The sequence below is a fragment of the Xenopus tropicalis genome, chromosome 2 (genome assembly GCF_000004195.4).
Source record: "Xenopus tropicalis strain Nigerian chromosome 2, UCB_Xtro_10.0, whole genome shotgun sequence".
Lineage (NCBI taxonomy): Eukaryota > Metazoa > Chordata > Amphibia > Anura > Pipidae > Xenopus > Xenopus tropicalis.
In genome coordinates this window covers 42365917-42438005 of record NC_030678.2, presented here as the reverse complement: position 1 = coordinate 42438005, position 72089 = coordinate 42365917, and the positions used below count along the sequence as shown (strand labels likewise).

General features: G+C 39.7%; 1 protein-coding gene across 7 annotated transcripts; it reads right to left on the bottom strand.

Moving 5' to 3' along the window:
- Positions 1 to 24999: 24999 nt before the first annotated feature.
- On the bottom strand, positions 25000 to 36242 carry mettl27 (methyltransferase like 27). Of its 7 annotated transcripts, none has more exons than XM_012956392.2 (7): positions 36166 to 36239; positions 35072 to 35139; positions 31776 to 31913; positions 31561 to 31689; positions 28664 to 28799; positions 27110 to 27202; positions 25000 to 25324 (listed from the first exon to the last, which is right to left on the bottom strand). In XM_012956392.2, the coding sequence occupies exons 3-7, from the start codon at positions 31893 to 31895 to the stop codon at positions 25098 to 25100; spliced, it is 705 nt and encodes a 234-aa protein (XP_012811846.1). In that variant the 5' UTR covers positions 31896 to 31913; positions 35072 to 35139; positions 36166 to 36239; the 3' UTR covers positions 25000 to 25097.
- Positions 36243 to 72089: the final 35847 nt, after the last annotated feature.

Here is a 72089-nt window from a genome sequence, read left to right as displayed (position 1 = left end):
GCCAAAAAACGTGCAATTTTATATTTTCTGGGGAATTTTATATTTTCTGGGGATATTGGCTACATGTGCCTGCTCCCAAGCGTATTTCATTCATTCGGGTGCAGGCACAGGTAGGAGCATATGGTGCTATTTTCGGCAATCGTTTTTTCGGCTTGCCAATAATATACGCCATATGCTAAGTGTGGCATTAGCCTTAGGGACTTGCACCTGTAGCCTTTTGCAGTTCTAAAAATTCCAGTTGCCAGGCCAGCTGCATTCTAAAGGTGGCCATACATAGTAAGATTTATTTGTTTGGTGAGCAAATCTTTCCCCCAATATGCCTACCTTGGGTGGGTGATATCGTGGTGATTGCTTGGCCCTAGTGCCAAGCTATTGCATTGCAATAAAGGGGATAGGAAAATGCGAGTAACGCATCTGAAAAATCAAGCCTGTCCGGTTGACATGTGGCCAATTTTTTAGCCAGATATTGGTCAGGGAGGCATGTTGGAGGGCCCCATTCACAGGCAGATAACCTGCCAAGTCGGTCTTAAGGACCCAAATCTGCAGCTGAAATTTTCCCATGTATGGGTATTCTAGGATAAACAGTTTATGCAAGGGGAAAGAAATTGGACACTGGGATTTATTCATAGAAGCACCTGGGTGTTATAGGTAACTGCCCTAGTGAAATGTTTGGCAAATTAACCCTAGAGATGCTAGGGTTTCCCAATCAGAAAAGCACCTGTGACAAGGGCATTAATCAAATGAGCACAAAGTTTCCTTATTATAAATATTCATACATACATATTTAACTCAGAAACAAGTTTGGACTTGGAAGTTCTTCTTATGTTCTGTTATAGGTGTAATGTATCACCATAATTTTTTTTTCCCTGATACGCAGCATAATCACCCCCATGGAAGTTTGGTCTGTGATTTCTTCTGCTGCCTGGCTTTGCCTTCTTGCTTTCGTGCTTGGCACTTGTCCTACTTGTAATATTGATCTTGCCTGTTTAATAATGTTCTCTTCCTAAGTATGTGTGATTTACAATGAATAAGGCATATATATAGCACAATAACATTCTTTGTTATGCCATCAGGCCACTTCAGAATAATTTAATATGTATTTTATTTAATTAAGTCTAAGTAGAACTGGGATGAGTGATGAAATATTTTCAAGGTTATGAAGCAAGTCCAGTACTTATCAATACTAACTATTGTATATCATGACCTGGAAGAATGAGTGCCTCTATGGCATACTGTGGGATCCCGAGCCTAAATACAATGGGCAATGGCCAATCACAGGACATATGCTGGGGAGAGGGACTGAGTGGGTTAAGGTGGCCATACATGCACCAATATTATCATACAAAATTATGTTTTGTACAATATTTGGTGTGTGTATGTTGGGAGAAGGGGCAACTGATATTGGCAAATTCCTTGGATAACGGTTGTCGCGTTGATCGGACGGGGCAGAAAATTTTAATCGGGTGCCTTTGAAGGTGTCCAAACAAAGGCAAGCTTTTAGCACTGTATTATCAGGTAGGCATAGAATTCTTTTGTTTCTAGCTCTGAATGTTTAGGAAAGATCATAATTGTAATGTGTATGGCCACCATTAGTATCTGTTCTTCTAATCTGCAGGCAGCCACAGGGACTGCTCCACACTAGTTATGCCACTTTTCAAAGAAATTTATTGCATAGGTGTTCAGATTTGCTGTGGAGTACTTGAGAAGTAATGTGCCCCTGCCGAAAAAGTTATCAAGACAGGGGCTGATTTCTAGATTCCAATAAAATTCCATTGTCTACTTCAAGTGAAGAAGATTTTTCACAAAGGGTTAAAATTCAAATTTAGTGCTCATTCGGACCCTCAGTTGGCAGCAGTTGTTTATATGGTACTACTGGGCCAAGTAAAAGCCAACAAAAAGAACATAGAAAATCACAAATAAGCAAAGGCTTCTTAACACAATGTTGGATTCCTAGGAGGCTGTTTATAAGTGACTGTGACCAAGGGAAAGGTCAAGCTACAGACCAGTTGCTTGTGGATCTGCTGTTTGCACTGTAAACTCTGTTGTGAATTCCAAGAACTATAACACTAAATTTCTATGGCCACTGGGTGATGAGCAGTGGGCTAGAATGCTATATTTGCTGTTATAGCTAATCAATATGAGCCTAACTGGGAGTTTCGGGTGCTGTCATTGTTCTACCTGCCCATCCCTAGCCACTTGTAAGTCATAGTTTTCTCTGCATGTTTTGCTTTCTTTTCACCAGAGCAACCTACACTGCACACGGCCAAATCAGAGGGTTTAGCCATACACGTGGCCCTGGGCGAAAAATTTCCCAAACTTGAAAAAAGAAACTTTTTTTTACAGTATCATACTCCATTTCAAAATAATGTCCTGTTTCATTAGTCATGATAAGCAGGGGAGTATCCTGGAATTGATTTGAGATGTATTGTGTGAACTGGATAATTATTTAAAAGCTGCATACATATTTGGGATCAATGATTCTTACCAAATTGAGGTAAGGTGGCCATACACCTTAATCCGCTTTTTACCCTATACACCCACCTTGTGATAGCCAATAAGGGGCTTACTTTGGCTGTCAGGCCAAACAATCAGATCATAATAGGTGCCCGTGCAGGCTATTGTGAGAGGATTGCATCAACTAGCCTTGTGGTCTTGGCCCTGACAGTATTTTAAAACCTAATAGATATCTGATTTCAGCCACCATCTATAAGAGACCATCAGATATGGCCCATACATATTCAGATAAGCTGCTGACTTGGTCTAAAGGGGCTTAATCAGAATGTTTTTAATCATAACAGTTTCACGTAGTCAGATCAGCAGTCCTTCTTGGCTCCACTTAAGGCACATCTAAACTTAGGTCCACCAAGGATATTAACCAGGACAGCTTTATTTGAGGTGTACATTAATATCATTTTTAAGAATAATAGCTCATGTATTATAAAAGCTCCTCATGATATACAGTATTTGGGTATCCATGGAATACTAGCCAAGTGTCTGATAGAAAAGCCCTAATATTTAAGCTGTTTGCTGGCACCTTGCAAATAGAGTAAGGTAGGTTTGGAGTAACAGTTCAGACCGTGGAGAAACCCAGTGCAGACTGAGAAGAAAGTGTATGGAAAAAATAATGCAAGTCAGTGGGCAGGGCCATTTCACAGGTCAGCAGATCTGGGTTGGGAGTGGGTCTGCCCAACTAGATGTACACCATTTCATTTTCTATTCCCTTTTAAAATATTTGAATATATTTTGCAGTCTCAGCACTGTCTTTAACCTAACTGTGTGGTTGTGGAGGATAGGAAAAAACGTAGTTTTATAGTGTCAGCTCCTATGTTTCTTCCCCAATTACCTGCTCACTCTAATCCCGCTTCTGATGCACGGATACTGCATTTCTCGTCAATACTGTGACGCAAAGACAGGGGCACTGCTGCCATTAGGCAAGTTGAGACACTCACCTCAGGCAGTAGTGCCCCTCATGTTACCAGGGTTGGCAAAAAATTATGATTTTTAAAACTGCATATGGGCTCCTCAAGTGCAGAAAGTGCTATGGCGCTGTTGCTCCCTAGGCATGTGACAAAGCTGGCTACCCCTAGCTCCGGCTTTATGTGAAGGCAGTTACTGACACTTTTCAGTCAATGCTCTGCCTGTGCCATGGGCCTAAAGAGATCAGTCCAATAAAATTTGTTGGCACAAAATGGATTGCTTGTGATAAAGCCACTACTCACTAGATTGGAATTACAGGTGAGCAATTTTGAATGCTTGGAACTTGGAGCATTCTGAAATTTGAATCACCATATCTTAAAAATGATAACATAGTTCCCATCAAGAATAAGGCACTGTTTCATTATTACAGAGAAAAAGGAAATCATTAAAAACAAGATAACTCTTTGCTTAAAGTGGACTCTATGGCAAATGGCCTTTCCTCATTTGAGCCTACTCTGCATACTGGATTCTGGAATACAGAAGCCATTCCTGTAGTGTTTTTCACATAGCAACAAAGCTTGCCAATGATTTGGGTGTTTTCTTCAAGAGGCAGCAGAAGCGGAATGATTCACATGCAACACCATTTCTAGAAAATGATTTGTGGCAGCACAGAACCGGTTTATTAGCAAGGCAAAATGTCTATATAACAACAGAAGCCACCAATCCCATGGCGTGGAACATATGCAGTGTTTATAGATTTGTTTGCCAAACACCTACGGCATTCTGTGTACAATCAACATTGTGTTCAGCTTCATTCTGCCAAGAATATTGTGTAAAACAGCTCAGTGTGGCCAGTGAATGCACAAGCTATACTCACTGGAATGCAGATGAACTTGTTAGACAAAAAACACCCCCTTACACAGGCTTGTAAAGGACAAGAAGCACATTAACAAGAAAAGTCTTTACACTATACAGTATACATTTGAATATACCATAGTTCTGGGGCACCTGGGGCCCAACAGAGAAACTTATCTCAGGGGCCCCCAGGCATGGGTGGTGACATCAGGGGTGGGCCAAGCCGGCCAGGCGCCCTAGGCAACCTGGTTGGCCACCTCGCCCTAGGCAACCCAGTCAGCCACCTTGCCCCCACCATGTAATGACAAGCGACAAGGGCAATGACAAAAAACGCAGACTATGGGTAGAAAGGAGAGGCTCCTGCCTGGCGCCCCCCAATCGTTGTGCTCTAGGCAGCTGCCTCCTCTGCCTACCCCTAGTTCCGGCCCTGGGTGACATTATGAGGGATGGCTCCCATGGGAAAGGTGCGCAGAAGAATTCTTGGAGCAGTGGCCTGCAGGAATAAAGGCAGTGACAAATGGAGCTACTTGTCGCAGCTACAAAATATACAGTACTTGTTTTATTGTGTGTTTTAGCAGAGACAATACTCAGTATTGTCTAAGGCAGGGAAGCTGGCTACAAGTAGCACCATGTGTCATAGCTCTAAAAGCAAGCTGGCAAAGGCAGATTGGAGGAGCAGCATCTTATCAGGGGAATTAGGTGGTGGCACATCTTGGTAAAAAGGGTCAGTCAGATGATGCCAGGGTACAACAACCAGTCAGACCTCTACATCACTCTAGTTTTCAGAGTGCCTCTAGCACTTGTCAAATATTAATTTTCAAGTCTATGAAAGTCTGCATGCTTAAGATACTAAAAAATGTAGAACATAAAGTAAAGTAGCCCTTACGTGCCATTACGTTTTTGTATGAGTGCAATATGATGACAACTAATTGAGGCTAACTAGGCTGCTTAACTATTCCTGAGGGCAGCTTTCTGCTGTCACTTTTTTAAGGGGCAGTTCACCTTAATAAACCCTATTATTTTCAAATTGTGCACCGCTATTAATGCATATTTTTTAGTTGTTTTCTTTTTTTTATTCATGTTTCTAAAATTTTTCTAAACTAATTTGTTTTTTTTCTAATGTTTTTAGTAGCAGCTTCAGTTCCACAAGTCTTTAAATGTTTAAGTTTAATACTTAGTTAATACATTTCACAAACATTAAAGCAACAGCAGAACCTAGGGGCGTACTTATGTCAGAATTCAATGACATGAAATGCCTTATTATTTCACATTTTATCCAGGAAGCCTCTGGGGTCTTTCTTAGTTACCATGCAATCAGCGCACCCCTTGGGTAAAGGAGTGTCCTTGTTTTGTTCAGCAACACAAAATGTAATTGTTTTCCATAATCATAATTGTCACCATAAGGACAATGACAAACAGTGCCATAAAATACCCTGCCATAGGCAATACCGGGAATTGTCTCTGCTAAAACACAAAAATCGTGTAATGGCACAAAAATGCATAAAAAGGCATTTTTGAGTGATTACGTGATTTCAGTGTTATGGTAGAGACAAATCCCAGTATTGTCTATGGCAGGGTATTTTGCACTGTGTGTCATTGCCCTAATCTATCATTGTACCAGCACTGACAGTATTGGTTTGTGGGATTCACAACATTTCTTGTTGCTGTAATACTTTGGGTTGCATGTGTTCAGGCACATACCATCCTGCTATCCAGGCTTCCAGATAGGGTTGCCACCTGGCTGGTATTTTACTGGCATGGCTGGTAAAAATGTTGCTTGGTGCCAATGTAATCAATAGGGAATTAATATACAAATATAGAAAGGCGGGTATTTTATTCCAGAAAAGGTGGCAACCCTTCTTTCAGAAATCATGGGAATCTGAAGTTCTCGTCACTAACCTGGGGATAAATATCACCAGTGATGCTACCCATAGCAGCCAATCACATCTTTCCTTTTGTTTTCTAACTTGCAGGTGTTGATTGGTTGCTAAGAGAAACTTGACCAGTGATATATATCTCCAATGTTATTAAGCATGCCCTAAAGCAGTGATCCCCAACCAGTGGCTCTGGGGCAACATGTTGCTTACCAACCCCTTGAATGTTGCTCTCAGTGCCCCCAAACCAAGTGGTTATTTTTGAATTCCTGACTTGGTGGCAAGTTTTGGTTGAATAAAAACAAAATTTTCTACCAAATAAAGCCCCCTGTAATCTGATAGAGCATAGAGGCTGCCTAATAGCCAATCTTAGCCCTTATTTGGCACCTCCATGAACTTTTATGATGCTTGTGTTGCTCTCCAAGACTTTTTACATTTGACTGTGGCTCACGAGTAAGGAAGGTTGGGGACCCCTGCCCTAAAGGAAAACTGCCATTTTAAAGGATGTCTGTAGCAGATATTTTAACAGATCTGCTTAACCAATAGGAACCGGTTTATTAACTATTTACAAAGTGCAAAAAAGGGCATTTTTTTGTAATATTCTTTCTCAGCATTTCAGCCTATTTGCTGGCTCTGAATTATCTGTATTAGTTCCATATTAGTCATAAATTGTATTGGCATTGATATGGGTGTTCCAGAGCATGCAGTACCACAAACTTTGTTTGCATGTAATTAAACTGCTACAGCATGCAAAGGGGAACCTGTATTTTTACCTCATGTTCAAGGCAGGCGGAGAGTACAGGGCCCCATGTGCCTTAGCGTGCTGCACCTTGCATTTGGACAGAGCTGTCAACTCCCAGCTCTAGAGAGCCAAGTGTTGAGAAAAGCGCTTCTCGGCCCCCAGCACCCCAGTCTCATTTACTGTATTTGCAAAGAAAACAATATCTAACGTGAACAGGTGACATGCAATATTTGTTAATCTAAATAGTGTCTGTGAAGAAGCTACTGCCATCTATAAGGCCTCTAGTCCACTCAGATATACTGTACAAGCACACCTCTACAGAGAAACGGACCTTACGGTTTGGGTGAGAAAAAAATGTTGGTGTAGATAATAAAATGAAAATATAGGTTTTTTTTTTGTTTGAAAAAGGTATTTGGATGCATTGCAAAAATTGGAAATATAAATGGCAGATGTATTCAGTGTAGATAAATGTATGTATGTATGTATGTATGTATGTATATCTTTGTTTATAAAGTGCTACTTATGTACGCAGCGCTGTACAGTAGAATACACTAATGCAAACAGGGGGTTGTTGAGATAATAATAGATAAATAGAGTATAAATATATTTTTATTTATATAAATAAAGTGTAACAAAAAATACAGATAAATACAAGATAAATATAGTTGCAATAAGTTAAGAGTCAAAGACACAAGAGGATGGAGGTCCCTGCATCCTAGAGCTTACAATCTATATGATATCTATATGATATACAGATAAATGATAAATCAATGTAGGCTCATATATATTTTTAAGAGTGTACATAGCCTAGGAATACTAGTGGACAATAGATAAAGCAAATGTTTCAGTGGCAAAGTTGAATATATTCTTAGCTTACATAAATGGGACTATAAATGCGACAGAAACAATAGTTTTGTTCTTGTAAATGGCTGATTAAACATTTACCTTGAACACTGGATTTAGCTTGGTGGGCAGTTATAAGCACACAGGCATTTGAGTTATGAGGAAAGTCTTGTTCAACAGGTTTTTCTTTCCTAAAGAAAAAATGTGCATGTCTACATCTGGGGTCAGTGCAAGAATATCTCAGGAGTGCTCTTTATTTCAGGAACTATCATGTGACACAGGGCCGTCCCTTGCAACTGGAGCAAATGATATTTTAAAGAACAGAATCTCTATTTTCTGAAAATGGATATGTTGTTAGACTCTCATGAAAGGCTTTGAGAGTATTCCCTCCACTAATAGTGCAATTATTTATCATGGCGCAATGCTCCCAGGCGTAGCACCATCTAAACAGTCTCTAAAATTTGTAAAAAGGAGCAAAAAGCACTGACAAGTAATGCTAATTATGTGCTTTGTTTATTAAGCCAGTGTACAACATATTAAGGAGTTGGTAGCTCCCTTTGTCAGGTTTATGAAGTGATGCTGCAACCACACATGGTGAATTCTCTGCCTGTGTCCTGCTTGAGTATGCCGTCCTATGCCAAAATCAGTTCCTCGTGCCTGCACCCAAGCTGATGCACTCTCCTTCTAAAAGTGAGTTTGCAGGAAGTGGGGGGCAAGGGCACATGAAGCGTATGAATGGCCTCTTTCTGTCTTCGTTTTATAGCCAGACAGAGTGAAATCGATATGCTCCTGTATGCTCAGGGTCTGACTGGGGTGTCTTGGGCCCACCGGGACTGCGCCCTGGGGGCCCCCACACCAGTCACAATTTAAAACCACTGTGTTCCATACATACTCCTTGTGGCCACAATGGGGTGGAAATTCAATGGCACCTGCACTTGGCGGAGGGAGCAGGCCTGGGTCAGCGGGGGCCACAGGGGCCAAGGCCCATCTGGTTTTTCCTAGTGCCTCACTGGACCAGTCTGACTTGCTTCTGGATTTAGCTGCACTGACAGGCACAACTTTAACCGGAGTGTAGCTACACAGAGCAGAATTGAGATCACCCCCAAAAACATGAAAGTATATGTGAAGCTACACTCAGGCTGACGCTGTGCCTACCATTGCAGCTGGAAGTGTATAGGAGTGGATCCGCTTCATTCCGCCTGGCTGCAAGGCGCAAATGGAGAGGAGCATGTCATATATATATATAAACTTCATGTGCCCTTGCCCTAATGAAGTTTAAAAAAGCAGAGAAGAAGGACCTTTACAACAATGAATAGGAGAAAACAACTTGTGCTTCATCTTATCATTTCTGTAACACAGCACAAAAAAAAACAAGGAGAAGAATTGAGCTCAAATGTATTGCCCTAAATTTCAGTTTCAAACCCGCTGTCCTCATAGAGTCATAATATACTATCCGCGCAAGACGGGTAGCAAATGCATTGCCCAACACTTCTGAGAACAGGAAGAAACATAAGAACATAGTGTGTGGGTGATTTCTGTGTAAGGGAAACATCTGAGGAAGAGGAGGACATTTTTTGTAAGACTGCTGCCACTATATTAACTGCCATCGTTTCAAGTGGCTTATTTTCTGTTTTTTTTTTTCTGTACCAGTTTTTATGGGAGAGGCAATGTAAACTGCTGAGAGGCAATCGAGACAAATTCACATATTTCCTTTTCTATGTAACTGAAAAGTCACGTCACAAAGCTGAGAAACAGGTTTTTTTCCATTTGAAAATCAATAAGCCCAGACAAAAAAAACCACATTAGATAAAAATCTCTTTTCTGCTTTTCTGTCTCTATCCAGTTCTGCCTATGTGTAAGCTCAAAAAAATGCTGGTTATGTCTTCAGTTCAAACAGTGTTATCTACTGCAAGATAATAGATATTGGCTTAATTAATGTGACCCTCAAACTTCACTAAAGGTGGCCATACACGGGCCGACTATAGCTGCCGATAGATTTATCTAACTATGAGATTAGACCTCAACACAGAAAAATTAAATTTCTATTTAGGAATTTTTGGAAGTTTATCTATCAAATGGAGAACTCTAACGTTCACCCATTAATAAATACGCTTCTAAAAATCTCATAGGAATTAATTAAAAGTGGGTGAATTTTTCAGTGGTAAATTCTAATCTTATATTTGCTAAATCTGCCCCTTAGTGTCCTCACATAAAACAAAACTTGGATATTTTTTAAAATGACCAACAGTGTAACACACTGCAAGCTGGGTGTGCTTTCTGCTCTGAGGGGTGTCAGGGAGGCATGGAAACTTCTCCTATTGCACTGACTGTGTCCTGTTGCCTATCCTGCTTCTGGGCACACACAAACCTGACAGCCACGACGGAGTAAAGAACACACACCACATTTAGCACGCCCCTTCGTCTGTGTAATTCCTGCACTGCACTGGGATTGGCTATCCTTGCTGATTGGTTTAAATTTGAATTTCCTACCACAGTAGTAAGAGCTGCACACAAGAGGTACGGTAGTTTGTTTGTTACAGTCAGAGAAAAACCTCAAGACTTTGACATTGATAAAAAAAGAGAGGGGCCAAAAAGGTCCTTTCCCAAAGGAACAGGGCATTGCTCATGAAGTTTGAGCTTTGCCCCTGGGGATGCACTGGCCGGTTAAAGGTGGGCACAGATCAAAGCCAGTGCAACATTTGAAGGAGATCTGATACCTGATATCCTACCACACAGAATGCACTCTCTGAATGGAGAATAGTCACAACTGCATTTAGCCAAAAGCTGTTTAAACTATTTTAATGTTAGGACTTAAAGCTGCCATTAGTTTGGAAATGTCCGTATTACATAAACGGGTCACTATAATGTACAATGTAAATGTAGACAATCACTTATAACTGGGACACTGGCCCTGGTGCTATACGCATATCAGTATCCAAAATAAATAAATAACTATGCTTCTCATGAAGTTCTTTATTGCACAGATTAGTGCTGCGCAAAAGTTCTTATTTACATCCAAAAGTGCAGTTTCAGTCTCTGCAATCTCCCCGCACTGGGTTGTGTGTAAAACCACTTTGCCAAAATGCACTCCTTTCACTTCCATATAGTTGTGCCTGGCACTGCTCAGTCCTTCCATTCTGAATTAAGCACTGCTGTGCCTTTTGATACAGGGGAACCTGGAACTACCAGCACCTCCTGTCCAACTGATCAACTTTCTTTTTAGGGACACTACAATGAATATAGCAAGATAGTTTAAAGGAAACCAATGTATATATTTTATTTCTCTCTGCAGAGCCCCTCTACCTGAACTGCACCACCCACACTCCCTAATACTGCTCCATTTGGACGTACCTTTTATTAAAAGGCTGAGCAGTGCAATGAGGTTGGTGGCCCAATCACTGGCTGCTAGACATCCTTTTCGCAGCTTGTTGGTGACAAACCCTGACTAGGAAATTCAGGAGCACATAGCAGACGTGTTCCTTGCTACCAGAGAGCTGTAAAAAGGATGTCAAACAACTAAAGATATCATGTGCCAACCCTACTGTGCTACTCTGCATTTTGATAACAGGTCTTGGCAAACAAGCAGTATTGGGAAATGTGTGTGGTGCGATTAGAAGAGGGGCAGAGACACCATATGATATATACATGGGTTCCTTGTCCTTCAAGGGGCAATAAACTAAACTTTGTACTATAAATAGTACATGGGTTATTATATCTAATAAAAAAGTTATTATATGTTTACGTCAATATTTCTTATCAAACCGTAGTTACTTTTGATCTATGTTATGAAATATGTACCTGCAAGATTGGTTTTAACTGTTTGCCCCTGCATTAAACTGTGTGGGAGCTTATGTTTTTGACAATTTGGCCTTCTTGGTAAGCCTTACCTGCCAATTCTGCCAATTTCTTTACATGTAGTTGGCCAATTATTCCTCATACTGCATGTTTACAATGCTAATACCATTCAAATACATCTACAGAGTACTTAAGCAGAGTGAGGGCCATCGATATTACTTAGAAACATCAATAGCTGGCTTCAATCTTGACATCCCTATCTGCTCCTATAGCTTTCGGTCTATGCAGGTTTTGTTAGCCTGGATCACCAGCTTTTTTATCCTTAGTAGGTAGAGACACAGGTCTATTACTTCTGTTTTTTTGTTGCTATAGCCTTTCTCATCATAATACAAATATGGGCCTATGAAAAAGCTAAGGTAAATAGGAATGACCAGTCAGAAACCGGATCAAGGACACAACCACTTGCTTTGTGTGCTGATATTTTGTGTAGCTTTGACGTCTGTCCTGCCTAATTATAACCTGTGCCTCTTGATTAAATGCCAGCATTCACTTACTTTGTCCAAAGGTTTGAAAATGCCCTAGAACAAGTTATTTCATTCTTTTCACTGACTTTCTTGGGTAATAGCTTATTTAATAATGTTTAACACATTTGAGTTCCTGAGGAAACCTAATTATTGTAATTTATATTAACATATGACAGCAGTCAAGATTTATGTTTTTACTACCCATTCCCCATTGCCTGTTTGTTCTTCATTTCAGAGCACTGATCCGGCTGGGTTACCATGCCCTCTGCAGGGAAAAGCCAGGAACTGTTCCAGCTATAATTACAGGAAAATGAGAACCATGAGTTGCACCGTGTGACTGCATTCTTCTTCAAACCTGTCAGAATCTCTGTCTTTCCATGATACTAATTAATAATGAATTTTAAAAGCATCATTTATTACATCTGATACATTTTCATGGTCTCACAGAGATATGTCTGACCCTTTCAATTACCCTTTTAGCATTCTGTGGGCTTTACTGAACTTGTGTTTGTAAGAGTTGGCTCTGTTCTTAAACGACCGCACACAGATGTCAGGCCAAGGGTCTCTGTCAGCTTTTAAACACAGGGAACAGAAAATGAGAACATCATAAACATGGGAATTGTTGTCCGTACCTGAACCAAAAATGTCCTTGTTAAATGTACGAAGACAACAGGATATCTGCAGGTGGTGAAAGGCCCCAGCTGAAACCTATTAAACCATTAAATGACCACAATAGCATTGAATAAGTTATTACTTACACACAGATTTAGTCCCATAGACCAAAATAATATGAATTATTTCTCTTTCAGTGCAGCTTTGGTTGCTCAGAGTCTTAAGGTGGCCATACACAGCTTGTTTGGCAACATTGACAAACGAGTGGATCATCTCCTGATATGCCCACCTATGGTGAGTGATATTGGGCTAATTCATTTGTTTGGCCCTAGGGCACAATAAAATGGGGCGTATATGGGCCGTCGGACCGAGGATGAATGAGCTGATGTGGTCCCCGATCTGATGGAAAATCAAACCTGCCTGGTCGAGATCTGGCCAGGTCAAGTAGGCCTGTCGGGGGTGCCCATACATAAGCAGATAAGCTGCCAAATTGGTCTGAAGGACCTGAATCAGCAGCTGAAATCTGCCTGTCTATGGCACTTTAATGACCTACCATGCTAGCTAAAAATAAATATAATATATGTTCAAAGGATGGAAAAACTGAATGTGTGGCTGAGAAGCTCTGAGATGCATTTGTGTGGGAAATTCTCCTTACTTCAGCTATACATATAGACTGTAGGGGAGAACAAGATGGCTGAGAGCAACTCCCAATCATTGGCTGCATGAGCCTTGGCCCATTGTAACCCAACCAGCCTCTCTTACAAAAATAAATGGAGTTTAATATAAATACCACAACATGTCTTAGAGCAAAGTCAGAGAGTAGACATATGGGGGCCCACCAGGCTTGAACTGGCATTCAAAAGAGGCCCTGGCATTTCAAGTACACAGAGGCTCAAACAGCCCCCACCAGCCAATAAATAGTGACTGTCTATGGCATCTTACAGCAGCCCCTCTGGCATTTGCCAGATTCCACAGATTGCCAGTCCGGGCCTGAGGCCCACTAACAAAACACTAATTAAATTAAGACATGCATTTGGGCACTCTGTTCTCTGGTCTATTAATTGTCCCTTTCTTTCTAGAACAGGACTATTTAGTTGGAGGCAGGCTTGCATAGTAAATATGATGGACACCAGATTTCCCAGACATGTTTGTATAATATCCTCATCTTAATTTGCAGAGGTTCAGTGGATTTATAATTCCTTGGTGGAACCCCTTAGTGAAGGGGTGTATATACCCTTAGGATATATAATCATGTCCAGGGTTGCCAACTTTTCTGGAAAAAAATACCAGACTTCCTTTATTTTTATTTTAAAAAATAACAATTTGGCTCTTAAAGTTACCAAAGGCAACTTTTTGCCTCCCCTGGTAACTGCCCGCTCACTGCCGCCTGAGGCAAGGTTCTCACCTTGCTTCATGGCAGGATTAGCCCTGCTCTAACAGAGTGCCAAGAAGCTGAAAGTGGTCAATGCTGACATGCTATAATTAGCTCTTATTTTGGCCTTGTTTTTAGTAAATGTCAAGGAAATGAAAGAGAAAACAACTGATAAGGAAACCTGTAGCGAGCAGTGTAGCATGGATCCAGTAGTACTGCAAATGTTAAGGAATCTCAACATACCTGTTTGCTTTTTGATCTGAATCGAAAAATTCACTTCAAGATACAATAACCCATTGTTTTATTGTGAATCGGCATTCTCCTTCTTTCTAAAAAATCTTTGTGAAGGATTCTCAAACACAGACCATGTAACTGAGTCTCCTTTTCTTACTCACATGCCTATTATATTTACCACCTAAGAATAACACAGGGGCAAATTAAACCTTTTTGTGCACTTTTAATCTTGTCCCACCATCAAAAATGAGGCTCTGCGTGCATTAAAGGAACAGTAACACCAAAAAATGAAAGTGTTTTAAAGTAATTGAAATATAATGTACTGTGGCCCTGCAATGGTAAAACTCGGGTGTTTGCTTCAGGAACACTACTATAGTTTATATAAATACGCTGTAGCCATGGAGGCATCCATTCAAGCTGGAAAAAAGGAGAAAAGGCACAGGTTACATAGCAAATAACAGATAAGACACCATTGTATTCTACAGGGTTTATCTGTTAGCTGCTATATAACCTGTGCCTTTCCTTCTTTTGAATGGCTGCCCCCATGGCTACACACAAGGGTTTATATAAACTTTAGTAATGTTTCTCAAGCAAACACACAATTTTTACCAGCGCAGGGCAGCAGTACATTATAGTTTAATTTCTTTAAAATATATACATTTTTTGGTGTTACTGTTCCTTTAATATTAAATGGCAGAAGTCTATGAACCAATTAGGGGTAAGGGGTAATAAGGGATAGGGTACTTGAATACATTGCAGTTCACAATACTATTAGTTTGTGCCAGCATGGTTTTATGCGTAACAGATCTTGCCAGACTAATTTAGTTGCCTTTTATGAGGAGGTGAGTAGGAACCTTGATGCTGGAATGGCAGTTGATGTCATCTACTTGGACTTTGCTAAAGCGTTTGATACAGTACCTCACAGAAGGTTAATGATCAAATTAAGGAATATTGGCCTAGAACATAATATTTGTAATTGGATAGAGAACTGGCTGAAGGATAGAGTACAAAGTGTGGTTGTAAATGGAACATTTTCTAATTGGACCAGTGTGGTTAGTGGAGTACCGCAGGGGTCAGTCCTTGGGCCTTTGCTGTTTAACTTGTTTATTAATGACCTGGAGGTGGGCATAGACAGTATTGTTTCTATTTTTGCTGATGACACTAAATTGTGCAAAACTATAAGTTCCATGCAGGATGCTGCCGCTTTGCAGAGCGATTTGACAAAATTAGAAAACTGGGCAGCAAACTGGAAAATGAGGTTCAATGTTGATAAGTGCAAAGTTATGCACTTTGGTAGAAATAATATAAACGCAAACTATCTACTGAATGGTAGTGTGTTGGGGGTATCCTTAATGGAGAAGGATCTAGGGGTTTTTGTTGATAACAAGTTGTCTAATTCCAGGCAGTGTCATTCTGTGGCTACTAAAGCAAATAAAGTGCTGTCTTGTATAAAAAAGGGCATTGACTCAAGGGATGAGAACATAATTTTGCCCCTTTATAGGTCCCTGGTAAGGCCTCACCTTGAGTATGCAGTGCAGTTTTGGGCTCCAGTCCTTAAGAAGGATATTAATGAGCTGGAGAGAGTGCAGAGACGTGCAACTAAACTGGTTAAGGGGATGGAAGATTTAAACTATGAGGTTAGACTGTCGAGGTTGGGGTTGTTTTCTCTGGAAAAGAGGCGCTTGCGAGGGGACATGATTACTCTGTACAAGTACATTAGAGGGGATTATAGGCAGATGGGGGATGTTCTTTTTTCCCATAAAAACAATCAACGCACCAGAGGTCACCCCTTTAGATTAGAGGAAAGGAGTTTCCATTTGAAGCAGCGTAGGTGGTTTTTCACGGTGAGGGCAGTGAGGTTGGGGAATGCCCTTCCTAGTGATGTGGTAATGGCAGATTCTGTTAATGCCTTTAAGAGGGGCCTGGATGAGTTCTTGATCAATCAGAATATCCAAGGCTATTGTGATACTAATATCTACAGTTAGTACTAGTGGTTGTATTTATAGTTTATGTATGTGAGTGTATAGATTGGTAGGTGTGGGTTAGGTGTGCTGGGTTTACTTGGATGGGTTGAACTTGATGGACACAGGTCTTTTTTCAACCCTATGTAACTATGTAACTATGTAACTATGAACCAATTAAATGCTTCCTGCTGATTGGTTGCTATGGGTTGCTATAGCTGGAGCAAATTTCACACCTGTTATTACATTACCCACTAAAAAGTGACATTTTCTTAGACAGAAGTAGAGAGAATAAAGAGGCGATGCCAGTTAAACCAGAGGAAGGGGTGACTTGGCAAACACACAGATATGCAGAGACAGAATGATAAATGAACTGAAAATAAAAGAAAGCTGATAAAATGCCTCCAGTGGGAGAATCCAAGCATGGAAACTGAACCACTGGAAACAAAACTGTCCTAAAGTAATGTACTGTAACACAGCAAGGAAACCATAAAATCTGAACTGTTTGTGCCCAGAGAGCTGCACATTAATAAAACCAGCCCAGTAATGATAAATAACTGTGTTCGGTGTCCTAAGGGGACGATCCTGTGGGCATTAAGATTAAGCTTCTATACCAGACTATAATCACAAACATATACTAAATGTTTCCACAACACATGCACAGCACAAAACACATCTGTTCCCCCTACCTGCTGTGAAACTCCTCTGTATCTAGGTAACTTGCCGATTACGGTACTCTTATGTCAAACAGAACAGCTACACAGCACCATCTGCTGGTTCAAGCCAGGATTGCAGCAGAGGTACCCGATCTTATTAGTCCTTATCAATTTTATTGGCGGAGAAATAAGATCTCAGGCAACTGTATTCACACCCCACTTCTGCCTGAAAGTATTACTTATCCTTTATTAAAAGCGTATTTTGGTGTATAAAAATCCCCTTTTGCCCATGCAAAAGCTTTTATTCTGGGCCCAGGGATTTCTACTAACATCAGAATTTAGGCTCAGGCTAATCTGACAGTTTTGGTGAAGTCTCATGACTTCGGGTCCTGAGAAATTGCACTCCTGCATCAGTTAAAACGTTCATTTAGGGGTTTTAGTAACATTTTAAGGTCATGACTCATGAGAAATATCAGGAGCACTTCTAACAAATGCAGGTTGCTGGGCTGCGCAGTTGGCAAACCTTACACATCATAATTATCAAACAACTCCATGGCAGAGTAGCCCATGAGCATCCGACATACCCTTAGCCGCCTGGCATCCCCTCACTGGCAGTACCTCAGGTGCGCCCAACACTTTGGGACAATTTTACTACTACAATGACAGAACCATTTATATATCATTTGGTACCACATTATAGTATAATGGAAAATTGATCAAAACCTATTGTGGGACTGTGGGAATATTTATACATGCAAGGAGGCTCTTTGGGGCCTAATATATAGCATTTTCAGACCCACGCACATCCTCCTGGTAACATTTGGGATTTTTCTAAAGGTTGCAGAGGGAGAAGTGTTCAGGAAACTCCCTTTCCATAAAATTGCACATCACTCATGGTAAAATGTGGCAGCTGTTAAAGATCATGTAAAAATGCTTAAAAAAAATGGAAAGATTCTCCAATTAAAGCATTCTGTGCCATTAACACTGCCTAACAGGGAGTTGTTGCTGAAAGATACAATGCCTCACAGACTCCTCAGACCTGAATTTATTGATTGAATTTAGTGACAGGGATTCAAAATAGGCCCTGGCATTTAAAGTACACAGAGGCCCAAACAGCCCCCACCAACCCTATAAATAGTGACTGTATATGGCATCTTACAGCAGCCCACAGATAGCCAGCCTGGGCCTTCTGGGCAATGCCATTCTCAGCTGCCTGCTTCTTTGCTCATTATAACCATGCATAGCTCCCTCTACCTTGTGTGACCTTGAAAAACTATTTTTTTTCTTGAAAGGCTGCACTGATTGCAATGAAATGTTAATACCCTGGATCATACATTTATCATACATGCCCTTGGACTTTCAAGCGATCTGGTCACCCTATCTCTACCCCTTGAGAGAACCCTTCACTTACTCTGACATTTTCTCTTTTTTACTTAGTAAATGTACACAAAATAGAAGTGGGGAGCAAGGTGTTCTGTGTTACTTAGTTGTGTCATGGCTGAGTGATTAAAGGAACAGTAACATCAAAATATGAAAGCATATTAAAGTAATTACAATATGATGCACTGGTATAACTGGTGTGTTTGCCTTATAAAGACTACTATAGTTTATATAAGTAAGCTGCTGTGTAGCCATGGGGGCAGCCATTTGAATGAGAAAAGGCACAGGTTACTTAGCAGATAACAGATAAAATGCCATTGTATTCTACAGAGTTTATTTGTTATCTGCTATGTAACCTGTGCCTTTTCTCCTTTTTTCCAGCTTGAATGGCTGCCCCCATGGCTACACAGCAGCTTATTTATATGGACTATAGGAGCGTTCTGTAGCAAATACACCAGTTTTACCAGTGCAGGGCAACAGTACATTACATTTTAATTACTTTAAAACACTTTCATATTTTGGTGTTACTGTTCCTTTAAAAGGCAGCCAATGAAAACAACATTGCAAGGGGAATAGCCTTGTGGTTCCTTATTGGCGTGCCAAGCCTGACTGCGGAGATGATCATTTTTAATACATTCCAGCTCTGTTCTCCCTCCGATTCTGCTGGATGGAATAATTGTCAAATATATCCTATGAAATCACCAGTTCCAGTTGTAGTTCATAGGCTAATTGTATGATAATTGGATAAGTGATTAAACTGTCAGTGACCATCAAGGACTGACATATGTCTTATGCTATTTACATGATGTCGACTCTGCCAGACATCCAGCTGGTTTTATATGACTAAGAACATGCCGTGCCTTAACTTTATGGATACAATTGGCAACCTGTCTTAAGCAAATGTAATGTTTTCCTCGTGCTGCTGTAGCTTGCACTGTAAGAACCTATATGAGTTTGCTTTTCCACTCTGCTGCAACCAAAAGAATTAGCTTGATTTTCAAGTTATACTGACCAGCTATCTGCTTGCAGGACAGCTAATATTAAATTGGTGGTTCACCTTTGAGTTCACTTTTAGTATGTTATAGAATGTCCTATTCCTAGCAACTTTGCAATTGGTCTTCATTATTTATTTTGATAAAGTTTTTAAATTTTTTTCCTTCCACTTCTGCAGCCAAAAACTACTGCTTCGTGACCTTACACTTTTATTATTATTGTTCACCCTCAAAAGCATTAGTGAGGTTGGGCACTGATGTTGGGGATCAAGCCTGGTTTACATTCCAATTCATCCCACAGTTGTTCAGTTGGGTTGGAGTCAGGGCTCAGTGCAGGTCAATCAAGTTCTTCCATTACTGTTTCTAACCCATTCTGTATGGACCTTGTTTTGTACATGGGGCATATTGCATTGAAGCAGAAAGGAGCTTTACCCAAGTCATTTCTAAAAAGTAAAGGGCTGCAGAATACATTGATGATTTCTAAATAACAATAATAATAATAATACATTAGGAGGCAAGTAACTCCAATGAATGAAAGTGTATGCTGCAGCCTTAAGGTTTGGTTTTAATGGGGCACTAACTCAAACCATGGGAAACAGCCCCAACTCTCTTGCACAAGTTTTTACCACCTTTACCTATCTGCCAAACCCAGATTGCTAGTATTGTGACATGCCACTTTAGCATTCATGAGCACTTCTTATGCCACTCCAGCTGATATTTGGCATTTCACATGGTGATGTTAGATTGGCTTGCCTCCAATCCCATAGCCCTATGAATAGTTCTTGTGCTGACCTTGTTTTGGGAGACAGCTTGGCACTCATCAGTGATTGTTGTAATTGAGCACATGTCATTTTAGAACAAGTGTCTTTTGGATAAAAATGTGTCAAGATATTTCTGGATGTATAGTGTACTATACAAGATTGTATATCTGGAAAGGTCCAAAGTACAATTAAGACCTTGCACACAACACTTTATAACTTCAGACCTTGCTTAAGTCATTCATTTCAATGGACTAAATTCAGGTGGCAAGTAAATAACTGGGTAAGAATAGTGTAAAAATGGTATAATGTCAGATGGTGATCCGTGGTGTATTTTATCATGGTTTTTTAACAGTGTGATACATAGGCCCTGTAGCGTCTGGAAGAAACTGTGAGACTGCAAGTAAAGTAGGAAGGACTGTCAGAATAGCACTGTAAAAGCAAAAAGTGTGGGCTGGTTATGTATAGTGCCAATATAGACAATACAAGTACAAATCTGAACAAAATAATTGTGTAATGAAAAAATAAATCATCCAAACATCTTTATAATGAATAGTATTAAAATACATGGACATTAGGGCCCCCAATGTTGGCTATTGTTATGCCTCATAGGCATCATATACTTTGATAATTATCTATAATATTATAGAATTTATATCTTAATTATATCTTTTTGTTTAGCAGTGCAGGGTTTAGATATTGGTCTGTGCTATCTGCAGCCATAGCCACTTGCAAGTGGTTGCTGACCCTTCTTTTAAAGGCAACATCAACCTCTGCTACAATGTGCTGACCTACAGCCACAGTGCCAGTAATTCTAGGTAAATATATATATTTTTTCTAACAATTTACTCTTTTGGCAATGGCTCACTGGAGTCGTTGTTAGTACATTGGCTAATGTTGCTTTCAAACTTGATGTAAATCAAGGGACTTATTCTGGTGGCACTGTCAGATACTGTACAGTAGTTTGCTAGTGGCTGTATGGGAAAGGGAAACAATACCTCCCCCAATTATGACTTACATGCTCATTAAAATATTAACAAAAACCATGAGTTGGAATATTATACAATGAAATAAGAAGACATACACGCTTGTCCCCTCGCAAGCGCCTTTTTTACAGAGAAAACAACCCCAACTGTGACAGTCTAACCTCATAGTTTAAATCTTCCATCCCCTTTACCAGTTTAGTTGCAGTCTCTGCACTCTCTCCAGCTCATTAATATCCTTCTTAAGGACTGGAGCCCAAAGCTGCACTGTATACTCAAGGTGAGGCCTTACCAGGGACCTATAAAGGGGCAAAATTATGTTTTCATCCCTTGAGTCAATGCCCTGTAATATACAAGACAGAACTTTATACTCCTCCAAAATGGACAGTCGCTAGCCTTACCTCTATGCTGTAAGCGTAAAGGAACTGTAACATCAAAAAGTTAAAGTGTTTTAAAGTAATTAAAATATAATGTGCTGTTGCTCTGCAAAAAACTGGTGTTTTTGCTATAGAAAAGCTACTATATAAATAAGCTGCTGTGTAGCCATGGTTGCAGCCATTCAGGTTGGAAAAAAGGAGAAAAGGCACAGGTTACATAGCAGATAAGCCCCATATAATGGGGGTTTATCTGTTATCTGCTTTTCTCCTTTGAATGGCTGCCCCCATGGCTACACAGCAGCTAACTTATATAAACTATAGTAGTCTTTCTGAGGCAAACACACCAGTTGTTTCAATGCAGGGCAACAGTACATTATATTGTAATTACTTTTATACACTTTCATTTTTTGGTGTTACTGTTCCTGGCACTACTGTCTGTCCTTCATAAAGGGGTATGCCTTCCTCTCCACATTACAATCAAGCTAGCGCTGCAGACGGGACAGTAGCAAAGAGCTTAACATCTAGCTTGTAGATTTTTTTCTACAGCAAAGCAGGAGAGCTCCATAGGTACTGATCTTTGCCATGGCCCTTTTTGGGCCCTGGACATTTTGCAGTCCTAACTATGGAGATCCTAATCCACCTGGGGCACCATGCAGGCTTAAAAACCACTGAAATTTCACTTATCAGGTCAGTTACTCAGATGGGGTATCCATTGCATATCTGCTCCATTCAGCACATTGAGGTGCCACACTTTGTGCTCCTTCATCTGTTTTTGTCACTGGCATCATCCTATGTCTTCATGCTCCTTTCCCACTACTACCACTCAAAATGATGTAACCTTATCCTAATTGCACTGGTGCTGCTTTCCCCCATTGACAAGCTGGTCACAAAGAGCATGCTGTGTTCTTTATGCCTTATGAATGGACTGGTGCAGGATAATATTGAACATACAGATAACATACAAAATACAATAGAGAAGCAATACAGGAAGTAAAGAGGGCCCTGCCCAAAAGAGCTTACAATCTACAATCTAGGAAAAGGGCAAAGCAGGAGAGCTCCATAGGCACTGATCTTTGCCAATGCCCTTTTTGGGCCTTGGACTTTTTGCAGAGCTAACTTTGTTTCCTGATACAAAGAAAGGTTTAGTTAGTTCCTATTGCACACTAATAACTAACCCCCCTGTGTAGCAATGAGACAGCCCCAACAACTGGCAGCAGAAAAGCTTAGAGATGTGATACCAAAATAGTGTAATGGACTCTATACCTGTACATTGCATTATCCTCAGGTCATTGATAAAATGCAAATTCCCCAGCCCCCCCTGGCTAAAAACATGCAGGGCCTCAACCTCCATATTGGGAGCCCCTTTGTGATATCCAAGCACTGATAACACTTAGATATTAGGCAACTAGAGGCTTGCAGAGAGTACTCCAGTCAGGGTACCTGTGGCAGAAGGGGCCCTTATTCATTTGAATGCAATTTTCTGGTCATAAGGGGGTGAGGCTTGAGGGAGGTTAACAGGGTTTAGGTGGATCATTATTGAGGTTTGCATTTCTGGGCACAGAGGGGTTTTAATAATGGGCAGGGGCATTTGCACTCTATACACAAGGAAAGAAATGGCAGATAACCCTGGATTTTTATAACATAACAATGTTGTTTACATTTTTTCTTGCAGTGCGGTTATGATTTATCCACTGCCATGACTTTTGATCCATTGCAGTCACTTCAGTAAGCACAGAATATTACTTTATTTCCTCACTTATTATATTAAAGTTGTTTGCTTTAGAGCCGTTCTAACACAAACTTCTGGTCTGTGGGGAGCCCACCAATGAAATCTGTGCCCTGTGCCCACTGTTACCTTAAAGAGGCCCTAAACACAGGGGCCACACATGAAGATGAACATACATGCATATCTATTATATAAAACATCATAATTTGCTATCCCAGGAGAAATTTTAAATAAGTTGATATGTACACTATGTAGCCAGAATATTAAATTCTTCTCAGTAGCGCAGGTTTCATCTGCGTGTTTCCCATGTCCTGGTGCTTGTATGGCAGCAATAAAAATAATAGTAATAAAGAGAAAGCTTCTCATTCAACAAGAATGTAAATCGCTGAAACTTCACAATTATAACAATACATTACCCCCTTCATATGAACAGCTGCTTTTGATATGGAGAAAAACATTTTGCGTTTAAATAATCCTGCCATACCCTTGGGTCACATTCTTGTTTAGTGAGGAGCCTCTTTCTGTTGGTTCCCAGTGCTGCTCTGGTTCTATATTTGGCCAGGGATTTTCCATGCCATGAAGGCTGTTATAGAATTAGCTGAGAAGTTCCCTCATACGGAAAACACCCGAAAATTGATGAACCTCAAAACTTTCATCAAGCTTTATACTAAATTGAGGGCGACAACTTTATTAAATCAGAGACTTGCCTACTGACCTGCCATATTATACAGGGTAAGACATAGGTAAAGGGTCAGGGGACAATACCACTTCCATAATTTAATGGCATCTCTATACAGGCATTGCTCAAAGTTCCCGCTGATGTTCCTGCAGCTTTGCATTTGTGTTTTTTATTTTTGACTGGATACAAAATATTTTTTTTAACCCTGGTGAGCTGCCTTGGGAAAGTCAGAGAAACTTTCCAAAAACTGAACCTTGATTAGACAAACTCAGGCAAGTTGTAGGAAAATCTGTGGATGCCATTGGCTTTATTAAGCACTGGAGATGAGGGCATCAGTTAGAAAGTGGGGAGAACAGCCTATTTCATTTAGTTATTTTTTCCCTAATATTTACCACAGAAAAACGCATGCACTTTCTATTTATTCCTATGGGATTTTTTTAGAAGCGTATTAAAGTGAAAATACGCTTAAATATGCTTCTAAAAGTCCGATAGAAATGAATAGAATTGAGTGAGTTTTTTTGTGGTAAATTCTAATCTCACATTTTGATAAATCTGCCCCTAAATGTTAACTGCTTTTAAATAAAAATATCAGAGAATGTGTGTATCAGTGAAGGACTTGGAATCAGTACATTGAGAGAACTGATCATGGGGGTGAATGCATTTGAAATGCACTGTATATTTTTTTTTTATAGAGGCCTGCAATATTCAGGGTATAGTTTTGCTGTAATATTATCAATATACTTAATTTACATTGTACCAATATATTCCACTTCACTTAACAGAAATGTACACTATCTTCCATACATTCCTAAACAACACCCCACTGCCTGCAGTAAATGAATCTACCTGATTATTCCGCCTATGTACTGGGCCAAATCAGACTGATCTCGTTGTTTGGCCTCCAGGGTTTAGCAGACCTTAGAGGACCTTATTAATGTGCTGATGTGGTCCCCACCCAACAGGATATTCTAACATGCTTCATAGATATCTGGGTGATTCTTAGCCAGATATTGGTTGGACAGGCTGTCAGGAGGCCCCCAATAAACTGCTAACTTGGTCGAGAGCTTTTATCTGCCTGTGTATGGCCTCCTTAAGGCATCGATAGTAACTATGACCCTATGATTGCTGAGCATATTTTTTCTGGACATACAGTACCTTCTTGCCCTTATAATATTCATCACCAATGAGGATTTGTGTTAGAAAAAGTAGAAAAAGCAAATCAGGAGCCTTATTATTTATTTAAAAAAGTGCCATTGAAAATACTGACATTTTTAACTTACGAATAGGTTTAACTAATAATCAAGCTTGGAAAACTACCTAAAACTTAGCAGCACATTTCTGATATAAGTATATAACACCAGATATATAGTCTGTATCCACTGTAACTTCCTTTTCTGATGTGGCTTTTTCCCATTTCTCCACTTCCTTTATTGAGATGCAGTCCCACAATCCCTGGGTTTTTAGGGCAGACAGTTCCTGCTCTAACGCTGCTTTATATTGAAGGTTGGATTTGTTGCTGCGAGTTGTAAGACAAACAAAGCCACCTGCAGAGAAAAAAAGAACACATTAATTTGAAAGCAAGACATCTGCCAAAGTCAAAACCTTAATACCCCTGCTTCAAGGGATTCTGTCATGATTTTTATTTTGTAGTTTTTATTACTAAATTATACTATGTACATTGCAAATAATTTATTCTACCATTTAAAGTTGTATTCTTGAACCAGTAAATGTATATTTTAGCTGTAATATTGGTGTGTAAGCAGCCATCTTAGGTCACTGTGCCTGATCCTGTGCTTTCAGAAAGAGCCAGCAATTCACAGTGGAACTACTTTCAGATAAGTTATTGTTTATCCTACTCAATGTAAGTGGAGAGGTTGTGGCTGGACTTGGGTGTTTTACTATTAAGTGCAATTCTTATAACTTCTACTAGGTGGGGCATTGGAGCAATGCAGGTGTCAGGGAGCCGTTACCTTTCCATTGCTGATTCTGCTGATTGGCTGCTGGGGAAAAGGGGTATGTGTGATGTCACTCCAACTTGCAGCTCAGCAGTGATGAGTGACTGGCCTAGCCTCATGTCAAACAATTAAACACATTAAATATAAAAAAAACGGTTTGTTTCTTTGAAAAATGGATTTCAGTGCAGGACTCTGCTGAAGGAGTGCTATGTGACAGAATGCATTTAAGTGTACTGTGGGCAGAATATGCATTTTCAATGTTCAGGGCTTCAGAAATACTGGGGTCCCCAGAACTACATTCCCCATTATGGATGATCTTTTTAACCATGTGCTGCCCTAAAAGCATTTGATTGTCAATACTGAGTGTCCACATTATACCGGCAAAGAAGGAGTGCTTTGGCAACTGAATACAGAACCCTTACTGAATATGGCATGTAGATACAGTACCATATGTGTATCTTTTCTGGCCTCTAAATTCATATTATTGATTCAGTCAGAACATTGGTCAGAAGTCAAACCCTTTATGCTCCATGTTTAGTCCAGACATACAGCTGGAGGTTGTGTGGACTAACAGAACATGGCACAAATCACTTAGCATTGGCATCAGTGTTTCTACAACAGACATAGGTAATGCCTATTAAAAACAATAGGCCACAAGTAATCACTATGGGGGAAACACAGGAGCACAGGGCATACAGTCAACTGGAATACTGGGGGTAACCTTTACTCTAACTGTAGAACATTTGAGTTCCTTTATGAAGTAGAAACATGTTGCTGAGGAACAATTAGTAGTTATCATCAGAACTCTGAGAGTCATCTTGTGTCACTTCTTATTAAGAAGATTGGGAAGTACCATGACCATCACTTAAAAATGGCCTGCGTGCATGAAGTGCAGTTGTTCCCTTTAGATCTTATTTAGCCCATTGTGCAGTTTTGTCTGGGTATCAATGCAATATGTAGGTATGCTGGCAAAAAATTTAGATTTGAAGTGAATTAAAGTGAAGAAAACTATGAAGTAAGCTGTAGAAAAGATTTCATGTCACTACAATTCCTGGGCGCGGCTCATGTATTGTATCATTATATTAAAAGTGACATGCCAGAAAACAGCATTAGGAAAAGTTAGTGATGTAAAAATATGGTTTTTTTTTGTGGAGGGCATGTACAAAATTATCCTTTTAAAAAGACTCCTTGTTATGCCAGGATTTATTCTGTTAGGGCTCCAAATATTTTTTTGTTGACTACAAATTTGGCTGGCAGGGCAGTGGGTTTCTTAGCCTGATTTTGGCATGTACAATAGCAATTTTACACAATGAGTCACTGTGAGAGGTAGAGAATGGCAGTAAAAGTCCAAAAAAATGGTGTTTTCTTCCTTACCCTGTTTGGTAACACGTAACAGCTCAGGAATCACGGAGACTGGAACCTGTCCATCACTTAGTGCTCCGACAATGATGACTGCGTTGTACAAATCTGAAACACAGGGATGTACAACCTGTGAGATAGGCTGTGTGACAGCTGTGTGTTATATAACACTACTGACAGCATTTTCGGAGGGTAGTAGTTCAGGTGCCTGAATTGCTTTCTGATATCTGGGTCCAAAAATAAATTTCCTTTTATTAATAAAAGGGAAATTTCACCTTGCATCTCTATATTTTGTGCTGGTAGGGCTAGTGTGCTGCTACCCAAAACCAGCATTCCTTTACTACATTTAGATGAAGCCCCTCAAAATATCCTAAACTTTCCATCTTTACTAAGTACAGGACAAAATTATTGTGCAATCCTCTGTGTCAGAGCACAGGGTACTTAATGCACTGAGGATCTTAATGGCATGCCAGAATTATTATTATTATTAACACTTATTTATGAAGCGCCAACATATTCCGCAGTGCTGTACAATAAGTGAGTTTCATACATTGGACATACAGAGTAACATATAAAGCAATCAATAACCAATATAAGAGGTAAAAAGAGCCCTGCCAAAAAGAATAGCAGAGGATCTCCCAGTGGGCCATAGCCTTTGTAGGCCCCAGCCAAAAACAATTCACACCCACCCTTTCTTAATTTCAGGATAGGCCTTTTTGGAGAAGGAAAGGAATTTTGGCATTTTATTACCAATAGATTAGCCACAATAGTGCAAGCTAGAACACTATATTTATTCTGTAGAAAGCTTTAACCCGAGTTAACAGCCCTTGAAGCCAAGGGCCATTTTAGCTTGGTCTCAGTAACTTCTATGCTGCAGCTCTGGCTGCAGGTAGCTCAGATTACAGCAGAGAGGTGAGAGAAGGGAGGGGAAGAGAGGAGCAAGCTGTTTAAAATTTAGGACAACATTGCCTGTTTAGGTTAGGTACAGGTCAGACTGGGGAAGTGCCCTCTTCTGCTGCTCCCCAAAAATCCATATCTTGGGACTAGAGGCGCATGTAAAAGTAGCATATGAAAATAATGCAGACATGGGTTACGTGCAGGTACTACAATGGCAACATGTGCGGGTCAGGGAGAATATTGAGTTCACTAACATACACAAAGTATATATATATATATATAAAATAAAATCTAGGGCAGTGCGCCACAAATATAGTATGCCCCTATAAAGCATGAAGTCTGAGGTTGTGAAAACTGAAATGTGAGATTTTGATGGGCTCTAGTGTATCTTACATGGCCAAGGGAGAAGTAAATAGGTTGTTGAAGTAAAGAGAAGGGGCCTCTTAAGATGTTTGGGGTGTGGTGGGGGTAGTAAGAGAACTATTCTTTTGCTAGTGATCCAAGACACAGTATTAAATGTTAAGGCACAACAACTTTAGTTGTTTCTACAAGATACCAGCTATGCCAATATACTATTTAGATTTGTACTTATTTTACCAGCAAAACTCTTGCATACAATATACTGTATTTCAGTTATTATTTTTGGCTCCAGGAATAATCACAAACTTTTACCAGAGGGAAAAGGCAGTGATTCTTGACCCAGCATGCATTGCTTTAGCTCCAGGTACAGTTCCTTGGTTTCAGCCACTTGAAGCATGCCAGTACTGCCATCCACACCATGAAACAAGCGAAATCCGCAATGGTGCAACTGGAAAAGGGAAAACAGCAAGTTAGAAATGTATCGTGAAGAGGACTAAAGCATTATTGTCTCTTAAGACTCTGTATACATGAGGGAAATGAAGAGGAGGAGCTTCAACCATTTTGGCAGTGGGTAGGTGCAGAAAGAACCACCTTGTGTCATAGGCCTGATTGATGCCTTCACCCAGTTAATGCTGGGGGCTACTTGTTAATAGGGTGAAGCTTGGGTGGACCAGGTGCAAGGTTATTCATGTATACTGGGCCCCACTACCTCAGAGTGGGGAATTAAAAAAATGTTATACAAAAATATGGTTTGTACGCCGAATTATTTACAGAACAATATTCTGTCATTTTTCCACCTCTACCGTCAATTTTCAAACCATTTTGTTAAAAAGTGGGTGTGGTATTGGGTACAATCTTTTTGAGAAGCAGTTGTAGCCACATTTTTATAGACATTTTTTATGCCAAAATGTCTTTGCAATAACAGGCCTGCCCAACCGATACCTGGCTAAAAAATTGTGTGCCACATGTACTAGTAGGTGTACACGTGCTCAAGAAAAATTCAAGCTTGCTCTAGTCTAGTCTATTCTCATAAAGTCTAATTTGTTATTAACTTTCACTCTGCAGAATAGTAAATGCTATCCACTTATTGCTTTGGTTACTATGACCTGTAGCATTTTTTATTCCATCGCCCTGAAATACTTAAATATCTGATATGGGTTTGCCTTACCACAGACACGGTCACAAAACCGATCTGCAATGACCACATTCCAAAACAAAGAAATACAAATGTCACATGTGTCAAACACCAGCTGAGAATTGTTTTAATTTATTGGTGGCAAGCAAGATGGCAACACTGATATTGTGGTTAGAGCTTAAATGCATGATGGGATCAGACGCTTACTTGGGCCAATATGCCTTCAAGATTTATTATTGCTGTAATGTAATAAAACACTTTTGGAGACTAGTGGTTCTCTGTTGGTTTAACTCAGACGGGAAACCACAAGGATACAAATCTCTACATAGAACTAAAAGGGTACCTAACAAGAATAAGAATAATTTCTTAGGATGTCAGAAAAGCTGACGAAACTTTGAAATACTGGAAAGGATTAGCCAATAATTTGGTTACTTCTAAATACATTCACTTGCCTGCTGTCTGCTGACCTTTCTTCATATATGTTACTGCATGTTAAAGTGGGTATGATCAACCAGATCAGCAAGTACAGGCCGAATAGAAATCGGTTACCCAGGGCCCATCAGGTTCCCGACTCAAGGACCCACCACTGCTCCCCGTTCTACCACCAGCCGCACCTGCACTGCTAACTTATTGTGGAAAAAATAAAGGTGGCTGTGTATTCCACTTTGGAAAGCATGGCCGTCTTTATTGTTTAAGGTAATGAAGAAACAGCCGGCACAACGGATCTTCGAGCAGCAGGATTAACCCTGCGTGCTTATTTCAAATTAGTGACGTTTCAGGTGTGGGCCCCTTCACCAGACATGTCTGATGAAGGGGCCCGCCCCCGAAATGTCACTAATTTGAAATAAACACACAGGGTTAATCCCACTGTTCGAAGATCCATTGTGCCGACTGTTTCTTCCATTACCTTGAGTACTAGGGGGGTGCCATCCCCACAGGCTGTGCACTGGGTTATACATATTAGGAGAGGCCAGGAGTGCGGGTGATTTTCGACAATACATCTTTATTGTTTCACAGCAAGTAAGCAGCAGAGTGGGAACGGATGGGGGTGGAGTGCGATGCAGGCAGGTGGGTTTTTTCCAGGGTTCTTCCCACCCTGGATATAGGAGCAAACAACTTATCACTAAGTGAAATCTGTTATCCAAAAAGTTTGGAATTAAGAGAAGGCCATTTCGCATACAGCCCATTTTAATCAAATAATGTAGATAAAAGTGATTTTCTTTTCCTCTATAGTAATAAAACAGTACCTAGTACTTGATCCCAACTAGATAAAGCAATATAATTCATGCTTACTGAATTTAATGCTTAAATTATCTTTTCATAGACTTAAATCAGAAGGACAGACATTTTAAAATGTTACTGCAAGCTAGAATGCTATATTTATTCTGCCCTAGAGGCTTCCTCTGTTTAAGATAGCAGCTACTATTTTAGCTTGGTCTCAGAAGCTTCTGTGCTGCAGCTTTGGCTGCAGGTAGCTCAGATTACAGCACAGTTGGGAGGGGAGGAGGAGAAGGGAGGGGGAGAGAGGATCAAACTGAGCACACTTGTGCCCTGCCATGAAGGATTTTTCTGAGAGAAGGAAGTCTGATACCGAAGAACATGTGTACACAAAGGAAGAAAATCAATCCTGCATTTCTTTTGATAAAGGACTCAGCTTTTTGTGAGTGTTTATGGCTGTATTTACATACAACTTTCTGCTAAACTTACTTAGTTTTTACCTTTCTTTCTACTTTAAGGAACAAAGATCCAAATTAAAGAAAGACACCTTATCCAGAAAATCCTAGGTTCTGGGAATTCTGGATAACATGTCCAGTACCTGTACAGATTGTAATAGAGGAACTTGGAGAAGTTGACAAACCTGCAGCGAACTATTTACATCTTTTTGCTTTTCTCTGAGAATTGCCATTGGGGATTAGCCACAAACTATGTGTAACCTGTTAGTATACTGTAACTCTATAATTCATATACTATAAAGTGTCCCCCAAACTAATCTCCCACATGTAAACTACAAGGCTTAGGGAGTAGTTGCTGCAACAGAATTTGGATTGCTCACTGTCTTGATATCTCATGTTACCTCTTGGGCTGCCAGTCCAGTGCCACATGCTACATCCAAGACCAGCTGTGATTCCCGGTTAGAGCCGATAGCAGACGCTAATGTGTATGCAGCTAGATATGGGGCTTTGTATTCCAGCACAGATACATCCTTAAACACAAAACAAAAATAACATAGCCATAGTAGACAACGTTTATTATAAGAAAAGAAAATGTAAAGTAACACAACGTCATTACCTCTTCATACTCAGGTGCCCAGTGATCGTAGAAGTGTAATTTTTGAGCAGGGGGGCAGTCAGTGTGAGCAGAGGAGATAATGCCTCTTACTTGCTGCAGGCTCTTATGTGAGGTAGCCATTCCGCCCTGTCTTGTTCACTGTCAATTCATGACAAAAAAAAACCAATGTTAATATTATTAGGTGGACTAATAAAACGGTGTACTGACCTTAAAACATTTAAATCTTAATTCGTTTTTTAGCAGTCCTTTATAGGGCAAAAATGCTTTAAGACACAGCCCTTATTAAAATAGATGTTTCCCCCTAATATTGTTGATGCTCATAAATACAGTACATACTTATACTTCCCCAGTGCACTTGTCTTAGCGTCTGTGCACATACCAGAGTTACACCCTGTAAGGATGCACAGCCACAATAGGCCATCAGAGGGAAATGGAGAGCATATCATGCAGCAGAGGATTGGGCTTCAGCTTTGGAGGGGGGGGGGGGGGTTAGTGCCACATGTTATTATGTACAGTGTTTCAACATAATCCATTTAATAAAATTCTTTAAGATGTTCAATGGAAGGCTGCCTGTCAAGAAACTACCTCTTTTTGTCCACAGCTCTTCTATAGAAGATGATGATGTTGCTTTTAAGTACTTTTAATGTGCCAGTGCTACCATATTCATGTAAAATGGCTAAAATTGTACAAGTAGAAAGGAATTGACCTACAATCCCACAATGATGAGGAACATATATTATATGGCCAAAATTGTTAGGACATCTACAGAAATCCAATGAATTGATTTATTGAAAAGATGGCAGTCTATGATGATGCCATGTTGAAAGTCAATGAACTCTTCATTACTATCTATTGTTCTGCCATCTTTGTTGCTGCATATTAAATGCCTGTGTGCTTATTATACAGGAAGGATACTTTTGACCGTAGAGCAAACCTGTGTACAGTGAGAAGCAAAACAATCCATCTAGATGTATTCTTTGTCTACTGGAAAAAACATTTTATGCTACATGTCTTGACAGATATGTTCTGTGCACATACTTTCCCAGCCAGAGTGCTGGATTATAATTGTTTGGCTAGACCTACCATATATGTTTATATAAATACATATATAATACATATCATTTCATATGTTTTTCTTCTTGGCCTATATTGTGCCAAGGCTTTATGAATTATAATGGTTATAATGTTATTTTAAATCACCATAAAAAAAATTCTGACTGGTCATCCAAGGGCAAGCATTTCACATTCATCACCTTAAAAACAGAACAAGGCATTTAAAAAAACTACCTATTCCTTCAGTAACTTTGGGGTATATGTAGCTTTTGGCAAATATACTAAAAATACATATTTTGCATTGGTGTATTTCTTAAAAAAAAAAGCTACAATGGCAAAATATAAAACTGTCCATAAAAAAGGTTCCTCTGCAGTCTCCTGAGAAATTACTAGTAATGTACTGTAATCACATCAAGCCTCATTTTCATTTAAATAGCTGGAAGACTGCCCTATGATTTTGGCTGGTTTAGACGTGCCACTATAGTCTTTTATATTGCTAAGATAGCAGGGTGTAGCATTTAACTGATCAAAAAGAAAAAATGTTACTGAAAGGATAATCTAGAGCTCCTAAGATCATCTGTCAGCCCAATGGCAAGTCCTGTTTGGCATAGAGCTACCACATTATTGCTCCATTCTCTCTGGCCAGGTGTTTGGAATACTGAAGTGCCACCACGTTCTAACACTGGTATTTAAAAGTAACTTTAGTTTCAAAGCAAAGTTAAAACTGTTTTGACCAATTAAAATCCTAATGGAAGGCCAATTTGAGAAGTCAGATGATGACTGAAGCCAAACAGACATCTGGCCATAATTTACTCATACACTAATATCAACTGGAAATAATCAGAGGGAATGTAATGTTCATCAAAAATATTCTACAACAGCAAATGACCTGAAAAGCACTGATTTAATGACCACGTTTTACACTATAATATTTTAAACCCAATTATTAAGAGAAGGAAAAAATATTGTGACAATAGACACCTGCTGCCTTGGAAGGCAGTCAGTATAATCATTACATTTTCCTGTTCTCTCATTAAACTAAAAGGAGTGGCCAATTTCTAAATATTTATTCTAGTTTAGTGATATTACTTTAGTGTAGGGGAGACTAAAATTTACCAACTCCTAAACTGAACCCTAGGCGCCTTCCTTCTACACGGTGCCAGAACATTCCCTTTGTGCAGTGTGGTGGAAAGGACTGCTGGTCCCTGGTGGTGTCAGACCTTGTCCTCTATTCAGTGCTGGTGTTGCTGTAAATGGGTGAGCCAAAATAGTCTGCATGGGTCTAATAGCAAGAAAAAAAGGTCCCAAAAACACATTTTTTGGATTGGTAAATTGCAGCAAACAGTGTGTAGCTTAAAAGGCATGATTTTAATACTGGGAATGTTGTATGCATGCTGTATGCCATTAAAGGACTGCCATCGAATTCCACAGGGGTCATACATAGTCAGTACTACTAAAGTGCTCTATCCTTAGTTATTTACAAAACCTTACTCAGGTTCAGTAAATCTCTGTACTTATAGTAAAAACATGCAGGGGATAACACTAGACTTTTTGTCCACTGTTTCAACACATTAGGACTCATTTACTAATCACTGGGGCACAAGTAACAAGTTCTTGCACCGTAGGGAAAATCCTGTTCTCTCCTGTAAGGCCAGGGCCTTGTTGCGGCCTGTACCTCCTGCCTCTCCCTAACTTGCTTGTCTAAATGATGCGCAAGTCAGGGGTGTCTAGATGCCGCCACCTCACACCGCTCATCAATAAACTGCTGACTAACCCAGTTGGCTCTGTAGACCCTGGGGAAGCTGCAGGTCTCGGCACTCTAAACATACAATTTCCACAGAGCAAAATGCAGTCTAAAAATGGCAAAAAAGGGCAATTGCAGCCCTTTTTTTGTACTTTACACACTGCATTTGGATTTGCCAGTAACCCATACTGACATTTGTTATGTGACACATTGTTTCTGTGAATTAAGTACTCTGAAAAAAGCACACAGCATATACATTACATGGTATAGATAAGGAAGATAAATCCTGTATTGGAATGAGGGGCAGTTAACTACTGGGCATTTGGCTGCTTAGGAAGTGACACAAATGCCCTTAGGCCTTTTATAAAAGTCATATATATTAACCTTTATTGTAATTTTCTTGCATTTAAGTGTTGCGTTCGAAGACATCAGCTCTGCAAGTTTTAGCAAGAACCGGCACACTGCTTTAGTACAAAAATCAAAAAAGAACATTACTTACACAACTGCACAGTGGACTGGTTGTCTCTCGGGGCAATTTCACACTGATGGCATACTTGAGTTTTTAGTCTGCAAATACACAATGAATGGCTACAGGTCACGACAGGTGACGACACAAAGGGCAATTTCTAAACATTAGACGATTGCCACAAGTACTAATTGGTAATCTATTTGTAGTGTATAATAAATATATATTTTAAAAACTGTAGAAGAAATACATTAAACACCATATTAAGCTTTCCTTGCTCTTTAATGCCTATCATCTAAATCACAAGCGGTGCTTATTTAACTTGTGATTGTTGGCTATAAATGAGCTATGGCCGTATCTTAAACAAAAATATAGACCTCTTTAATTTTAGACAAACAAAACATGAAAAGCAAGTCATTTTTGGCAATAACGTGTGGTTATATTTTTGTCCAATAGACAAAACACAAGATTTTTTTTTTTCGCACAAAGCTCTGGCTAGGGCACATTTTCAAGTCTGTTATGTGCAATATTGATTTAGATAATAAAAAGCAGGCTAGAAATGTGTGTCTTGGAAAAACGTCTAGCAGTTCAGGCCAGAAAAGACACATAGATTGTGCCTGTTTTCATATATCATAAAACAATGGAGCAAAGGAAGAACAGAGAGCAGTTAAGCAGGCTGGAAGAGAGGACACCCTTGCCAGCTAAATCTGCCATTGCACATTGCAAAAACAGGTCCAGTTCTAATCCACAGAGAGCTGTTTATGGTTTTCATTCTCCACAAACTCTAATTCAATTTTCATTATATTGTTTGAAATATAAATATATATTTTATATAGCAGTAATGCAGGAGAAGCCATATGCTTGCTTTGCTTGATAATCTCCAAATGTCTCTTCCCACATAATAGCTGAAAAGCCACAAAAATGTTACGGATCACTGCATTGTTAAATAATAAAACCAAAATCTAAACAAAGAAACAATAGGAAATGAGGTAAAACAATGCAAAAGCTAGCAAAGTGAAGTGCAGCATGAAATAAAGGTTATAATGATTTATCCATACTCTGAAGCAGACTATGAGAGCCAAGACAAGCACTTGCTTTCAGACATATACAGCAATACCTTATTTTACCTTACAGCAGTAGCACAGTGTATATCTCCATGCTGCTGTGTCTGTGTCTGCGGAATGCACTTCCCACAATGCACTGCACAAGGAAGTGTTTATTCTCTCTAAATAGCTAGCCAAGCAGTGCTACAGGTCAAGTCACATTAACCCCTTCAATAGCTACACACTCTGCTCCTAGCTCTTTCTTTTTCCTTTAGTTCTCAATAACATGATTTCTGATCAAACTGCTTTTCACAACAAATTACTATGCACATTTCATTTTCTTTAAAATCACTCTATAGAATATGACTTAAATACCACATTAGTTACACTATTTTGATTAGGCATAACAACTATATTTCTGTACCATGAGCAACACAAGGGATTTTCAGAAATATTAATTGTTTAGGAATGTGATGTTATAAATAATCATCACATTATTGGACAATTTTTCATTGCTAAATATATCCAGTTTTCATGAAATCATATATTTTGCAATGTGCAGTGAGACTGTTCCCTTTATTGCTGTTTCTGTCATGAGGCAAGGTAACAGTCCTGGTAGGATTTTGGGATGCCAGTTGGCAGGTTTGCAGATCTTATCTACAGAACTGTCAACTCCCCCTATAATCCCAGGAGTTGCCCAGGGTAAAGACACACAGAGCTACTTAGTAGCAGTTACTTGTCACGGCTACTAAATACCAGAAAACACCCTGCCATAGACAATGCTGAGAATTGCCTCTGCTTAAACACACGTAGAGACAATTATCAGTAAATGATCAGCATTGTCTATAGCCATGACAAGGAGCTGCTACTAGTAGTGTCTTCACCCTTAGGGCTCTGGTACACGGGGAGATTAGTCGCCCGCGGCAAAACTCCCTGCTCGCGGGCGACTAATCTCCCCGAGTCGCCTTCCCCCTGCCATCCCACCGGCGAACATGTAAGTCGCCGGCGGGATGGCAGACACGGCGGGGCGATTTGCCGAAAATTTGATTTGCCGCGGCAAAACAGGGAGTTTTGCCGCGGGCGACTAATCTCCCCGTATACCAGAGCCCTTAGGGTAACAAAGATTTGCTGCGGGGCGACTAATATCCCTGTGTGTCACTGCCCTTAGACGTCACTCCTCTGATCTCCCGAGACTTTAAGGGCAATGACAGATGGGGTGATTAGTCGCCCCGCAACAAATCTTCATTGCCATGGGCGACTAATCTCCCTGCAATGCCATCCCACCAGCAAGAATGTTAATCGTCGCTACGATTTCAGGAAGTAGCCCGAAGTTTCCTTTCAAGGCAACTTCAGGCGACTTCCGGAAATCGTAGTTATGCGTATGCCAACTTTTGAGCAATTTAAAAAAAAAAATCCCATTGTGTGCTTGTGAGGGGCCTCCTGTGCATGCACAGTAACCTTTCTAAGGTGCAAAATGACCCAGAAACATCACTGGTTCATTTGCCTTCCTATTGCATCTTTAAATTAATCCTGTTAAAGGCTATGGCACATTGGAGATATTCTTTTCTACCAAAAAATTTCCCAGTGGGTTCTCCTGCTCCAAATCATTTGCAATAAGTCATAGTTATTCCCTATTTCTGTATAAAAACAAAGAAGATAAATATACTGTAAAGAAAATTTTAGAAATATTAGGAAAATAAAGGGGCTGAGTGAGGTAAGAAGTGAAAACAATTTTGATAATCGGCCTATCATTGGAATGGTAGGACTGGAATGGCAAAGCCCCTGCCATTCAGTCCTACACCAATGCTCACAACTAACAGCTACCTGCTTCCCGTTGACATGATTGGTAAACACAGATTATTAGTGGCTAACAACCGTGAGTCAGAGCCAATTGTCCACTCTTCCTATTTGTGATAAACAGAAGCGGATGCTGGCACTTGTTATTGCTAGTAATTGCCATAGGCAGACCATTTCCCTTTTTGTGTATGAAAGAAAGTTAAAGTTGACTGATTGCTTTGACAGCTGTCATGCTACTATAGAGCACTGTAATGGACAAAATGGCATGTGTGTCATAGGGTTTCTAGATGGATTTGCGACCACTGGGACCATGATGCAGCATATGCACCATGAAGCATGTCATAAGTGCTTTATGAATACATAAGGAGGTAGAATATATTCTGTCAACTTCCCCCGTAAGTTATTAGTTTTAGGGATGTATAATGGTTTGTAGAAAAGAAAAGGGGCATGGTACACAAGGAACAGCCTCTTTGGTCTATATAACACTTCTTGGGCAACTGCTGAAGTACTACCTAGTGGTAGATTATTTGAGATGAAGCTCTCCTCGGGGGTTAGGGTTCTGACTTCTGAGTATATGCAGTCTTGGCCCCAAAGTGGGGATTAGTGAGGTAGGGACTCGATATTGTAATTGCATATAGGGATACAGCATGTAGAGTTAAGTTAGCGTAGAGGATCTGAGCTTGCCAATGTGGGAAGTGTTTTGGATTCCAGACAGTAGAGGGTAATGGGGCACAGGGGTACACGCAGGGTTGCTCACATGATACTGAATAGATGGAATAGTCATGCTTGGCATGGAGAGATGAGGTGAGAGATAAGTTTACTTGTGGGGTGTGTTTGTTTTGTATTAGTAACACAGTGCTGCAATAAAGAAGTTCACAAAGAAAAAGTTCACAAGCAATGTTTTGCTGTACTTCACTAAACATAATGCATTAGTTTAAGCACAAATACAAGCTTTATTTTTTTAGGTAACAGCTTGTCTGCCCAGATACGGTTTTGGTGCCTGAACAGGTCAGTATGCATTTCAGAGCCAAAATCTGTTCTGTGTGCCTTCACCTGGGCCAACTTAGTAGCTCCAGATGCAGTCACAAGTGTAGGCTGCGTTTATTCCCAGTCCAGAATCAGCTTGGTGTGGAGGTTACCCCAAATTTGCAGCTATAATGGGTATAGTATTTACACCCAGTCTGGGCAGCCATCACATTTTTTAGTTTAGCCTTTTGGGTCTAGTACTGGTGTATCATTTTGGAACACCCAAAAACCCAAAATGATGGTTACCCTACAGCTGTGCTACATCTCCTTCAATGCCTGTCCTGCTTTTAACTTTGCCAGGGTGAAAAGGGTTATCTAGTTTACTAGCCAAATAGTACAGGATGGGGAGGAGTTGGCTTGTAAGGCGGCAGCACTCATGAATTTCCCTGGAGTCTCCAAGATTAACTGTAAAATCTATAGTTGATTACTTCTTTATGGTATAACAAGCTCCAAAATCTGAATAAAAAAAAAACTGACAATCCTAGGGACTGGGCTGCCTCCCAGACCATGAATATAAACTTAAATTCTTGGATTTTAAAACACTTTGATTTTTTTTAAACAAATTATAAAAATGGTTTAAGAGTTATGTCAATTGAATCTGAAGGGCTGTATAAACAGTAAGAGATTGTTTATTTATGAAAGCAGAGTAGCTTTGAAATACAAGCAGTAGAGTTGGATGCTTAGGAACCTGTGACATGCCTGAGGATGGCACTAACAAGGCTTTTTAGCTATGCAGTTATAATTTTGTGGCATGTTGTTATTGGTAGCTCACATGGAGCCATGGGCACAAGTCATCTGGCACTGCACAACTTTTGTCATTACCAGGCACCCCTAAGCCACCAGCTAGCTCCAGTATGCAATAGCTGTTGTTAATGCAAATGATAGTAACTCTAGAGAGTGTGGTTTTTAAGACTCCACAAGTATTTGTTTTCTTACTGTGCTATAAAAACCCTCTGCATGTTACTGTGTATGAGCTGGGAAGACCTGTGTGATTCTTTGTAAGATAACTTTCTGCAGTATTTTCCATATTTACTATATATACATGTTATCTTATATTACCTCTTGTCAATAACATCTGTTGCTACACTTCCCCACTATACCATTTATTTCCCTTAGACAGCAAATGAAGAAATAACCTGCTAATAGAGTAGTCTTTTCACCAATGTACATATGCTTCTCAACAGGCAACAATGAAATGAAGAAATAACCTGCTAACACACAAAGAATGTCTTCAGCATCTATGCTTTGTATTCCAAACCAGTCTGGTTTGGAATACAAATTTGGGTTTTTCCCTTCTGCACCTTCTGAAATGCCTGATTTACATGGGCTATTGCTCTGACCTGCTTGCGTAGCAACTAGAATACCTTAAAGAAAGGAGAATGATAATCATTAATATGAGTTAGTAACCCTAAAGGGCCTCCTCCACCCTCAACCACATTGCACCAGTCCCTTAGTGCCCATTTGGCCTTTCCTTTTCCAAAAAGCAAAGTAGCCCAGTGAGGTTGGTGGGTACCATGTCACTCTGCTTAATCTTCTTTTCCACACATTGTCAAGCACAAGCATGTTTAAGCCATGTCTGGATCATCTTAAAATGCTTATTCTCTGGGTACTATATCGCTGGCAAGGGAATATAAAATGGTGAAAGATGGCACCTGCTAACTCCACTGGACCGCTCTACTTTTTCAGAACAGGATAGGCAAAAAGGGCACTAGTGGGGGGGTGGGGGAGGTTGCAATAGTGTGGTTCAGATGAGGGGGAAACTCTCTATGGGTGCTAACTTCTACTAATGAATTAAGGTGAACTCCAGATATATTAGGAAGTAGAACAACTCAGCAGTAAAGATAAATTAGAAGAAAGAAAGAAAAGATATATTAGAAGAGACATTGCATTTGGGTACCAAGTCCTAAACCTTCAGCTAGGGGGAGCAGAACACCTTAAAGACATAACATGGACTCCAAAAACCACCAATGAACAGGCTATATTTTAAAAGAACAAATATTCAATTAACATGACGTTCCATATTGTGGCATTACACTGATTATTTTACAGTGTTAAAGCTCATCAGGAATATCTCCCTTCTAGTCCTAGTCTAATGACTTAGATGGTCAGCCTTCTTGAGCCACAACTATGGGTTTTTAACCTATTAGCCTCCATGATAAAGATCATGCTGCATTATTGCAGTGTGAAAGAATGCAGAGTATTCCCATCTAGAGCTCTGTGTATCCTATTAAATTCACATCTTTTACCCACTGCTTTAAAGTTGTTCTTAATAGTCCATATGGTGCCAGTGCTTGATAATCTATGGATTTGTTTGATTTACATTAAAAACCAGACATTCTGCATTTTTTCACATAATTTTCCTTGGGTCTAATGAGACTTTTCCTTTAACAAACTGCATGTGTGTAAATATACAAAAAAGGGGGGAGAAATGAAATCTTCCTTGGAATATTTAAGAACAGACGTCTGTGGGATATTTGCTTTTGTAATGGAGTGTGATAACTCTAAATCTGCAGGACAGCTGTCTGGTCTGGGAGCTTGCTACTAATTTATGTAGTGCCCAGTAAGATGTAAAGTGTAGATCTTAGCTCTGGATCCAGTTACTTACTGAATAATAAGTGTATTAGCAGAATCGTATTCCAGTTTGGAAGCATAACTTACACTACCTTGAAACATTTTAACTGCCAAAAATCCGTGTATTTATTAATGGCACTGAACAGAAGCATACCTAATTTCAGCCTCCATCACTTAGAAGGGGTACAGCATATATGGAGAATTTATGGAGAATGGGTCAGTTTACATCACATTTTGCATGGCACAATTTTGTCACCATCAGTTGGGTAAATAGAGAGTAACACTGCATCCCCCCCCCATCCCACCTCATGCCAGAACTGGACACAGCAGTGATGCACAATATATGGGACTGCTGCCAGCTTCCCATCACCACTGCAATAAGTTTTTAATGGGGCTCCAACACATTTAGTACAGTTAACACTGCATTAAACATAATTAATCCCTGTGGTCTCAGGCCCTTACATGGAAAAGGAATGCGTCAGGAATTCCAACAGGGAAATATATTACCCCAAGAGAATTCTTGCAGTTTCAGATCATTAATGGGAGTTTACCATTACATTCCTAGCCTTATTACTTCTTAGGTATGCTCTACCTACATAGTGTACACGTTTACCTTAGGGAACAATTGTTAATTCACTGGATGCAAGTGCAAGAGCATTAAGTGATGCAGAGTTGCACAGGGTGGGGAATACCTGCACTATGCGATGTACAAAGATTCGTTGTTCAGACTAGTTAATTCTTATTTATCAAGCATAACCTTAAATAATGCCTTTTTAGGTATCCTGAAGTACAATAACTATTCACTTTAGCAAATATTTGTAGTTACAATGAAAAAAAAACATTCTATGGTTTCCAGCACTGCAGTGATTACAGTTTATATACTGTACATCAAAACCTGCTTCTCACACTCTATAACCCTTTTATTAGATCTCAAGCCAAGATCAGCACATAATTAGTAATAAAGAAAAGTATTTACATACAAATCAGTGCAATCCTTTTAGTCTAGCAAACATTACAGAACTTATCTCATCCAACATGTAAGATTTAGAATCCATGCCTTCTTTAATTTTTACATATTGTCCAAAGACCACAGACATACCTGTCCTACTACTAACAATAATTAAACGTAATTAACATGGAACTAGGTTACTGTATTTTTCTCAATGCCACGTTTTAAACAAGGGCATGCATAATCCTATATTATATTAAAATATTTATGGGTTAGTTCTTATGTGTTTGGGAGAGCAGTGTGGGTGTACTTGCTTGCAGTGTAAATGCCTAATGTTCATTTCTGAGTATATAGAAATAGGCAGGTGGTCGATGAAATGCTTGGCACTAGCAGCACATTTATATGTGTTATTTGTATGTATTGCTGCCATAGTCATGCCCATCCCTGCCCCTTTTTTGTCACATGTTCAAATATGTGTTCATTAGATCAGAGAGTGATAACAACCCCACATCCCCACTATTCTACTATTGGATTTCACAGCACGTTTGGAGTAGAATTTGTCTTCATTATTATTTTTTTAATTATTTGCCTCTACATCTTTTCAGCTTTCAAATGGGGGTCACTGATCCCAGCAGTCAAAAATCTATTGCACTTTGACCAATTTTATTTCTTGTATTCTCTTGCTTTTTATAACTTACCTTTCTAGTCAGTTCCTCTCTTATTCATATTCCAGCCACTCATTCAAACTTATATCTGGTTGTTATGGTAAACAAGACCCTAGCAACCAGATAGCTACAGAAATCCCAAACTAGAGAGCTGCTGAACAAAAAGCTATATCACAAAATAAAAATACTAAATGCTAATATAAAGTTGAACAACTCCTTTACTAAATTAACACACAATAAGCATGTGTGCATGAAGCATTTTTTGAATCTTATATGCAAACCTCCTTTTAGAACCCGTGAAAGCCTGATACCTTGCTGTTTCCAAATGGGGATGATGTAGTGTGAGCATGTAGGATGCTAGGTAAATGTTGTTTCATATATTTATGTCTCATTGTCTCATATACCTATTAACCAGAGTGTGTTGTGCTGCTCTCTAGCAGTTGGGCATCACTGTTCTATTCAGTATGCTATTATGCACTGATTTCATAAAATTTTCCATTGTTTTTTATTGTGTTTATGGCTGTTTTGAAATCACTGCCTTTCTGGTATTTTGCAAAAATATAAAGGATAATGTTTTAAACTATAAAAACATGTTTTGTAGTTCTTTTGGGGCTTTTGGGACTTCCAAAAACGCCCACTCATTTATTATTACTACTAACATTTTTGCATGTGTTAGTGCTTTGTAAATTACATTTGTATTTTTCTATACTGTAAAAACTAAATATAAGCTCAAGGGGATGCAGAAATGGACACATGTTGGCTATTAACTCCCAAGTCACAATATTGCAATCTCACACTTGGAACAAAAGTGAAATGTCGTGTGTGTGCCATTGCTTTGTTTTTCCATTTGTGCACTTAATAATCTGTAACTTCTTGAAACCTTCTTATCAGTGGTGAGCTGGTCAGTTTGAACAATATAGCCAGCAGGTTCATCCACAATTGTAGAAATCCAAAAAATAGGAAAAAAGCTTCAGCAGGTTTACTGTAAAACATTTATTTTGGGTAGTGGTAACAAGTCTGGCAAGTTTAATTTTTCAGTATCTCTTAACTGGGTTAGAGAGGAGAGACTGACCCACACAGTATGGGTGCCCCTAAGACTGTGAAACTACCCGGTATCGGACTGAGATGCTAGAGGCCTACGAAACCTTACAATCAGAATCTTATAAAACACCTTATTTTCAGCTTATTTTCAGCTTGCCACCTGTCTGGCTTTGACTCCGACAGACCGGTTTTCGGAAGGGCTGCCCGTGTCAAAACCTCCTGCCCAGTTTCCCTATTAGGAAAACAGAGCTGGACTCATTGGCTGATCGCCGCTTCATAGCCCCACCCCCACGATGATACTGGCCCGCATCCTCCCCGCCCTGCAACATCACAGCCCTGCCTCCTTCCCGCCCCCATGACATCACCCCAGCCCGGCATTTTTATCCGGCAGAGGTGGCAACCCTAGTAGGGTTCCAAAGTTGGGAAATAGGGCCCTGTGAATCAGGCATTAGATAGTTTTGTTGTTTGCAAGAACCTCTGGCACCCTTTGTATTTATTTTTCTGTGTAGCAGCAAGAGAGGTGTAGTTGAAAAACACCCTCACCTTCCTCTGCCACTTAGCGAAGGCCCATTCTGGGTGAGAGAGTACAGTGTAACCCATGTTCTACTGCCGGGAAGGCAGCTATTGAGCTGAAATAAAGGTTACAAGTATATAGGCGCTAAATGGATTGATATGCCTGACAAGCTGGACATTGTACTGTACATGGGACATTTGATCTTGGAACAATATATCTCTCTGACACAAATGTATATCTAGTGTAGAACCCATATGTCTATATCCTGCAGTAGTACTAGAATCAGTTTCATACAGAATAACAGCAGGGGGATCCTATGCTCAGCATAATATTCCATAGGTGCTCTGGCGCATAGAATATAATGGCCATGAGAGCAACAGGTATATAGCACCAAATAAAAATGTAACAAACAATTATTTTTCAGGTCTGCTGTAGCATTATTAGTTTATTTATATGGGTTCGGCTGAAGCTTTCTCCTCTGACTACACCAGTAAAAAGAATGACATTAACTAAATGTTTACATATCTCAGCCAAAGTGAGCAATGCAACAAATGCCACTCATCTTTATAAATACTATTATGCAGAGAACAAGCATTTTATGCACACAACATGCTAGGTCCTCATACAGCATCTATACATGTATTTATTTGAAAGAAAGGTAAAACATTATAGTTACATACTTTAAAATTGAAAAGCTTAAAATAAATCATTCAGTTTGCTTTATATAATTGACACATTGTAGCATATATATTACAGATATGGGATTTGGAAATAATAAGCAAACAATTAACATTTTTAAAAATAATTCCCTTTTTATCTGTAATATAAAAACAGTGCATTTTAATTGATCCCAATTAAGATACAATTAATGCTTACTAGAGGCAAAACAATCCTTTTGGGTTTATCTAATGTTTTTAATTCCATAACGTTTGTTAAATTAGGTACTGAAGTTTTGAAAACGATGGCATCAGTTAAAGGGGTTGTTTACCTTTCAGTTAACTTTTAGATGATGTAAAGATTAATATTCTTAGACAATTTGCAGTTGGTCTTCATTTTTTTTATTATTTGTAGTTTTTAGTTATTTCACTTGTTGCTGGTTTCCAGGGTCAGAATTATCTTAGCAACCAGTGAGTTACATTCAAATGTAAAAAGACTTGGGGGGCAACACAATTATGCAAAATGTACCTGGGGGCAGGGTCGGACTGGGGGGTGCAGGGCCATTCGGGGTTCTGCCTCAAGGGCCCCTGAACCACCCCCAATGCGATGGCTCCCACCACCTTCACACACCAGCTTCCCTCCCCCCGCAGGGGCCCCCACCACCCATCCAACCCAAGCGCGTGTACCTGCAGCGTGTTGGGGAGGGAGACCACCGATACACCTCCTGATCCCCTTCTGAACACGCCTTCTACTCCCCCTTCAAACACACCCCCTGTTCCCCTTCAAAACACTGATCCGTAAGCACGCCCTATAGGCATCGGCAGCCCAGTCTGACCCTGCCCCCCTATGTTGTAGCCCCTATGTGGACTGGCAGCCTACAGGAGACTCTGTTTGGCAACTGGTTTTCATGCAACCAAAAGTTGCCTCCAAGACAGGAAGTAAAAATAACTACCTATTTTGAGGCCACTAGGAGCAACATCCAAGGGGTTGGTGAGCAACATGTGAGCCATTGGTTGGGGATCACTGCTTTATAGTAAAGAGCAGGTTGCAAGCACTCTTTAAAGGGGGTTTCTTGCATGAGAGAAGTGTGTGCACCTATTTTATTGCAAAGTGAGAAAATGTAATCTCATTTACAATGGTAATATATACAATGTATCGTTAGTAACTTCTATACTGGGGCTTCAAGCTAAAGTCTCTTTTACATTGGGATTTTTCATTGCTAAGTAGTTGTCCTCTATGTTGTTCAACTGATGAAGTAAGCATTGTGTAACACTGTCAGTTTTTATGTAACTTCAAGCAGAAGTGTATGGAAATTTCAAATAGCTAACAAGAAATTCAGGATAATGTTGCACTAGTACAAGTCATTTACAAAGAGGATTAATTTCTCCTAATACAGTATTTCATGCTTTTGCCAATCTGCACTTTAAGAGACATTTTATTGCCAGTGATTGCCTATGATTATTGAACACTATGTTCAGTCTTCAAATAAAGCACTGGCAACATACTAGTATTAGGGGCTGATTTACTAATCCACGAATCCGAATCCCGAATGGGAAAAAATCTGATTGGAAACGAACATTTTGCGACTTTTTCGTATTTTTTGCGATTTTTTCATCGCCATTGCGACTTTTTCGTATTGAGCGCTAGTAAACGGCGGGCAAACCTTTCCGATTTTTTCACGACTGCTACGAAAAAGTCACGACAATTCGCGCAAGTCGTAATGGCTACGAAAAAGTCGCGACAATTTACGTAAAAGTCGCGACGGCAACAAAAAAAACGCAAAATACCGATCTTTACGAAAAAAACGCATTCGGACGCTTTCGATGCGTTCGTGGATTACTAAATCGGCCCCTTAGTGTGGAATACTTTGTAGTGCTCCATGTGCGTTGGTTAAGGAACAAGACTATTAAGTATTCTCTGAAGGGATGAGCAAATTTTATCGCCAGGCATGGATTCTCTGCGGAATTCCGCATTTCGCAATTGGTGAATTTTTTTTGCGAAACTGACATAAAAATTTGCTGTGACAAAAAATTCAGCAAGTGAGGAAAAAAGTTGCAGTTGTGGCAAAAATGTTACAGTCACGCCAAAAATAAGTTGTGTGTGTCACAAAAGTTGCACAATATTTGCATTTTGCTCATTTTTGGCCATTTTGGAAAGTTTTCAGCAGTTTCGCAAATATTTCTACAAAGCGAAACGGGACAGATTTGCTCATTACTAGTTCTCTGTTAACAACTACAGGTCACTAAGCTTATAGATTTCATAGAAGGCAATTCTGTAATAGGGCCGTAGCATCCAATTCATTGGCTGTAGCTGAGTACAGACTATTTGGAACTAGAACTTTCTGCATTACACTACAATAAGGTTTCAAAATTGGTGGGTAGTAAAAATTATATTTATGCCAAAATGTTATAAAAGGAAAAGGAAGGCTGGATTTTTTTCCAGAAAAGGTAGCAACCCTAAGCTATTCTTCAAGTACAGATGACCACCACTTTTGTCATCTAAACCTCCGTGCTTCCATGTAGGATTGGGCATTGCCAGCATTATATATTCCTTTTATTCTATGGAGAAAAATCTACTTTTTTTTTATTCTTTGAGACCCATGCACATATAAGTCCCCTGTTGCAGGCACAACAGACACAGGAATACTTATCCTTGTCTATAACCTTTGCCCTTCTGTCCTGGCTTTGATCCTCTTCATTTCTATTTCAGAATTTTCGCTTGCAGACACTTAACACAAGGTGGGGCTGTTTCCATGGGAAAAAAGCAAGTATCTACTTGTAGTACAAATGACAGGCTGTGACACCTACAACAGTAAAATGTTTTTTGATATTTTCTCAATATATCTTTATCATTATGTGTGGATGATATATATATATATTGCACAGTGCACCTTGATACGTGTATGTGCAACAACTATCAGATGGTTTATGGATAAATATAAATATCCAAAACATTATCTAAAAATGCACGTGGTGAACCTTTAGCTAATGGCTTACGGTCTTTCTGTGTGGCTGTCCCACATGAACATTTTTGACTGGACCCCCAACAGCTGTAGGAGTGCTGACCCGCTCTTAAAATGTCCTTGGTGAAAATTTGTACTTCCCATCTGTACTGTTGGCTTTAGACCAGCACAGCAGATACAGGTGGGAGTACGCAGCATCACGATAGCCAGAGTTGCAGCCTAATGCACTGGGAATAATTGGGACAGGCGCAGAGGTGTTCTCGGGCCTTACCCAGTGTTGGGCTGGAATGCCAAGGGACCACCAGAAAACCTTAGACCATCGGCCCAGGCCCGGATTTGTGGAGAGGCCACAAAGGCCTGGGCCTAGGGCTGCAGAAATGTAGGGGCGGCATGCCGCCCTGCGCAACAAAGTTTGTAAGTTTTGCTTCCATACGGAGCAATGGGGACCCTCACCACTGCTCCGTATGGGACTTTAAATGTATATGCATGCGTGCTCCTGGCTGCCCGAAGTGGTGGGGGGGTGGATGCCTAACGGGGGCGGCCTAGGGGCTAGACAAATCCGGTGCTGCATCCGTCTACTCTTTATTGTCCTAGCCCCTTTTCTTTATATATTAAAATCTATTTTTCCATCTATTTCTATTTTATGTTCCCATGCAGAAAAGGGAATGACCATGATATAGATCAAATGGTTAGGAGTAGGAGTGCCCGGTGACACCTGGGCTCACTGGGTGTTTTCCTGGTATCCTTTGGCCCATTTCAACACTTTGAAATTTCACGCCTTACCTGCCACCCTACCCACTGCTGCCTAAATGCTATTATAGTTTAGTCTGCTGCTTACCAGAGTAAGAAACATGTAAAAATATCAAGTCAAGTGGCAGAAGCTGGCCATATATATACACAGTGATTGGCAGGCTTAAGCAGGGCTGTATTTATACCTAGCACTGCCCTATGTATCAGCCCTCTGCCAGTCCCCTCCCCAATTGCATGGGCATGCATCAGCCACAAAAATCCACTGCTGATTTTGGTCACAAATTATTTCTATTCTATTTATGTGACTATATCCTCTACCCCTACTTCTTTAGTTATCTTAGATAAAGATATGAAGCCTGCCAAAGCCGCCCTCCACCTGCTCCACTCGCCCCTCCACCTCTGTCTACTACAAGTCTGCACCAGTTTAACCACAACTTCCAAAACCAGGGGGGAAGGAGGGGGTAGAATTCTGGGGGGGGGGGGGGGGCTACACCTATGTCTCTTAGTTTGAAGTGGGTAAGACCCTCAACTAAGGCAAATAACTGTGTTTTCATCAGGAGTGTTTAGTGAGTGCATGGCACTGATTTGGGGTTAGTGCACAGCATGTATTTTTGTCTATGGTAAATGATGATGGGTAAGAAGGGCAAAGGCCATTGATTTAATACCTCTGAAGGAGCAGCTGTTAGTGCTTAAGGGAAATTTCTTGAGAAAATTGGAGAAGGTGGTGCTGACTTGTCTACTGACACCAGCAGAAACACATTATGGTTATCTATGCAAAAGAAAGTTTATACAAGTAAAATAATTCAAAGGGCATCATCAATTTGCATAACTGCTGGGTACCTCAATATATCAGACCAGTGACTCAGACTAGCAAATGTGATATACAATATGTCAATAAATGATTATTTTTTTTCTTCCTTTCTGAACTATATAGACAAAAATGTACCCCCTACAGAGTGCTATAGACCCATTGCTTTTATTTAGGTCATGGAATTCAAAGTTAACTTCTGTTATCTTCATATTTTACATAATGTATATTATTTTAGACCAGTTTCAGTTAGTTATAAAAATACAAGTGACATCAATAAGCACTAATTATAAAAAAATAGTTACATAGCATAACAACCTTTTATTGGGAAATTTTTGACACAATATTCATGGCTTAATTTCCTATTCATTTTCTTGTTTAGTATGACCTTGTGCCTTGTTTGAAGCTTCCGTTATTGAGCATGTACATAAATATGTAAACTTGGAGGTTCATTTATAAGTAAAGTGTGCAATTTGGGCATAATTCACTTTATTTTCACCCACCATATAGCATTTTCTTTCATAATTCCGGTGGCATTGTGGCTCACCATAACAGTGGCTTATATGTCAAAACTAAAACAAACAACAATTGTGAGTGCCCACCTTAATGAATCAGGCACAATTGTAAGTGCCCATCTTGATGAATTGGGCACAATTGTGTCCAAAAGTGTGATTTGCATGTGATTTACTGGGAGCTAATCTGCTGTGTCTATTAAAAAAGCCTACAGAGGAATTACTACAAACTTGACGGTGACAGTAGCTCCAGGGTTTCCCCTCCATTGATAGGTGCCTTTGTACAGAGAGGCAGCATGGGCGCAGCTTACGTTTAGAACAAAGAGAGTTATTGGATGCAAGAAATGAATGGCAAAATAGGCTTGCAGCTGATACTGGGGCTGTAAAGGTATGGGGGAATTTTAATATGATCATGACTGCTGCATACTCAGACTCCTACACAGAAATGGGCCCAGTTGCCTGCTAGTTACTACTTACACATGGATGGCTCAGCTTTAATTATTTGTGATATACACACACATGCACACTTTGGCAGCATTATAAAGTTACTTGCCAATGTCTGTGAGGCAAACTTTTTGATCAAATTCTACTGTAATTATAAGAAAACTTAAAAAATCTGATGCAACATTTGATGAATGCAGCCATGATGTTCAGACGTGACTCTAGAAACTGTCTCGACTGTTAGCTGCACCTAGGGTTGAACAACATATGGCCAGCAATGAAAACAGAAAAATTAGCATTAATAAAGCCAGCAAGGCAGATGATTTTTTTTTTTGAAAATACATGAGCACTGGGAGGTTTCCTAAATTTTGTTATTCTCTAATATGCCATTGACATTATTTGAACAGCCAGGGATGATGGAGATTAAGGCTATTAAAGGTCTGGACCCACTACCAGATCAGTTTGAAAATGTATTAAAAGCTGTATGGGTCCTTTGTTCTTTTCTGCAGCTGAGCTAACCTGTATTAGCGCACAAGGCAATACTATATGGCCCAGTGCCCTGCTTATTCGACAGACCCTAGCACCAGTCAGTCGATACCCCACAATCCCACTGCTCTTCACTCTCTCTTTTCCCTGCCTATCATTTCCCCTTTAATTGTGCAGAGGTATGAACTTACCTCTGCTGCCAACCTGTAGTTCCAGCCCTGCCTGCAACCGGCAGTACAGGTATGGGACCTGTTATCCAGAATGCTCGGGACCAAGGGTATTCCGGATAAGGGATCTTTCCGTAATTTGGATCTCCATACCTCAAGTCTACTAAAAAATCAATAAAACATTAATTAAACCCAATAGGATTGTTTTGCATCCAATAAGGATTACTTATATCTAAGTTGGGATCAAGTACAAGTTACTGTTTTATTACTACAGAGAAAAGGGAAATCAGTTTTAAAATTCTGAATTATTTGTTTAAAATGGAGTCTATGGGAGACAAGCTTTCTGTAATTTGGAGCTTTCTGGATAACGGATTTCTGGATAAGGGATCCCATACCTGTACTCTTACTGCTTTCAATAGCAATTGTATGGACATATTTTAATATTAAATGTTACTTTTCAGTTCAGTTTAGTTATATATTTGGCTTTGAAACCTTTATAAATACAAAGTTAATAAAAACCTATGGCTGATTTGATATTCTCATAATACTTTAATTTTGAATATGATTGGGGCATGCCATACTGCTTACCTTACCTGAGCTATGAAGCATTCTCTATAAACATTCAGAAAGCAAAAAAAAAAGAATATAATATTTATTCTCCATCTGTGATGGAGGGTCCTAACATATGTATATATGTATGTATAACTTTTATTTATAAAGCGCTACAAGTGCTGTACAATCTTACAATATACACAGTTACACACAGGAAAGATAAGTGTTATAATAAATACAATGCATAAATATATATACACAGAGATTAAGTGCCATGTGGTATGAGACACAGTAGGAAGGAGATCCCTGCCCCGTAGAGCTTACTATCTAAGTGACATACATTTAACCATGTATGCACATCTGCCTAACAGGACATCCCATTCCATCTTGGAGAGGTGCCCCATTGTTTTGTGATCCCTCATACCCTAAAACAAGTGGAACCCAACCCTGAACCCAAGTGGAAAAGCCCATATATAAATCGTTATGGGAATCTTTCAAAAGGGGCCATTTACTTTGATGCCAGTTCCAAAGCAAGAGTTGCAAAATCACACCCCTTAGTGCTGCCCTATGAAAATCTGGCACTAGGTGCAGAGTGTAGAGCCAGAGGGCGCAAGCCAACCCTGTTCTTATTGTCTGCAATAGTACAGGTAGCAAGTATAGAGTTCTGTTGTGGCTTGTGGCCACCAGTGCTTCCTAATCTAAATGATGCACACGTTAATAGATGGGCAGGGGGCTGTAGGGGGATCTCCAACAAGTCTTTCTCTGTCTGCCCCTCTTGAATACATCGGGGCACAACAGGGCACAAAGTTCAGAGGAGATGATTAAGTCAGGTTTTTGCACCTTGCATCCTGTGCTGCACTAAGTAATTGATGTTGCAGTTGACTATATGCTCTATACTCACTGATCTGAAAGTCCTGATTAGAAACAATGTTGAATAAGGTGACACTGCAGCAGACATATAAAAAGTGCTGTTGTGTTGTGGGGAAGATGGAGTTGAGAAGAGGGCACTGTTTATTTGTGACACTGCAGCTGCAATCACAAGCCTGTTTTCATCTTTCAAGTGCTCCGCTTTCCTCCTGGAAACTGGTGCCAGAGAAAATGCTCAGCAGGTGAACACTCCCGCAGTTATTATCTAGACATAACAATCCTCGGAAACTAGAGAAGTGCAGCCATCTTGCGCCTGATTAAAAGGTGCCGTGCCTCTTCTTGGGGTCATTGCGTATTTAGATTTATGATTTAGATTATGAGTTTTTTTTCTTATTGTATTCAGAACAGGAATGAACCCAGTGCTGTTGGAAAACTACAGTTTGGATCATAACACCTTCCTCTAGTCAGCAGCTTTGAATCAATGTAGGTCTCTATAAATATATAGAGCATAACACAGCTTATTTGTAAAGCTCTGCTTCATCTTAATAAACAATTTTCATTATAATATAATTTTTAGTAGTTTCTGCCATTGGGTAATCCTAAATAGAAAATTGCCATTTTACTAAAGGCTAACCAAGGGCACACATACATCTTAAGTCACATCAGCCAATAGATGGACAGAGATCTGCCTTTTACTCTCACACTATTTACTGTTACAGTTAGAGCTGCGTTATTTCCTTTCAGGTGATCTCTGAGGGAGCACACAGACCATCACAACCTGGTGGCTCAAGGTAAAAGATATAAAAGGGCAATATTTACTGATATATACATTCTAGTTTGGTAAGATTTTTTAATAGGCCACTTATATATATTATATATAAGTGGCCTATATACTATAATATAAACTATTTGTTAGTTAATAGTTATTCTGGGGGTATAATTTTCCTTTCAACCCAGCAGTTACAGTAGCTTTTATTGACCTAATCAAACTATACATCTTATTTGTTACTGGGATAGATATGAGGGGCTCCTGAAAGGATTGGAGCCCCAGTCTAAGGTTTAAAATAAAATTCAGGGCTCTCCAGCATGCAACCCTCCTGTCTTTGTTCCAGCAAACCCATCTTCAGCTTGGCAACAGCTGGAGGGTCACAGTTCGGACATTACTTTATATATACAGGTATAGGACCCGTTATCCGGAATGCTCGGGACCAAGGGTATTCCGGATAAGGGGTCTTTCCGTAATTTGGATCTCCATACCTTAAGTCTACTAAAGAATCAATAAAACATTAATTAAACCCTATGGGATTGTATTGCATCCAATAAGGATTATTTATATCCTAGTTGGGATCAATTACAAGGTACTGTTTTATTTCTACGGAGAAAAAGGAAATCCGTTTTAAAATTCTGAATTATTTGATTAAATTGGAGTCTACGGGAGACGGGCATTCCGTAATTCGGAGCTTTCTGGATAACGGGTTTCCGGATAAGGGATCCCATACCTGTACTAGGAATTATAGTTAAGCAGAATGTCCCTTTTCAACATTTTCTCCTCCAAAATGACTCTGTGGTGCAGGGGAGCTTGGGAGCGTGGAAAAGAGACATCTCTGTCCCTAAAACCAACTCTGGCTGTTAGTTACTAGACTAAGGCAAATTTTGATAGAGTTGATATAATATAGTCCAGCAACAGTTGGTGGAGCTCATTGCTGATTAAGCTGCCCAGTATTGAAAGCAATAGGAAAAAATGGTCATTATCACTTTAATTGGATAAGCCCTGTAATTAATCAGTAAATGACTTAATTGCTAGAAAAATAATAACATGACTTAATTGCTGTAATAATAATTAAATCTGCCTGACTTTTTTGTAACATCCTGAGCTATTGCAGAAGCTGCTATAAAATAAAACATTCTATAAAAGCACAGTTGACCTCATTTATTATGTACAAAGGAGTGAAGAACCATGCATCTTATTTTTTCATTTAGAAAGAATGGGCCAGATTTAATTCAGTGGGAAAAAGTTATCTCATGGTTTATCATGTGAAAACTTATAGACATGATTCAATTCAAGGAGAAAAAACTTCTTATGCAATTCCATTTTTTACCCATAGACTTTATTAGAGTTTTCACGTGATAAACAGTAAGATAGGTTTTTCTGAATTTAATTGCATTTGAAATTGAATCTGATCACGAGTTTCACATGATAAACCTTTTTCTCACTGAATTGAATTTGGCCTAACTGTCCAAAAAAAATTGGGGGGGGGGCAGCTCTGTCTTCTGCCTGCCACAGGAAAGCCATAAGGACAGGGCAGGGATGCTTTGGCCTGCTGATGGTTCCTTACTTGAGCATTTGGTGCTTTTTCCCTTCTGCATACAGCACTGCTGAATAGAGGCAAAGTGGTATTCATGGGGGAAACACAGGTCTCTGTGCTTCATTCTAGAGTCCAGAAACCTATTCTGAAGGTACAAAGTGTGGCACAGGATGCAAACATACAAGAAACATGGAGTTGTGCTATTTTATTACATATTGCACCCTGTCCTGCACTTTATAAATGGGACTCAGTCTATTTGGTATTGATGTCTGCAAAGAAAAGTCTCTGACACTTGCACTTACATGTTTTCTCTGTACATATTCCAGTCATCCGAAGTAAAATAACAAACTGTCATTTTGATGGATCACAGCGAAAAACGATGTCGGAAACAGCACAAATGTTCCCCCTTCAAGTCTATTTAATGTATTTATTTTTCATATTCCACATGTCACAGGATTCCCCCATGTGAATAGAACAACATACTACTGGTATAATTTGATTGTTCCAATTTGACTACAATTTCATTAGATAGATTAATAAGGAATTGTTAATTGCAGACTTGTTAAAGAGGACCTGTCACCCTAAGAAATAATTTGAAATTATTTTCTATTATGTTTGTTAAGTAAAATAAACTTCACTTACACTATATAAGTAATATAAATCTGGTTTCCTTCAGTCCTGGAATTACACAATAACATCAAACAGGAAGGTGCCATTTTGTGGGCACTGTTATTAAGGCAAGCTTTGTATCACCCCAAGCTCTTGTGTATGTGCCAGAATGGGGGGGGGGGGGGGCAGATGCCCAGGCCCAGCAATGGCTACACAATTAGATGGTGAGGAGGGAGGGGGAAAGTGAGAGCTGAATTGAAAGTTAAAGTACTTGTCTACCCCGCCTCTATGCCTAAGGCATAGAGGCGGGGCAGGCAATATATGATTGACAGCTGGGATTTTTAAATGCCTTTATAATCGGCTTGAATGTGTTACTATAGAAATGAATTTGGGTTTCTTGTTTAATTTGAAAAGGACTTTTATTATACAGCTTTTTATGTCTGGGTGACAGGTCCACTTTAACTGACCACAGACATAGGTTTTCCAGTTGAATACCCAGTCTTGCAGTACAGGTATGGGAACTGTTATCAAGAATGCTCAAGATCTCAGGGTTTCCAGATATGGGATCTTTCTGTAATTTGGATCTCTATGCCTCAAGTCTATTAAAAAAAAACATTTACACTTTAATCAAACCAGATAGAATTGTTTTTCCTCCAAGAAGGATTAATTATATCTTGGTTGGGATCAAGTACAATATGCTGTTTATTATTACAGAGAAATAGTAAATCATTTTATTAAAATTTGAATTTTTTGATTACCGTATATACTTGAGTATAAGCCGAGTTTTTCAGCACAAAAAATGTGCTTAAATATTCAGGCTCGGCTTATACCCGAGTACTCGATACGCTGCGCTGGCATTCATCGTGCAAGCCGCACATAAAGGGACACATAGGCACGGATTTAGGGATTTATTGTTTCATTGATGTCCCCGTTTCCTATAGAGACACATTAAGCACAATTTTTAGGAGGTCCACATAGTGGTGACTGCCCTGGGCCTTACGTATATTGGTGCCATGATGGGCATGAAGGGACAGTGGGTAATAGTGGGGAAATATGGTAACAAGAGAGCAAGAAAGGCAAAACGATACTGGCAGGGCAAGAAAATGACATTTATGGAAACTGCTGATTGGTGGGATCTCATAGCCATATAATAGTAATAATATAATAGTCTGAGTAACTGAGTAATGCAAATGAAACAACAAGTAAAGAAACATGGATATATTTCTGAACAGTGAACTGGCCAAAAGTAAAGGATCTTTACCTAGAACTTCTGACAAGCAGCAGTTGAGAACACTGCTCTGATTGGTGGCAGATTCAGTGCTTTGCTCACAGTAGCTGCTTATCAGAAGTTCTAGGCATTGGGCACAGCCTTCCAGCTGCCAACATTATATATTTATGAGTTCACAGGGGGTCACGCTGAGTGTCCTTTATTAATTATTTTATTATTGAAACTTAGCAGCAGCTGCTGCATTTCCCACCCTAGGCTTATACTCGAGTCAATAAGTTTTTCCAGTTTTCTTAGGTAAAATTAGGTACCTCGGCTTATATTCGGATTGGCTGATACTCGAGTATATACGGTAAAATGAAGTCTATGGAAGATGTCTTTTTTTGTAATTTGGAACTTTCTGGATAATGGGTTTTTGGATAACAGAACCCATACCTGTGCTAGGTTCCATTCATTAAAAATAATTGTGCTTGGTGCATAAAGTTGTAATGGCAGCTTTTTAGAGTGTGCAATACACTTAGCTTTACATAGGGACATACAGCGGAATGCTTATGAGCACTTAAACATTAATACAGTTACTGTGTTTTAGAATTTAGTTAATATTCCTGTCTGTCCTTTGCTACAGTGGAGCTTTTAATCTAAATTCCCTTTTAGGTAACACACAAGCATTAGGATCACTTTCATCAGAAGCCAGATAACCTGTCTATGGGGGCTGAATCCAAATCCTGCTAAACAGGGCAGAATCTTGGCCAAATTCCAAACCAAATCCAGGATTCGGTGCAAACCAAGTGTCTTTTATTACATAACCCACTAAATGTTTTGTCGTAAGCAGGAATCCATTGTACCAGGAGGATACCCAAAAAAAAGAGAGAGAACAAACACTACGCAGATAGTGACTTTGTCAGAATCAGACTCAGTACCCTAGTGCTGCCATGCAGCAGCGTTACACTCCAAGCCTCCACACTCAAATTTGTGATATTATGTACCATATGCAGAATTTTAATAAGGAAATCATTACATAAGTTTGATAGAGTTGAATGGGACTTTTTGTAGTTGCTTCTTAGTCAACTTTTATTGTCTGTAGCCTAACATTCTTTGAATTGTCTAAAAATGGTTTGCCCTTGTTATGCCTATTTTAACACTTAGGCTTCAGATATGTCTTTTATTCCACTAACTTCACTTTGGTTATAGTCACTGAGGTACTGACCCCATACTCTATCTTGTAACCCTAAGGCACCTCAGCCCAGAGATCAAGTCTTTCACATTTGGTATTTCTGTTATTCGTGGCTTCCTTTGCTCCCATATAGACTTTTCTGTGATGCCAGTATTTCACACCTCCTCAATAAAGGTTTCTATGAGGCTAAATAAGGGCTCCCAGAAGGTCATCTGATCCTGCCTACACCACATAAGACAAAATCCTACCCACAGGATATAAAAAGCCATCTGATAAAGTGACCCAGAACTCTTTTAACAGAAAACATTAAATAGTAACAACTGACACACAGGGGCAGATTAAGTGAACCTTGGGCCCTGGGCTGTCACATGACTGGGCTCCCCAGTTTACATGCTACAGTTTGGACAATGCCCAGTTTTTATTACTACACCACCCTAAAATGTAGTTATTTTGTACATGGGGAGGCCCATTTATCAACATTCTCATTTTTGTAATTTTAGAGGCTTTTGAAACCACAACTAAACTATTTGCACAAATGTCAGTCATTCATCAAAAACATACCTCCCAACTGTCCCGATTTTCTCAGGAAAGTCCCGGTTTTAACAGCTCAGCCCGCAGTCCTAGATTTTTATTGAAAAGTTCCTCATTTCCCTTTGATCTCCTGCACTGAAAGCCTAAAAAGATACAACATTTCTCAAACTTAATTAGATAAGCAGCTTTTGGCAGAGAGCCCAGAATGCTCAACACCTGCACTTAAATTGTAACCAATAAGATAAACAGATCTCTAGGGGAACTGAGACTTGCAGCTTAAAGGGCAATTTCACCTTAAAATGACGAATTGTCGCGACTTTTTCGAGCTCTCAATACGAAAGTTGTGACAATTCGCGAAAGTCGTAATGGCTATGAAAAAGTCGCGACAATTCACGAAAGTCATAATGGCAATGAAAAAGTCGCGACAATTCACGAAAGTCATAATGGCAATGAAAAAGTCGCGACAATTCACGAAATTTGTGATGGCTATGAAAAAGTCGGAAAAGTTGTAACGGCGACGAAAAAATCGCAAAAAATACGAAAAAGTCGCAAAATGTTTGTTTTCCAATCCGAATTTTTCTCATTCGGATTCTGATTCGTGGATTAGTAAATCAGCCCCTAAAATATAATTAATCCCTATTTGAACAACCCTATTGGGTTTATTTAATGTTTTAAATGATTTTTAGTAGACATAAGGGGCCCGATTCACTAAAGTCCGAAATAAGGAGTGCTATTTATAGCATGCGTTAAAAATCTTATCACTTCTTATTTTTCGCTCAATTCACTAAAAGGACACTTGTCATAATTAAGAAGCGATGTTCTTGGAGTTATTTATCTTGCGACGACATATTTTCAAGCAATATATTACGCAGCGCACAACATATTACGCAGCACGTTGCTTGAAAATATGTTGTTGCAAGATAAATAACGCCAAGAACATCGCTTCTTAATTATGACAAGTGTCCTTTTAGTGAATCGAGCGAAAAATAAGAAGTGATAAGATTTTTAACGCATGCTATAAATAGCACTCCTTATTTCGGACTTTAGTGAATCGGGCCCAAGGTATGGAAATTATAGATAGGTATCCTAATAACAGAAAGACCCTTTATCTGGAAAACCCCAGGTTCCAAGCATTCTGAATTACAGGTCCCATAGTGTATGTGATACAATCACCCAAGCAGTCTATGGAGGCCCCAGCACTGCAGTGCATGATGCCGTGGCTCCAGCTGTATATGATACTGTAGTAGTCCCAGCATTATATGATAAAGTAACCCAAGCAGTATACATGATATGGTGGGCCCCAGCATCTCATAGCACAATGCTCCCAGCATTTTTATATCACACACACAGTGGCCCTTAGCTGGCATGAAGTTACCGTATTTAACAGTATCAAGGCACACTCAATGTTAGTGACAGTATTTGCATTCCTAACTATATCTAATACCATCACTTTTTATTTTGGAATAACTACAGATTTTTGCAGCTATAAAACGGTTTGGGTCCTACAGCTTTGATAATTACTGGTGGGGACCCAAAATAAATCTGGTAAGAAAGAGATCATTTCAGTTAAATAAAATATCTCAATTAATCTGCTGAATAATGACAAATAGACAAAAGACCACCAAATGTTTGAAGGATGGACAAACTTGAAACATATAGGGTTTCACTACATTAGTCTTAAAATTATTAAATGTGCAGGTATGCACCCTGTTATCCAGAATGCTTGGGACCTGGGGTTTTCTGGATAAGGGATCCTTTTGTAATTTAGATCACCAATGTACGTAAAAATTTCCCTTGATTATTTTCCGCTGATAGGGCTGCTTTTGTAAGTAATTGTTACTTGAAGTTCTTAAATTTTTTTTTTTTAATGTTTCATGGTAATATAATAAAAGGCGCAAAGTATGCCACTGATCTAGTATCCCATTGAAAACTCATGTTAAAGTCTGTGGGAAAAAAGCTTAAACTGAATATGGAGAAAATGTTATTTTCCTCAAACTCAGTACATACATTTTCAGGTGATAAACCATGAGATAACTTTTTGCCATTGAAATAAATCTGGACAAATGTTTGTAAATAATGGAGCCTGAGCAGAATATTAGTGATACAATTGTTGTGGGGACACTGGGCAAGGGGAAATAAATAAATTCAGCTTTCTTGGAGAAAACCACTGAGATTTTTTTCAGGGATATCCATTATTTTTGACTTCCTACTCACCTGGGATAAAGTGCTTTGGCCCTTGCCAAAACTCAGAGGTTCATCCAGCTCCCAATCCAAGATGATTTCATCAAGTGCTCTCCATAGATTTCTTTCATGTTCAGCATGGCTTTGCAGTATGGTGAATCCGCCAACTTGGTAAGTCTATAGACCACATCTAATTATGTATTATGGTCCAGTGAAGTTACAGATGGAACAGATTTTAATGAAGTGTCTTGCGCAGCACCCAACAAACAAAACAAAATATACTTCTGTGGGAAAATGCTTAGGCTGTATGAAAGTGGGATAGATTCAATAAACACTGCTTCACTATCAAAATATCTGATTTATTTACATTTATGTAGCAAAGTAGCATTAGTAAGTTGGTGTACATAATCAGAACTCAGATGGCACCAGCAATAATCATATAAAGATGAATGTCAGAGTTGTATACACACATCACACGCAACAAAACTCCCCTTGTCTTTTAGAAAAAAAAACCACAATAATCAAGGGGGCGTGTCCCCAAAAATGTTTCATTTCAATTAAACACACACTTTTAATAAGGAAGCCTCACCTCATTTCCAGACAGTATCTCTGTGTCACTGTATAACCTTTAGCACTTGCAAATATATTTTATATCAAGCTCAAGTGTAATTTTACAGTTTTCTTATATTGAGCAAGTCGTCTGCTTCTTCAGCATATGTATTGTTTGTTTTTGTGATGCAGATGCGATGTGGATTATGAGATGCAAAACTGGCTGCTCTATCTTTATTTCCCAAAGTTTGCAAGCCTGAACCTAGAGAAATTTCGGTTGGTGAAAATTCGTTCTTATGCTTTTAGTGAATTGGAGAATAATCACTGGAGAAATTTTGCCTGAAAAAGAGATGTGAAATGATGCCAATGCATGAGAATTTTCACCACTGTGATATTAATTCTCCAAAACCTTAATAAAAATGCCCTAATAAGTCTGATATGCATGCTTTATGTGTGAAGCTTCCCCCAGTGCTGCAATGGAACAGGGATAAAAAAAGCTCTAATGGGCATTTAGCCTCCTCAATACAGGTGGAAAAAAACAGACAAGACTAAAAACTGATGTGACAAAAGGTGAAATAAATAACTAGGAAATAAAAAAGGTGTAAGGGGCCAGAATTAAATCAGAGTTAATTCAAAAGTACAATGCCCACCCAGAAGGCCAGAGCAAAGCGACTGTAGGTAAATAGTGAAGTACAGTGCTAAGTGCTTTACTAAACACTGTGGGCCACCACTCCAACTGCGAGTTAAAGCTCCTATGAGTTGCTACTAGTGATGAGCGAATGTGTTCCGTTTCGCTGCGCCGAAAAATTTGCGAATCTTTCAAAAGATCCGCGAAACGGCGAAAAATTTGCAAAACAGTGAAAATGTCATGCGGCAAAAAAAATTGTCGCCACTGCTATTATTTTGTCACGCAACTATTATTTTGTCGCCCGCAGCTATTATTTTGTCTCCCACGGCTATTATTTTGTCGCACAGCTAATCTATTGTCGCACGTGGCTATTATTTTGACGCCCGCGACTATTCTTTTTTGACGCCGGCGACAATTTTTGGACGTGCGGCAAATTTTTCTGCGGCGAATTCATGCCTGGTGAAACATTTTGCCCATCACTAGTTGCTACTTCAATGGCACAGGGAATCTCTGGCTTCCATGCTCCCAGTCTTTTGGACAGAGGATCAAGGTACCCCTGGGGTAAGGGGGCCGGAACTAGGGGTAGGCAGAAAAGGCACGTGCCTAGGTCGCAGTGAGTGGGGGGTGCTAGACACATACCTCTTTTGCGTACCCCAGTACAGGCCCTTTTGCCCCCATGCCTCCCTCACAGTTGCATTACCTCCCCACCTGTCTTCTACAGCACAGCCACGCTAGGCCGTGCAACACGCTTGTTCGCACAAGCACGTTAATGCATGCTCCAACGAAAGGGGAGGTGCGTCTGTATGGCCGGCCTAACAACCAGATTTGTGCTGAGTTTACAAACTGGAAATCCACTGAACAAAAGTCTTAAATACTAACCAATAAAAAATGTATTGCAAATTTTATCAGAATACCACAGGCCACTTTACACTTAAAGTTAATTGTAAGGTAAACAACACCTTTAAACCTTATCGTTGCCTTCTCAGAAAAGAAAACATGCCACGTGACCTCTAAATTAATTTCCTATTGATCTTAATAGATAAAGGTCCCGGGTGAGGACCAAAATGTCGATCTAAATAAAATAAGTATCTTTTTTTGATGAAATTTTCCTGGTGTGCATCAGCATTTTTTTGCACCCCCCAGTCTGACCCTGGGCAGGCCTCTTTATCATTGCAGTCCACTGTGACAGTGGAACATTTCTGTCTGTCATAAGCCTAAACTTATCATAAAGCATTGTAAAGAAAATGCAAGAAATCATCTGGAGAAGAATAACAATAAAGGAGACCTTGATGGGATGAGAGGCCATTGGTTAAGTGTTTCCTAAGTAAGGGGCTGTCTTTCACTCATAAACCTTGCATTTTATACCCCTAAGAAAACTTTAGTTTTCCTTTTCATATTCCCTTTGTCCTGTAATTAGTCAATCCTATGAAATAATTTTAAATTCTATCAGGTTAATCACAAGCATTTGTCAGGTTACTGCAATGTTACTCTAGGCTAGTCCTTTTAGGAGCTTTACTCATTTTGCATTTTGGACTACCTAAAAATGTGGAGCATCAAGTGTCTGAAATAGCCTCATATGCCATTACCCTTACTTTAAATACAGCTCGTACTGCAATGGAAATCCATAGCAGATTAGCTGCATACCTGCTCTTATAGGTATTTATGGAGTTGAAGCAAAACCACTTTTACATCTGTTTTATAAAAGAGTACAAGGAAAACTTTACATCTGGAAGGGTAAGCTTCTAAGTAACCTTTTAGATGGCTAAAGGTTAAAGGTTACTAATAAGGTTTCCCAATTTTCCAACCCTACTATATATATATGCTTTTTTAAGTGTGTGACCTGCATGGATTTATTTGTGGGCATTCCATGTTCTTCCATACAAAAAAGTTTGTATTTTAGTGTTCGTGACTTGTTATTTGTACATGATTAAGTGGTATCGTCCAAAATGCTGGCATATTGATCAAAATGTTATCTGTCTGCTGTGTCCATCCCTTTCTCACCTGACACAGCTGTGGCCCTTTGCACCCTCCCCATCATAGTGCAGCTGTTCCCCCTCTCTCTCTTATGTGCTGTGTTTCTGCTTTAGGAATTCTGTGTCCAGGGAATTTGAGTCAGGAGCCAACAGTAATATATGTGTTGGCGAGTCAGTGTAAGTCTGTGGCCAGGTAAGGCAGAGATCCAGTCCTCACTGCTAAAAGAAGCCAGAAAGTGCAGCCTTTGGTATAAATATCAGCAGAAAATAAACAGGATGGCTGGAGTCAGACATACCCTGTCTGCCAGGGGAATATGGACGGTCACCTCTAGGACAGCTTGTAAGATTTTGTTCCCTAAAGTTCCTAGACTTTGCTGATACAAAATCAAGTGGGGTCAGGTTATAATCAGCTGGCTTTACCCCCTGTAATGCTCAGATTTCACTCTAAGATCTTGGAGTGCCAGTCGGGTGGCATGTAAAGCCAGCTTATGGTTAGTGTTAATAACCCCACCAATACTTATATGCTGGTTTGTGCTGGCATCACTTACAGCAAGATTGGCATTGCACAGGCTTGCACTTACATTTTCAGCATTGCTCAGTTTTATGCATGACCACCCAGAGTGCTATCGATAACTCAAATTCTGGACCAACCCTCAGTCATTAACCTTCAAGATAATTAACAAGCAGTGTGTAAAAAAATACATTTGTCAAAAAATGAATGGGAAGCAGCTGACAGTAATAAACCATGTATTGACTGCTGTGGAAATAAAAATCCTTATTTACCATGGACCTTAAATCTGTTGCCCTATTCCCAACTGTTTTTAACCTTTGTGATCCCGACTATGCTTTAGAGTAGCCATTGGCATAATTATATAAAAAGCAGACCGATTGGATGTCCCAGGTGGTATAAGGGGCCCATTGAGGCAATAACCAATATAGTAGATGTTTATGAAACATATCTTGCATATAATTTTACAGTAGAAGCCTGTAACCTCTTTGCCACAAGCGAAGCTTGTATAAGAATTTTGGGTGAAAGACACATATAGGTAGCAGTCAAAAGAATTTATGCTGGATCATTGTTCTTTAGTGGCTTTTATCTTCCTTCCTACCCTGCCTGTGTGTGCCATACTCTGCCTGCCCTTCCCTGCCTGTGTGCCATACTCTGCCTGCCCTTAGCTGCCTGTGTGTGCCATGCTCTGTCTGCCCAATGCTGCCTGTGTGTGCCATACTCTTCCTGCCCTATGCTGCCTGTGTGTGCCATACTCTACCTGCCCTATGCTGCCTGTGTGTGCTATGCTCTGTCTGCCCTATGCTGCCTGTGTGTGCCATGCTCTGCCTGCCCTATGCTGCCTGTGTGTGCCATACTCTACCTGCCCTATGCTGCCTGTGTGTGCCATACTGTGCCTGCCCTATGCTGCCTGTGTGTGCCATAATCTGTCTGCCCTATGCTGCCTGTGTGCCATACACTGCCTGCCCTACCCTTCCTGTGTGTACTATACTCTGCCTGCCCTATGCTGCCTGTGTGTGCCATACTCTGTCACTTATAGCACCTCTTTCTGCTATTCGAACCCTCATTACGCATTTAGCTTCAGTCACTACAGACTTAACACCTTTGGCAATCCCCCTCTGCAGAGGCTTTCTATGCCTCCTTATACGTTATATCTTAGTTCATACCATAGCAAAAATGTGAAGTTGTTCTCAACATTAAATTTTAAACCATTAGGAGGGGGGGTGCAATGAGTGCAGAGGACAACAAGGGGTCCTCTGCACTCATTATCAGTATATATAGGACATTAAGACATTCTGTGGGTTAGGTAATAAAAGACAGTAAGTTTGCCTAGGAGCAGTAACCTATAGCAACCAATCAGCAGACAGCATTTATAGGTCACCTGTTTAAAATTTTATTGGTTGCTATGGGTTACTGCTACTGGGCAAACATAGCTCTTAACTTTTATTACATATAGGGGTTTGCGCATTAAGTTACCAAGAAGGTAGCGCAGTTGGACACATATTGATAGGCGGTTTCAATATATGATCATGAAAAATATCTTGCTAAAATGATATTGTAGTAAGGCCTAGTAATATCTGGGTTCACCAATATTAATAATTTAGCCAGAAATTACGTGGCTTTGGAGAGAGTGAGGCATCTGCTGAATATGCAACTGCCTCTTGTTGTCCGGCCAGTGGAGAGCAATAACCAGAGGTTAATGAGCCCAGATGTCGTCGACCTTAGCTACAGTGGCTGAACATATTCCTGTCTGGCCTCCAGGATGGCATTTTTGAGGTCTGTGTAGGTTTTCAGTCTTAGTTAATAAACTCTAGCCCACTTTCACCCATAATGGCTGTGTCATAGTAATTTAAAACATAAGCCATCTTGATGGACAGAGTATGCTTTTTGGGTTTTTTTTATAAGCAAGAATCATGGGAGTGTCATCCTTCTTACCACAGGGTAATCTTACCGAACCATTCCACTTCACCTGCCAGGACTTTGTTGGTTTAGGGGCTGAGTGCTTAATATGTAAAGTTTTCCAATGCAATACAATCCTGTGGTTGGACAGCTTAGTGGTGTGCTGAGAGGATTTTAGAGTCACACATTTTTTACCAGGTTTGATTGGTGTTGGCTTTAAACAGGGTTCTACACCTTTGCATCTACAAAAAGCTAACCTATTATTCAGAATGCTCTGAAATAGGAGATTTGCCCTTTTTCCATGCTTTTGTAAAAAAAATAAATCATTTATTTTATCAATTTGCTTATTCGTTGTATAAAGACCATACCTACCTCCTGACCTTAACTGCTGGGAGTGGGAGACGGCTGAAGATCAGAGCTCTGAAAATGTCTACTCTTCATTACCTCAACCAGGACATTTTTGGAAATAAACACATTATAGTCATATAAACCATAAACTAAGTGCCTTTTCATGTTTGTTTGTTACATTTACTAAAATATTAGTAGTGAATATTGTAGCAAAGCATTTGGTGTATCTCCAAGGTCTGCTTTTTAGGATGCATTCCACCAGAACTGATGGCTTTGAACATAAAGAGCCCATGACATCATTATGTTTGAAAGGATAATAGAATTTAAAGCGACTCCCATTTGGACTGGGGATAGATCTGAATGTACACAGGCAATCACTGAAACTGGGCTGCTCTGCTCTAGTGTGGAATCTGTTTGCATATAGACCAGTGCTTACCAGGAAACAATTTCTGTGTAGCCACAAACTCTTGTAGCCACAAGTCAAATTAAAGATGCAGGCTTTATTTACTGACAGTACTGAAATGATAAACTGTGCCAGTCTAGTAACCCATAGCAACCAGTCAGCAATCAATCATTCTACAACAAACTAAAAAATGAAAGCAAAGATCTAATTGCTTGTTATGGGCAATTGGCACAGATTTAAACTGTTGCAATAAAATTGGATTTGTTGCATAATCCTAATGCAGTTTTATAAAATAATACACAGTGGCATAACTACCAAGAAAGCAGACTCTGTGGTCGTTGAGGGGCCGGCAGGGGTCTGCTTCTTCGGTAGTCCGGTAGTAACTCTGTGCTGGGGGGGGGGGGTCAGTGCAATTATCATCAGAAATTAGAGTGCACTGAACATGTGAGTGTCGCAGACACTTTTTAAAATCGGGAGCTCTTGTGACAACTTTAAAGACCTGTATCATTGCTGCTATTGACATGCTGAACATTTATTTTTATTGTAGATATATTTTACCTCAAAGTAGTGGTAGTTCATCTGGTGATGATGTTTCTCTTGAAACAGAGAATGCTGCAATGTGTGACTATTACCCAAAGCATACAGTTTAAAATGAATAAAAGTTGCATTTTTTTGTAACCGGTTTTGTTTAAGAGATTTTGTTTCATTTATGCACTTTATAATTATTCTCACAGTCACTGACAGATTAGGAAGAAATGCATGCAGGAAGAAATTGTTCCTCAAGCAGACATTATGTCACTTATGTATGTCACCAGGGCCGCTATCAGGAGAGTACAAGAGGTACTGCAGTCAGGGGCCCCATGGCAGAGGGGGCCACAAGAGACATGAAAATGTGATTTACTGATCATGAAGTGGACATGGTGTGCAGGGTGTTGGCAGGGTTAGGGTGGACCATGGGTGGTGTTTTGGCATAATGGGAAAGGCTGGGGCAGATCAAGGTAATGACTATTTATGTGCATAGCATTTTCATTTTCATTGGAGCCCTGTTCTACTTTTCCAGGTGACCCAAGTGACCAATGGAATAATAACTGGGGCTCCCTTGCTAACAATATGGGACGTCGTGATTACTAATGGTGGCCCTGAATATTACAGAGCTTATAGCATGCTAGTCTCTGTCTATAAAGTTAAAAACAAACAGAAATGACTGCAATAGGAACAAAAATATTATTTGCAAAATACACATGTAATGGAGCAAATTAATAGTTAAGTCAAACGTGTTGCTTGGGTTCTTGCCAAGTTCCTTTCATTGTGTTCATGTTTGTGTGTGAATAATACATTTTCTTGCAGGAAAGTATATCTGGAGAAGGAAGAGGAGGCTGTTTGGGCAGTGTGTAGATAGGGACAGCAGTCTCAAGGATTAGGGAAAGCTTAGGCCAATAGTCTACTCTGTGAGGGACTAGGCTGCACTGCACATTCTCAGTGTTGCCCATTGGTTGAACTGATCTGTTGTAACAGTTCATCTATAAATGAATAGAAATGCTGAGTTTATACAGTGAACTTAATGTAACAGGTTCAGCAGCCCTATAACTGTAAGGATCCAAGCATCCACAGTTGTCCACAGGTGCTGTTCATCTTCGAAATTGTTAGGGCATCTTTTGAGTGTCAGTGGCACTGCACATGCTTGGTGTGTTTTGGGCTGCTGTTGAGAAGTTAAGCTTACTGGAAACTTTCCACAGAAAATACAGTTGTTCTCTCATAGAAGCTGATGGTACAGGGCTTATTATTACATTTTGAAGCAGTATGGACTGGTTGATGAGCTGCCATGTAGTGTGAATCTGAATTCATTACTAATCAGCTCTGTAAACTGACTTTTACGTCACAGAGACCTGCATATATAGACTGTATATTATGAGTTGGTCCCTAAGCTAAGGTAACTGACAGCAGCACAGAACATGTGCTAAGAATTAGTAAAGAGGTGAAGGGGGATACTGGGGGCATCTTTAGAGGCACAGATCTCTACTCTGAAAAGCCTATAGTGGTCTTGGGCTGGTACACACAAGCTAAAAACATAGGAGGGGTCATTTACACTGATCCTGGACACAAAAGTGCACTCATTAGTGCTTATTTACAGAGTTTGTGTATGGGGTCTGACTGTGTTCTGCACCCAGTGCCACACTGGTAAACAAGTTAGATGATGGGTTGGGGGTGTCCACCCTTCATGAATACAGCACTAATGGTTGCAGGCAGCAATGCTTTTTTGGAGTGAATCCAGATCTTTGTGCATTTTAAAGCACAACGACCTGCAGTGACTCTTTTAACATGCAGGGTGCAAAGTGCAAAAACATGGCACTTTGTTTTCTTTTTTTTTCTGCAATTAGCACCTTGACATACACATAAGTGAGTATATATAAGGAGTAATTGACTCCTAATGTGAAGCTTTTCTTCTTTGTTAAAGTTTAGTTCTTTGATAGTATAGTTGATTTTATCAAACATATTCTTATATACATATAATCTTCTTCCATAAGTGATTATTTTTGCAGTAAATGCATACTGTTGAGACCTTGAATGCAGATATTTAGGATGAAGAACCTTCTGTGTAATATTTTAAAGCAAATACAGGTATGGGATCTGTTATTTGGAAACCCATTATCCAGAAAGCTCTGAATTATGGGAAGGCCATCTCCTATTGACTCTGTTATGCAAATAATTCAGCATTTTTAAAATAATTCTCTTTTCTCTGTTACAATAAAACAGTCCCTTGTACTTGATCCCAACTAAAATATAATAAACCCTTATTAGAGGCAAAACAGTCCTATTGGGTCCTGTTTAATGTTTAAATGCATGGAGATCCAAATACAGAATACAATGCAGACTGGTTGTTGATGTACTCAAGCTGATGAATTGCTTGACCTCTACCTGTTGATTCATTGCTTATCTGACATTGCACCTTAAAGATCCCTTACCATTCATGCTTCATATAACCTGATTATGCTAATGCATATTTCACATCAACTGACACTTTAAAGCAAATTCAACTGTAAGTGCTGAGAGAAACAGAATTACAAAAGCAGACACTTTTAGATCAAGGGAAATCGAGAATTAAAAAAACATCTGCTAATGATAATTGTAATCGCATGCCACTCCTACCTCTAGGACTACATAGGTGCCCACCTGGTTTTTGGACATTTATGAATGCTTATGTGAACGAATTCCTTTGACAGCTTTGCTTAGACTCTTCCCATAGGTTTTTTTTTAAAAATAATCCCTGCGCAGTGATGCAGTGTGTACAAAGGGCCCCAAGAGTGCCGGCAGGGGGATGCTAGGAGAAGAATTAAGTGCCACAGTCTAGGTTAAGGGTTCTTAGCAATAACACTGGCTGTGTGAGTGACTTTGAATAGCTTTGACTTGACATAATGTGGAGTAAGCGGTCCCAAGTGACATAAATTGGCTGCACTTGAAAGAGGGGGTTATGCTAAACATTGTGATAGAGAACAGAACTGAAGGGTCTGTCTATGTGAGATGGGAAAATCCTATTAACCCCTTCTCAGAAGAACCTCTTGTTATACAGAACAGGTATTGTATATAGCCGCTTACAAACAACAGTGCATCGCAAGAACTTTTTTTTTTTAAGTCAATAGAGACAGATCCCTTAATAGGTATAGGATCTATTATGCGGGATGCTTTGGACCTGGGGTTTTCCAAATGAGGGATCTTTCTGTAATTTGGATCACCATACCTCAAGTTTGCTAAAAAACGTTAAAACATTACATTAACAAAACAGAACAGAAAATGTAGCTTAGTTAGAATGCTTGAAAATGCTTGAAATATTCTAATTTTGCATGCAGCCAATATCTGCCAACTTATACAAGACTTGATGTTTGATGGCGGATATCAGCTTCATGTGTCTGCACCCAGGCAGATTCAGTGCTTCCGGGTGCAGGCACATTTAGAAGATTTTTCAAGCTTACGGGGCCTTACTCTAAGTAGACTATAATGAGCTGTCTGTAAAGGACCAGAGTGTTGGCATATTGCCAGTGTTTACATGGTAAACTGGGGCACAGTAGTGGCACAACAGCAATGGGCACTTGAAGGGTTACATTCTGGGTAATACTGCAGTGGAGCTTACAGTTTAAGACCCCTATCACATCCCCATGGTGACACTATGGTGAATTTCATCTGAACTTAACTAACCTGCTCTATGTTTTTGGACTTTAAAATGTCACATGAAGAATATTACATGTCGAAATGCAAAATGTTGTGTTTATTTACACAACTTTTTTTTCACTTACATTTTCCCAAAGAAAGTTCATGTTGGGACAGAAAGGATCTTTGTAACAATGGTACACTTATTAAAACATGATACAGTCTTTGTGTGCCCTTTAGTCTTTCCATTCTGTTTCAGAAAAGTGGACATTGACCCAACATCCATCAATACAGGCAAATTGACTGCAGCCATTTTCAGCATAATCTTGGCCTTAATCTAAAGTTTCATTAATGTATATACCCACAACTGGTTTTGCCTCAGATAAATACACCTAAAAATGTGGACATATACAATCCAGATGTTGTTGTGTTGATTAAATTTCAGTTCATGTAAAACAATGGCCTAGGATTCTCCCAGGCCAGAAACAACCATGGTCACTTCTAGTGAAGCATTGCCTTTGGACAGCCAATAGCCCAGTTATTAGTTACAGCACTACATTGTTTTTAGGGTATATTAAAAAGATGGGTACCTTGTGCATTATGGGGCAAGCAATGAGATTGAAGCATATATTATCAGTAATTATGTGTACAAACTAAAACCCAGGTCATCTGCCTAGTTCCCTAGGTCTCATCTTGGATCTAGTGATATTTGCAATCGCTGTGCAGCAGGCAGCAATGGTGTTTTTTTTTTTTTTTTTTTTTTTTT

Bases quoted from the DNA above. Each gene is read 5' to 3' on its own strand.
- mettl27 (XM_012956393.2), bottom strand. From the start codon at position 31,895: ATGGCTACCTCACATAAGAGCCTGCAGCAAGTAAGAGGCATTATCTCC. The intron at 31,690-31,775 runs GTAATGACGTTG...TTTGTGTTTAAG, and splicing joins GGGCACCTGAGTATGAAGAG to GATGTATCTGTGCTGGAATA. The intron at 28,800-31,560 runs GTAACATGAGAT...TCCCTTTTCCAG, and splicing joins CTGGACTGGCAGCCCAAGAG to TTGCACCATTGCGGATTTCG.